This window comes from Gossypium hirsutum, chromosome D10 (assembly GCF_007990345.1).
Source record: "Gossypium hirsutum isolate 1008001.06 chromosome D10, Gossypium_hirsutum_v2.1, whole genome shotgun sequence".
Lineage (NCBI taxonomy): Eukaryota > Viridiplantae > Streptophyta > Magnoliopsida > Malvales > Malvaceae > Gossypium > Gossypium hirsutum.
The window spans coordinates 2,967,741-3,023,186 of NC_053446.1; the positions used below are offsets into that span (position 1 = coordinate 2,967,741).

General features: G+C 31.4%; 5 protein-coding genes across 13 annotated transcripts in view; 1 reads left to right on the forward strand and 4 right to left on the reverse strand.

The window, feature by feature from the left end:
* LOC107941807 (agamous-like MADS-box protein MADS1) overlaps positions 1-8,057 on the reverse strand; it is a 10,156-nt gene extending 2,099 nt beyond the window's left edge. Inside the window, exons 1-8 of one of the 5 annotated variants that reach the window (XM_041102801.1) lie at positions 7,625-7,857; positions 7,131-7,366; positions 4,164-4,242; positions 3,882-3,943; positions 3,681-3,780; positions 3,519-3,560; positions 1,361-1,461; positions 859-914 (exon numbers count right to left, since the gene is read on the reverse strand). In XM_041102801.1, the coding sequence (XP_040958735.1) occupies positions 860-914; positions 1,361-1,461; positions 3,519-3,560; positions 3,681-3,780; positions 3,882-3,943; positions 4,164-4,242; positions 7,131-7,357 (666 nt within the window). In that variant the 5' untranslated portion in view covers positions 7,358-7,366; positions 7,625-7,857 and the 3' untranslated portion in view covers position 859. Of the gene's footprint in view, positions 1-858; positions 915-1,360; positions 1,462-3,518; positions 3,561-3,680; positions 3,781-3,881; positions 3,944-4,163; positions 4,243-7,130; positions 7,367-7,547; positions 7,858-7,923 lie in introns of those variants that run through there. The other 4 variants (XM_041102802.1, XM_016875420.2, XM_016875418.2 and 1 more) reach the window with 4 other exon arrangements.
* A 5,260-nt stretch (positions 8,058-13,317) lies between these two features.
* Positions 13,318-18,020, reverse strand: LOC107941808 (agamous-like MADS-box protein MADS1). 3 transcript variants are annotated; one of them, XM_016875425.2, is made up of 9 exons: positions 17,865-18,020; positions 17,355-17,590; positions 14,854-14,932; positions 14,628-14,689; positions 14,433-14,532; positions 14,278-14,319; positions 14,030-14,071; positions 13,678-13,862; positions 13,318-13,582 (listed from the first exon to the last, which is right to left on the reverse strand). In XM_016875425.2, the coding sequence occupies exons 2-9, from the start codon at positions 17,579-17,581 to the stop codon at positions 13,579-13,581; spliced, it is 741 nt and encodes a 246-aa protein (XP_016730914.1). In that variant the 5' UTR covers positions 17,582-17,590; positions 17,865-18,020; the 3' UTR covers positions 13,318-13,578. The 3 variants fall into 3 exon arrangements, with proteins under 3 accessions (XP_016730914.1, XP_016730913.1, XP_016730915.1); XM_016875424.2 differs by having other exon boundaries at positions 17,777-17,995; XM_016875426.2 differs by lacking the exon at positions 13,318-13,582 and having other exon boundaries at positions 13,674-13,862; positions 17,777-17,996.
* Positions 18,021-30,322: 12,302 nt separating this feature from the next.
* On the reverse strand, positions 30,323-35,065 carry LOC107941802 (integrin-linked protein kinase 1). Of its 2 annotated transcripts, none has more exons than XM_016875411.2 (12): positions 34,528-35,065; positions 34,365-34,439; positions 34,189-34,284; positions 33,600-33,685; positions 33,322-33,442; positions 32,940-33,019; positions 32,488-32,547; positions 32,242-32,348; positions 32,006-32,091; positions 31,491-31,612; positions 31,162-31,273; positions 30,323-30,750 (listed from the first exon to the last, which is right to left on the reverse strand). In XM_016875411.2, exons 1-12 carry the CDS (start codon positions 34,846-34,848, stop codon positions 30,655-30,657), a joined length of 1,362 nt encoding a protein of 453 aa, XP_016730900.1. In that variant the 5' UTR covers positions 34,849-35,065; the 3' UTR covers positions 30,323-30,654. The 2 variants fall into 2 exon arrangements, with proteins under 2 accessions (XP_016730900.1, XP_016730902.1); XM_016875413.2 differs by having other exon boundaries at positions 30,323-30,814.
* A 5,681-nt stretch (positions 35,066-40,746) lies between these two features.
* Positions 40,747-43,996, forward strand: LOC107941812 (seipin-2). 2 transcript variants are annotated; one of them, XM_041102804.1, is made up of 4 exons: positions 40,767-41,335; positions 41,450-41,961; positions 42,631-43,134; positions 43,361-43,996. In XM_041102804.1, exons 1-3 carry the CDS (start codon positions 40,912-40,914, stop codon positions 43,114-43,116), a joined length of 1,422 nt encoding a protein of 473 aa, XP_040958738.1. In that variant the 5' UTR covers positions 40,767-40,911; the 3' UTR covers positions 43,117-43,134; positions 43,361-43,996. The 2 variants fall into 2 exon arrangements, with proteins under 2 accessions (XP_040958737.1, XP_040958738.1); XM_041102803.1 differs by having other exon boundaries at positions 40,747-41,961.
* A 305-nt stretch (positions 43,997-44,301) lies between these two features.
* On the reverse strand, positions 44,302-46,462 carry LOC107941803 (aquaporin NIP1-2-like). The gene is made up of 5 exons (NM_001327457.2): positions 46,240-46,462; positions 45,931-46,155; positions 45,657-45,854; positions 45,274-45,335; positions 44,302-44,696 (listed from the first exon to the last, which is right to left on the reverse strand). The coding sequence occupies exons 1-5, from the start codon at positions 46,381-46,383 to the stop codon at positions 44,483-44,485; spliced, it is 843 nt and encodes a 280-aa protein (NP_001314386.2). The 5' UTR covers positions 46,384-46,462; the 3' UTR covers positions 44,302-44,482.
* Between the last annotated feature and the right edge of the window lie 8,984 nt (positions 46,463-55,446).

Sequence of the window (55,446 nt, forward strand, 5' to 3'; positions counted from 1 at the left end):
AAAAATGTCTAGTCACAATTACACAAAAGAATGTGAAATATCAAAGAAAAATATTTGGCATATTGATAATTGTGCCAACAATCACATGTGTGGCCGAAAAGACCTATCCTCAGAGTTGGATGAGACTATTCATGGATAAGTAACTTTTGGAGATGAATCGCACGCCGCAATCAAAAGTAAAGACAAAGTCATAATTACTCAAAAGAATGGAGAGAAGTACATATCAGATGTTTATTATGTACCAACTTTGAAAAGCAACATTATTAGCTTTGGCCAACTTTCAAAAAAAGGACATGAAGTGCAAATGAAGAATCACTTATGTGCCCTAAAAAATAATAGTGGAGAATTAATTGCACTAAATGATATGATGCGGAATCGATTGTTCACTATTGACATTGAATCAAGAGAAGTGAAGCGTATGAAGACTGCAATCAAAGATGATTTATGGATGTGACATTTAAAGTTTGTGCTTCTTGGATTTTTTAGCTTGAAGCTATTGTCAAAAGCAAAGATGACGAATAGGTTACAATAAATTAATCCTCTTGATCAATTGTGTGAAGCTTGTATTAAAGGGAAATAACATAAACAAAGTTTTGAACTTGAAAAATCCCAAAGAGTCAGGAGACCATTGAAGATTGTGCACACTAATATGGCAGGTCCTTTTAATATACCATCACTTAGTAAAAACAAGTACTATCTTACCTTTATTGATAAATTTAGTAGAAAAATTTGTATATATTTTCTTAAAACAAAATAAAAAAAAACACTTGAAAAATTCATGGAATTCAAAGCTACGGTAAAAAAAAGGAGTGGACATTATCTAAAGATACTCATATCTAATAGAAGAGGCAGATATACCTCAAGATTGTTTGAAAGCTTTTGCAAGGAGCATGGAATCATTCACCAATTGACAACTGCATACACGTTACAACAAAATAAAGTTGTTGAAAGAAAAGAACCATACTATTCTTGATATGGCAAGAAGTATGGTGAAAGGTAAACAAATATCAAAAACTTTCTAAGTTGAAGTTGTTCAATGTGTTGTTTATTTGTTGAATCGATGTCCAACAAAAAGTGTGAAATACAAGATGTCGAATGAAGCTTGGATTCATCGAAACCCCAGAGATGGGCATTTCAAGGTCTCCGAATGCATCGCATATACTCGCGTACTTGATCAGACAAGAAGGAAGCTTAAATTGACAAATGAGCCAAGTGCATCCGTATTGACTATGAAAAAAAGTAAGACCTATAAACTATACAATCCTCTCACCAAAATAAGTTATTATTTCAAGAAATGTTAAGTTTGATTAAACAGATTACTAGAGATGGAGCGACGAAGAAAAGAAAATTGAAGCATTACTTTTCAATGATAATAAAGATGATGACTTCATCAATCAAGGTGACCAAAGTGATGATCAAAGTCCTCCTGCAAGTCCTACTGCAACAACTCTTACATCTACACTGTCATCACCAAATAGTAGTAGCAGTTTAGAGGAAGCACATAAGAGAATGTGCAGTCTACATGACATCTACAGTGTTATAGAACCTACAGAGATGACTCTTAATTAATCATTATTCTGTTTAATGACAAAATGTGATCTAATAACATACGAAGAAACAATTGAAGGTGTCAAAGTGGAAGAAGGCGATGGATGAAGAAATTGTAGCAATAAGAAGAAATAATAGGCAGGAATTAACAAATTTGCCAGAAGAACACAGTTTAATTAGTGTCAAATGAGTGTACAAGATAAAAGCAATAAAGAAGGAAAAGTAGGAGAAGTACAAGGCAAGACTAGTTGTCAAAGGCTACAAGCAAAAACATGGAGTGGATTATGATAAAGTATTTGCTCCAATAGCAAGAACCGACACCATAAGTCTTCTCATGCAGCACAAAGCAAATGGAAGATTTTTCAAATGAATGTGGAGTCAACTTTCCTTAATGGTTATGTAGAAAAAGAAGTTTACATTGAGCAACCACCTGGATATAGCAAACAAGGACTAAAAGACAAAGTCTACCCCTCGAAGAAAGCTTTATATAGACTAAAACAAGTTTCAAGAGTATGGAACAAATGAATAGACAAGTACTTTCAGAAGAATGGGTTCATAAAATGTTTGTATGAGCATTCCTTGTATACGAAGAAAAATGGAGATAGTGATATCATCAAAGTGTGTTTATACATGAATGGTATGATCTTCAAATGAAACAATGTGTTTATACATGAATGGTATGATCTTCAAAGGAAACAATCCAAGCATGTTTAATGATTTTAAGAAGATTATGACTAAAGAATTTGAAATGATAGACATTAGTGAGATGTTAGACTTTCTTGGAATTGAGGTAAAATAAATGAAAGATGGAACATTTATGTCTCCAAAGGAATAAGTAGAACAAATTTTAAGCACGTTAAAATGAAAGATTGCAAAGCAATAGCCACGCCATTAGAACCAGACATGAAATTAAGTGTTGATTCAATGAAAGAGCAGGTAAATTCAATGTTGTTTAAAAGCCAAAACAAGACAACTTAACTGTAGCAAAAAGAATTTTGAGATATGTCAAAGGTACGATAGATCAAGGTTTATTTCATAATTTTGAGATATGTCAAAGGTACGATAGATCAAGGTTTATTTCATACTCTCACAAAATTCAAAATTGGTTGGTTATTCAAATAGTGATTATGGTAGAGACTTAGATGATCGCAAATGCACGTTTAGATATTTATTCCATATTGGCTTTGCAACATTTTCATGGTCATCAAAGAAAAAACAAACAATAGTACTCTCAACAATTGAAGTAGAATATATAGTTGCTTGTCAAACAATTTAGTTAAAGAATATTTTAAATGAACTATCTCTTACAAAAAGATCCAATTACAATTTATGTTGACAACAAATCCACATTATCTCTTACAAAGAATCTAGTGTTTTATAGCCAAAACAAGCATATTAATATAAAATAACATTTTATTTGGGAAAAGGTGAAGAATGAAAACGTTCAACTAATCAATTGAAAGACGAAATATTAATTAACAGATATTTTTACAAATTCACTGAAGACAAACATATTCCACAAACTTAAAAGAAACACATATAATGAAAAAGCTGGATTTGAGGGGAAGTGTTAAAAGTCAAATCCACTTCAAGGTCGGCTTATCATAGAGATAAGTTGATAAGTTGGCTTGCTAGGTGGAAAGTTATAAATGGTTTTAAATTGACAATGCATGGATAGAAACAATGTGGCAAGAACCTAAGCAAGGTGGTAGCTTGCTGAAAGTATGGCAGCAAGGTTAAGCCTCGGTTTATATAGCCTATTTACATACACGTTTGGATGTGTAGTGTGTATAAGAAAGCAAAGAAAAAAGAAGTATAAGTGAGAAATAAATATTGAGTGTTGAGAAGCATAAGAAATATTAGGCGTGAGAGTGAAAACTAGCAGCAGCTAGGAATTGTGAAAATACAAAATATCAGTTTTGGATTAAATAGCGATGTGAAGAGCAACAAGAACGGAAAAAAATACTTACCTTTTTCTGCATATACTCTATTTCAGCAAACAACAGCTCATTCTGGTAGAGTTTAGAGGGGAATAAATTAAAGGAGAAGGAAAATTTTGTCAGTAGCAATAATAATAATTAATAATCATCCTAAAGGGACTATTTTTAATTACATAAATTATTATCAGATACCTTTTTGGAACGGATTCTGCTAATTCCTTTTTCTAAACGACTCTCCAAGCTCTTAAGCTCTTTCATAGGCAATCCCCCTACGGACTCCCCCAGCATGTGCCTGCAAACATATATATATAAGCATATAGCACTGTCAAACAACAAGGGTTTTGAAATAAAATTATATATGATGAAAATGAATTAAAACCATGGGGAAATAACCTGTTTGTATTCTGCAAATTCCGGATTTGATTTCGGAGTTTGTCAGCTTCTTGCTGATAGAACTGAGATTTACATCCGCATGGCATTACCAAAGAAATTTTATTAAGTAAACCAAGGAGTTAACAAAACCAGGTAGTAAAAAGCTAGTCAAGCAAAGAACTATTTATATTAAAGGTTCACAACTTCTCTAGAGAAATGTTAAAATTATGGACTTATTTGAATGCAAATTGAAATTAAAGGGACTTGCTAAAAGAAAACAAAGAAGATTAAGTGAGTTAATACCTGAGCATTAACTTCAGCAACTGACCCAGTGTTGGAGGAATCAGAAGCCTTTTTGTACCTTTCAATTGTTGCTTTAACACTGCAAAAACTTTGTGTTAATTATTTGAAAAATGTATATACATATATATATAACTCATGCACAAGTACACATATAAATCATTCATGAAATGCTTGCATGTGATCCATATTACCAACCTTTAGCAATGTTATTATGATTAATTCAAAATTACATTATGTCGTCATTATCATCGTCATCATATGTAAATGTAATGCTAGTAGATAGCTATTTTATTAAGCAAAATGGTCAAATCAACCAATTTTGTCAGTTAACTGAATCGAATACGAAACCTTGAACCCCCAAAAATTTACAATTACAATGGAGCAATGGCTAGCTTTGCTGTTCACATATATTTTGATTGATGAGACCCTCCTAGTCACCTCGTTAGTCATCCCCCAAATCAACTTTAATCTCCTTTCTGATACCTTAATTTCGTCGAGCCAGTGATTGGCTATCCCTACCTATGCTGGCACTGTTTCTAGCAGTATGATTGGCTCAGAGTTTTTTATTTGTACCAGGTGTCATTAACCCATTACACGAAGGATAATACTTCAGAAGTTCGTACGTTATTTTAGTTATTAACCCACCTTATTTAATAAACAAATAGTGTAAAAAATATAATAATAATTTAAAAGAGGTAAAGTAAAGCAAAAGCCAAGAAAGAAAGAGAGAGAGAGAGAGAGAGAGAAGAGTTTAATTATATAGTAATATAATAAAACAGTGATTTTATCAACTTCTGTCAGTGTCTGAAAACTGTGAGGAGCAGCAGCCATGGTTACAAGTTTCACAGTAGAAGCCAAAATCTCAGAACACTCCCATTGGCTCGCAGTTGCCGTACGCAGTCTCTCTCAGATAACACTGCTGTGTGCTGACTTACGTTTTCTTTTTTACTTTGAAGTGTTGATTCTCTCTTAATATCCACTTGGACCTTTCACAAATGCAAACCGGGGAAGCTAATGCCAACAGTGAGTCATTCATTATAAATGATAATGATGACCCTTTGAGCAGTTTTTGAGCTTTATTTCATCGGCTAAATGGATTTGCAATGATGAAAAGAAAGAAAATTTAAAAGACAAAGAAACTCAGTTTTGGAATAATGTAAGAAAACCCACTAGTCAAGAAACTGAAAAAATCGTGTGTGACGTGTGACCAATAGATTCCATAACTAAGACGAAACGCCAACCTAATCTTAGTCGTGAAATCATCAAAACCATATATTCTTTTTACCCAAATCTATAAACCCTAGATAGATTAAGTACATAAAGAAGACCCAAATTGATGATAGACAGGAAGGAAAAAATAGTAAGTCTAAAACTATGTAAAACGTTGGTGAGTTATATCACTTTGCTTGATTTAAGGGTCACCAATTAAAAGGGTTTTGGGGAGAGTTGTTAGCCTTGTGTGGTCAATAACCGAAAAAGAATCTTAATGTGTCGAAATTTGAAGGTGAGACAGTGAGAGAAGGAAGAAATGTAGGGCAATTGTTGGGTGACAAAAGTCGAGAAAAGTGAAGTCTCAGTAGGAATTAGAGGAACGGAGGCTTACAAATATGAGGGCCAATAACAAAGGGAGAGGAAATTAGTAATTTAAAAAGAAGCGAAAGAGGGTTGGGAATTGGGCAAATTTTGGGGTTTGAAGGCTAATGGGCATGAAATCAAACAAATTTGATGTGGTTCTCCAAGGATGCAAACATTGATTTGTAGTTTTGGAGACTATGCTTCAAGGATGAATTTTGATTTCTTTCTTCCGTTTTTAATGAGAGACAAAGTGGGATATTTCATTTGGGTAACATTGCTGATCTGGTGTCATAAAATGTTGCTGAGATTTGTTCTTTTATTGTGCTTAAAGCTTTGGAATTGAGCTTCACTATTTCATGGTGTATGAATTCAGCCTTGGAATCTTTTAGAGGTGTTGCCACAATTCTTGTAAGATGAGTACCCAGGTGTTTTAACAGCCAAGAGAATGGTGTCTTTTATTATTGCTTTTGGTGATTTTTGTTGTTGTTGTATATGATCTTAGGTATTGCCTTTTTATCTTATTAATATATATTTTATTTCCGAGCAAAAAAAAATAACCAAAAAAAGAAAAAAGAGAACAAAACCCTAATTTGATTATGTTTGATTGTGAAAGGAGGAGAATTCACATGGTGCCCAAAGTGGGGATTTAGGGAACTTTTCGTGTATGAAGAACCCTAATTTAGATCTTATTGAATTTGGTTGTAAAAAGGTTCCCAATGACAGAAAATTTTTTAAAAAAGAACTTGGGGTTTTCTAAAATCGAAACCCTAATTTGATTTTCTTACATTGGGGGTTCTTAATTTAGACAAATTGTGTATTTTTTTGTAGTTTGCTTTTGGGCAAACCCCGTTTGCTATCTTGATCTTTTTCAATTGACATCCATTAAGTACGATTTTTGAGCTAATGGGAACATGACAGATATTCATGTATATAGTCCCTTTAGTCCCATGGCTGAGACAGGCTCTCCCCCCCCCCAAAAAAAAAAAAAGAAGGGAAATCAAGCACAATTTTTAACATCAATGGAGGATATATCATATCATATCTCCAAAATCTATAGTTTTAATTTGTTACTTCCAAAAAAACATGATGCTGTCTATTTCCATCTCTTGCACCAGATCCATGTATCCATCAAACTAGGAACTTAAGAAAAAGATCATAAACAGGAAAAAAAAAGAATTATATATATATAAAGCCCTAAAGCTTGTACAGATAAAAAAGACAAAATAGAAGGAAAAAGAAAAGACAAGTAAATCTTAGTTTTAGTGAACTCAATCTATAGCTTTTCACCAAAAAATTTATAATTAAAATTAATACTTCCACTGATCAAAGATCCATTCCTGTATATATATATAATTCATTGTACTTTGAGAAAATTAAGATCAAAGGACATACCTATTGTTGGCATACTCATAGAGTCGACCACGGTTGGAGAAGACAATCAAAGCAACCTCAGCGTCACAAAGAACTGATAGCTCATAAGCCTTTTTGAGCAAACCATTGCGCCTCTTACAAAAGGTAACTTGGCGGTTCGTCGTGTTTTCGATCCGCTTGATCTCGATCTTTCCTCTCCCCATTTTCTTCTGGGGAGAGTCTTCAAGGGATTCATTGGGGTACACCATGCTTCCTAACTGAAAAAAATAAACCATGATGAAAGCAATAGTACCATTTACTATCTTCTTTGAAAAGCACATATATAGAATCTGATGACCAAAGGAGAGCTAAAATAGCCAATGAAAAAATAAACCCAAAGTAAGCGAAGCAAGAACAAGTGATTAAAAGGATTATGTTTTCAGTTTATGGCTAACTAACCTTGAAAGGAAAAGAAAAGAAAAAGGCAAGTATGATAATTAAAGGCAGAAAAAGAAAGAGAAGGGTTTTTTATTTACTTCTCTTTGTTTCTCATTTTAGCTGCAAATCTCTGACCAGAAGAGATGCAGGAGATGGAAGCAAAGAAGGGTCTAAAGTTTCTATTTATAAATGTAAATAAACCAGAAAACCTTTTTCTGCTGAGTTTATCATCATTTTTATATAACCTGTTAATTTAATCTTCCATTTTCACATGCATGTATTTGGGTTTTTTGAAGGCTTTATTTAAAAATATTTTAATAATCTAAGCTGTGAATTATATTTTAAAGATGAAGAGAATAAAAAAGAAAGGATAAAGTTGGGAATCATCACATCTTACATCTATGGTTGAGACCGGTAGTTGCAGCCTGAGCTCAAAAAAAAAAAATTTACATAATTTATTTAAAGCCTTATATGTGAATACCAGAGAATATTAAAAATCATGGTATCTAAGCCTTCAGCTTTTATCACTTTATAGGTGTAATTTTAGATAGTTTAGTATATATCACAATTTTTATACCAAAAGCATCTATTAAGATTTTCATCAAAATACCAAATTTTCTAAGTTGGTATTTTTAGATATTTCGGCATATATCAAAATTTTTAATGAGATATCAAAACTTGTTGAATTGAATTGCTTTTTAAAAAAAATAAAAAAATCTCTAAACAGCTTACAACAATGAGCTCCCAAAAAACATCTCATTTAACAAATACAACATAAAGAAACCCTTTCGTATATCATAACCATCTTCTAACACCTTAAAAGTTATGCTCGTACTTAAATGGATCACCACACTTCATCAAATCCCAATCCTAATATAAAAAACAATGAGATCATGGAAACTTACAATCCAATAACATTACAACAAATCAAAATCATCAAGAATTCAAGCGGTACGCCCATAGAAATTACTCAATTTCTAATATCGTCCACTAATAGTAAACAACCAGTAAGAATATGAATTTTCATTTCATTAATACGTGAATTTGATCCATTAGTTATTCACACATGTTTATAATCGTTTCACATTTGGCTATTAATTTAACTTAAGTAAAGCTTCGTGGGAAGTTACTTAACTAAAATAATCTTGAATGTCTAATCGTCAACTCAACAACCATTATAGATATATACTCTTTTATGAGTCCTCGTGAGACAATCTCAATGAGTAACATATAGGACTAATTGTCCTTTTTACAGGAACTCTCCCTAATGAACGCTCATAATAATACTTATCGCAAGTTGCGGTCAAGGTGAAATTGACTCGAAGTATTATTATGCTATCCTATAGAAACCATCGTTGGAGGTTGTGGGTCTTGTTTATGGACTTTCTCCCACTTAATATTTAAAAAAATGCAAGGTTTTAACCAATTTCAGTCATGAATGATTAAACATGCTTATAACAAGTAAAAGTGACATTCTTTTTCTAAACTATATGGCATGCTTATATCACATATGCATGTACGTGGATTTTTACATAATCACTCCCATTCTTATATAATATTAACATATCATAAAATTGAAAATTAAACTAGCTCTGACCAGTCAAAAGTTTCCAACCAACACCGGTCGTGGCTTGTTTGTGCGACCCTTGCGCGCTACTGTTGTCGTAACCAACCAAGTTGGGGTATGACACCCCTTGCCTACTACCAGTTGTGCTTGACTATTATTGTTAGGTTGTGATACATGCATAGATGAGGTAAAATTTATTAAATTTCATTCACCAAAGCTGCCAATATTCAAGTTTGGGAAATCGACAAACTTGCGATGACTTTTTGGATGGGATCCAGACATTTTTGGGTTGAGATGTCTCATATTGTTCAACTATTTATCTCTTAGCTTCGAAAAGCACTTTGAATCACTTGATTTTGAGTTCGGAAGCTCAAGTTATGACCGTTTTAGTGAAGACTGTGCGAGCAGAATTTTTGGACAGGATTATGATGGGAATTACGAGTTTCGAGTTTTTAATTTGAGTTTTAATCATATTGGGTTTGGGTTTTGGGCTAATTATTATATATGAGTCCAATACTATATTTATCAACTCTTATTATTTTATTATTTTATTATTTTATTATTCTAAATTTTTAATAATTATTAAGTAGTTTAAGTTATTTAGGAGTTTTATGTCAACAAGAAAGTTTAGTTTAAAATTATTTATTATTTAGATGAATTAGAATTCTAGTATACTCAAGAGTTTTACTTAGATTTATTTAGCTAATCTATATATAGGCCTTTGCAATGTATACAAAGTAATCAATTCTTAATTATTCAACTTTTCTTTTGAGTTAATAAATTCTCTTTAAGTTTTTCTTTTCAAGAATTTATTTTGAGTTTCTTTTAGAAGAGTTTTAACAATCTTTTTAGATTGTGGAGATTATCTTCAAACTTTTTTTGCCAAGTTTTCTATCTTGGAGGGGAAATTAGAGTCGCTTAAAGGGGATTGTGGATTCTTCGTGTTTCCAAGGCTTCTTAGGACTTCAACATATCACGCCTATCTTTTTCATCTATCTTTTTTATTTTCTTCTTTATTGTTCCAACCTTTGATTTATTTTTCTATTTATTTATCTTAGTTATTTAATTTATTTATTTTATTTGACTTGGATTTGATTGTGTTTCAGATTGTGTCAAAATCTAAATTTTTTTTTGAACGTTTGGAGCCCAAAGTTAAATCCGTGACTTGAACAAACTTTATGATCCGCTTCTGCTTTCATACGTTCATTCGTATCAGGTTGGGGCGCAATGCCATGGCCACTAGCGCGACCTCACCAACCAAGTCGCAATGCCCTAGTTTACGTTGCCCCTTGTACACTGGCTAGGTGCAATGCCTTGACCACCTACATGTCTCGTCCTCACAACTACCCAACGCAGTTGTTGCGCACCATGCAATGTTTTGGGTGATTCTACCCATGTCACCTACATCAGTCACCATTCATGGTGACTTTTTGCTCAATCGTCAACTTTTCTAGTTTCGGTTAGGTTGTCGGTTGCCTTGCATTTCTATGTAACATGATTAAACTCTCCCTTATTATATACTATTACAAAAGTAACTTAATAAGTGATTATCCAATATAATCATATTTTAGCTCATAGTAACCATTACATCTTCATTAATGAAAAGTCAATTACTAAAAAATAGTAATTAATTTGTCCTAAACAAATGACCTAACACCCTCCCTCAAGTTGGAGCATGCAAATCATAAATGTCCAACTTGCTGAGAGGCAATCAAATTACGGTTCACCAAGCGCCTTTGTGAAAATGTCAACCAACTAAGCCGATGTCGGAACATAAAAAGGTACAATCAACCCATCTTGGATTGCATCCCGAACAAAGTGACAATCCACCTCAATTGCAATATGTAAAGCAAATTGTTTATTGCATCTTAAACAAAGTGACAATCCACTTCAATTGCAATTTGTAACACAGATTGACTATGGCCTCGAAAACATTGTTCTTCTCTATTAGCTTATTTCTAGTGAAATTGAGTGCCCCTTGCATCTTTTCCACATTGGTCTCGTGAGACTCTAAAACAAAAGTCCTTAAGTTTATCCCTTATTGAATCAAACTCATCGATGCGCCCTTTGACCTATTTGAGTGTCTCTCTCATGTCCCTCATGGACTCCTCAAGATTAACCACTCGTTCTTTTAAAGTCATGACCACGTCCCTCGATAAACTTGTGGTGGTGGTGGAGAAGTAGAACCGCCACCAACCATTGAGAACGATGAAAAAAATTGTGTTAAAAGGCGGATGATAACCAACCCAAAGGTTAACACTGCTGCACCGCCGGGCAAAACAAAAGACAAGAAGCAAATTGCTTGGAGAAGAGAAAAATAAATAAAAGGAAACCTAGGCTCTTGATACCATGACAAGAATAGGGTAATCTCTTTCAATCTTATTGATAAACCTCAAGAGCATACATCATATTTATATTGCAATAGTCACGTAGAAATAGGGAATATATATAATATTTTTCTAAAGATATATAATATATTCCTAAAAGATATATAATATATTTAGATATTCCTAAACGATAATATCTCATAGTAATATCTTGACACAACAACACCAACCTGCTTAACAATGTGCATGAGATGATGAATTTTGTCTAAAGATAGTTCTTTCTCACTTTGATGGTAATTTGAATGTTTAGGGTTTTATGGATTGGCTTGAAGAGGTAGATAGAATTTTCAACCATATGGAGAATCCTAAGGAGTGAAGTGTAAGATTAGTAGTATACAGATTACAGGAAGGAGCCTCGTCCTGGTGGGAATGTTTAGAAGACACAATACAGCGTGAGGGAAAAGGCCAAATACGAACATGGTACAAAATGAAACAATTGCTCAAGGTCGATTTTTGCCTATAGAGAGATTAATGCACGACTACGCCACAAAGTTCATGAGGCATGCTGAACGCAACAACTTGATGGATTCCGATAGCCAAATGGTAGCCAAATACCTAAATGGATTAGGACTTACATTAATCTAGGACAAGATTGGTGTGAAAATGTTGTAAAACATCACCGAAGCACGTAATATGGAGTTAAAGGCGAAGAGAATGATACAATGGAAGAAGGTGGGTTGGACTAAGAAGAATTGCGATCAGTTTGCACTAGCAACTTTGGAGAATAATAATAAACTGAAAACTTGCAAATTCAAACATAAAAATCCAATTATGACAAAGCAACGAGAAAGAAGTTAGCGGAAGGGATTGAGACAACACAGTCACAACCATCAAAGAACCCATATACTAAGTCAATTCCTAAAAAATGTTGTCGGTGTAATCTACCTGGACATTGCGCTAATGATTATCCAAGAAGAAAGGAAATTAACGTTATAGAACACGGTGATTACAAAGAAGAATTTGAGGAAGGAAATGAAATAATATGCAAACATGATGGTGACAGCAATAGAAAAGATTCAGTAGATGGACACATTTTGGCAATACGAAAGATATTAAGATTGAAGGATGAAGATACAACCCAAGGCCAACAACATTTCCAAACTAGTTGCACCATCTGGTAACATTTACAACTTGGTAGTTGATAATGGTCGAAAGGAGAACATCATTGAGACGATGCATATATCAATGGAAAAACCACTTTTTCAAAATGTTCGATATTCAAAGATATTATGTTACAAGAGTTGCCTACAAAGTTAAACCTATCAAATTACCAAATGAAACTAAAGGGAAATGTAATTTTAAAGAAGAATGTGGAAGAGTGGTTATAGAAAAGACATGTCTAGAGGATAAAGCTAACTCGAGGACGAGTTTATAAGAGAGAAGTGATAGAGTAGTATTTTTATTAATTTATTAATTCTCCCTAAACTTGTTATTTACTTGAGGGATATATTTAATTTATCATTTTATTAACTGTTTTTTTTTTCCTTTTAATCCGTGTTACATCATAGATTAATCCTACTCAAGTCGAGTTAATATTTAAATAAAAAACTTAAAATATGAATTATTTTAATTTTACATCAACACGTCATATCACAAAATTGGTTCTTAATTTATTAAAAAATAATAATTCTCTACTTTGATAATTCTAATTAACTTAATTAATTCATCATCTAAAAGCTAGAAAAAGGGGGGTGCAGTAGACATGAATATTTTAATTTTCCAAGTCCACATCAAAAGTAAATTTAGCCCCTTTTCCTTTTACATCAACCTTAACAAGCTTAATCAGTTCCTAGATATATGTATATAATATATTTGATAGTAAGTGGAAATGCCATGATTTATGGGGGATAATCTTGTAGAATCTTAATGCATGTTCTAAGCATATGGAAGAGGACATTCTTGTCTGAAAATAAAACTTATCATTCTTACACACTCTACACGTCTTAAACATGGCAGAAGATCAGATCTAGGGTCCTCCATTTAACGAAAGTTAACATAATATTCCTGCCTTATATAGTAGCTTTCATCTGACACAATGCTAAGATGTTCTTCACTAAAACTGAAACAGCGGCAATGAACCATGCACGCCCCCACAACATTAGCTGCTCACAAACCATAGGAATATGTTATATTGCTTCATCTAAGATGAAAAAATATTGGGTAATACAAAGACTTTTTTTTCTGCGAAGATTCTTACACTAGTTGAAGAGCTATCTGGTCTTGCTGCTGCTGAGGGTTATAATAATTGGTGGCGGGTTGTAAAGCATCGACTTGGAAGTAGTTCCGAGAGTCATATGGCTGAGAATGTAGAGCCTCGAAGTTAGCACTTGAACCTCCGGGCATCAAATTCATGCTCTGCTGCTTCCTGTCGTTCTCAGCTATCTGCAACATACAGTAATGGCACAAATGATGCGTTAAGCATGGCTTTTGGCTGTCCAACAGCACTTTTTAACGGCAAAAGCAATGATAAACAAAGGGTTTTTGCCAATCAAAGTATTTTTCAACCGCAACAACAATGTGAAACTAAAGTAAAGAAAGAAAGATCAGACCTTGGCTCGAAGAAGTTGGTTATTGTTATGCAAGTCAATTTCCTGCAGCAAAGGACAAAATTATAAGCATACACACTAAGAACATACTATGGATCGATCCCTACATGGTTCAATCAAATAAAACACCATTGAGACCCCCCTTTTAACTGATGGCCAAAAACCAAAGTAATTGCCTTATATAACACACTCAGGCAAGCAATTAATCAGTTTTGGATTAAATGGTGATGTGAAGAGGAAAAAGTACTTACCCTTTTCTGCATATACTCAATTTCAGCAAACAACAGCTCATTCTGGTAGAGTTTAAAGGGGATAAATTAAAGGAGAAGGGAAAATTTGTCAGTAGCAATAATAATGAATAATCTTAAAGGAACTATTTTTAATTACATAAATTATTATCAGATACCTTTTTGGAACGGATTCTGCTAATTCCTTTTTCTAAACGACTCTCCAAGCTCTTAAGCTCTTTCATAGGCAATCCCCCTATGGACTCTCCCAGCATATGCCTGCAAACATATATACACATAGCATTGTTAAACAAAAAGGGTTTTGAAATAAAATTATATATGATGGAAGTGAATTAAAACCATGGGGAAATGACCTGTTTGCATTCTGCAAATTCCGGATTTGATTTCGGAGTTTGTCAGCTTCTTGCTGGTAGAACTGAGATTTACATCCGTATGGCATTACCAAAGAAATTTTATAAAGTAAACCAAGGAGTTGAACAAAACCAGATAGTAAAGGTTGAGAGCTTCTTCAGGGAAATGTTAAGGTTAAGGACTTAATTGAATGCAAATTAAAACAATGAAGATTGATTGAGTTAATACCTGAGCATTAACTTCAGCAACTGATCCAGTATTGGAGGAATCAGAAGCCTTTTTATACCTCTCAATTGTTGCTTTAACACTGCAAAAACATTGTGTTAATTAAACAAAATCAAGGCAAATAACACACTTAATTATTTGAAAAATGTATATACATATATATATAACTCATGTAAAAAGTACACATAAATCATTCATGAAATGCTTGCATATGATCCATATTACCAACCTTTAGCAATGTCATTATGATTAATTAAAAATTAGTTAGAGCATAATGGTGTTTAGAAACATTATATCTTCATCATCATCATCATCATCATCATATGTAATGCTAGTAGTTAGCTGTTTTATTAAGCAAAATGGTCAAATCAACCAATTGTGTCAGTTAACCGAATCTAATACTAAACTTGAACCCCCCCAAAGTTTACAATTACAATGGAGCAATGGCTAGCTGTGTTGTTCACATATATATGGACCACATTTGATTGATGAGACCCCTTAGTCACCTCGTTAGTCATCCCCAAATCAACTTTAATTTCGTTTCTGATACCTTAATTTCGTCGAGCCTCTGATTGGCCGTCCCTGCCAATGCTAGCACTGTTTCTAGCAGTATGATTGGCTCAGAGTTTTTTATTTGTGCCAGGTGTCATTAACCCATTACACGGAGGTTAACACTTTAAAGAGTTCGTACGTTATTTTAGTTATTAACCCACCTTATTTAATAAACAAATAGTATAAAGCAAAAGCCAAAAAAAGAGAGAGAAGAATTTAATTGATATAAAAATATAGAACAGTGATTTTATCAGCTTCTGTCAGTGTCTGAAAACTGTGAGGAGGAGCAGCAGCCATAGTTACAAGTTTCACAGTAGAAGCCAAAACCTCAGAACACTCCCATTGGTTCGCAGTTGCCGTACGTTGTCTCTCTCAGACAACACTGCTGTGTGCTGACTCACCTTTTCTTTTCTTTTTAAACCTTTTAAGTGTTGCTTCTCTCTCTTAATTTGAAGTTGCACGAATATATCTAAGCAAAGATCTTTTCACAAATGAAAACCGGGGAAGCTAATGCCAACAGTAAGTCATTCATTATAAATGATGATGATGATGACCCTTTCAGCAGTTTTTGAGCTTTATTTCCATTGGCTAAATGGGTTTGCAATGATGAAAAAAAAGAAAGACAAAGAAACTGAGGTTTTGGAATAATGTAAGAAAACCCATTTTTTCAAGTAGTGAAGAAACTGAGAAAATCGTGTGTGACGTGACCAAAAGATTCTGGTAACTAAGACAAAACACCACACCTAATCTTAGTCATGGAGTCATCAAAACCCTAGATAGATTTAAAGATAAATAAAAAATTGAATTCGAGACCCAAAATTTAAAACCCAAATCTATAAAACCTAGATAGATTTAAAAGTACATAAAAAAGACTCAAATTGGCGATAGAAAGGAAGAGAAAAAAAAGTAAGTCTAAAACTATGTAAAAGAATTTTTGTGAGTTGTTGCGGGGAGATTACTTTGCTTGATTTAAGGGTTACCAATTAAAAGGGTTTTGGTGAGAGTTGTTAGCCTTATGTGGTTAATAACCGAAAAAGAAAAAAGAAAAAAGAAAACCAAACCCTAATTTGGTTATGTTTGACTGTGAAAGGAGGGGAATTCACGTGGTGCCGAAAGTGGGGATTTAGGGAAAGTTCGTGTATGAAGAACCCTAATTTAGATCTTATTGAATTTGGTTGTGATTGGTTGTAAAAAGGAGTCTTAACATGTTCCCATTAGCAAATTTTAAAAAAATGAAACCCTAATTTGATTTTCTTACATTGGGGGTTCTTAATTTAGACAAAATGTGTGTTTTTTTTCTAGTTTCCTTTTGGGCGAACTCCTTTTACCATCTTGATCTTTTTCAACTGACATCCATTAAGGATGATTTTTTGAGCTAATGGGAACATGACAGATATTCATGTATATAGGCCCTTTAGCCCCATGGCTGAGACAGGCTCAGCCCCAAGAAAAAAGAAAGAAAGAAAGGAAAGCAAGGATAAATTTTAACATCAATGGAGGATATAGAAAGCACAGAAGGCTGATCTCTCACAGGTCCAACAGTCATATATATATATACACACACGCACACACACACACACATATATATCATATCCCCAAAACCTATGCTTTTAAATTGTTACTTCCGCAAAAACATAATGCTGTCTATTTCCATCTATTGCACCAGATCCATGTATCCACCAAACTAGGAACTTCAGAAAAAGATCATAAACAGAAATATATATAAAGCCCTAAAGCTTATACAAGTAAAAAAAGACAAAATAGAAGGGAAAAAAAAGACAACTGAATCTTAGTTTTAGTGAACTCAATCTATAGCTTTTCACCAAAAAATATATAAAAAAAACTATATAATAAATATTAATACTTCCACTGATCAAAGATCCATTCCTATATATAGTTCCATTGACAAAATTTTCATTGTACTTTGAGAAAATTAAGATCAAAGGACATACCTATTGTTAGCATACTCATAGAGTCGACCACGGCTAGAGAAGACAATCAAAGCAACCTCAGCATCACAAAGAACCGATAGCTCATAAGCCTTTTTGAGCAAACCATTGCGCCTCTTACAAAAGGTAACTTGGCGGTTCGTCGTGTTTTCGATCCGCTTGATCTCGATCTTTCCTCTCCCCATTTTCTTCTGGGGAGAGTCTTCAAGGGATTCATTGGGGTACACCATGCTTCCTAACTGGAACAAACCAAAAAACCAAAAGAAAAACCATGATGAAGGCAATAATATCATTTACTATATTCTTTGAAAAGTACATATATAGAATTTGATGATCAAGGAGAGGTAAAAAAAAAAAAACCCAAAGTAAGTGAAGCAAGAAGAAGTGATTAAAATAATTTTGTTTTCAGTTTATGGCTGACTAACCTTGAAAGGAAAAGAAAAGAAAAGAAAAGAAAAGGCAAGTATGATAATTAAAGGCAGAAAATAAAGAAGAAAAGAGTTTTTGATTTACTTCTCTTTGTTTTTCCTTTTAGCTGCAAATCTCTGACCAGAAGAGATGCAGAAAATGGAAGCAAAGAAGGGTTGAGAGGTTTCTATTTATAAATGTAAATAAACCAGAAAACCCTTTTCTGTTGTGTTTATCATCATTTTTATATAACCAGTTAATTTAATCTTCCATTTTTAAATACTATTATGTATCCCATTTTTAGTTCTATTTGGGTTTTTTTTTTCATTATTTATTAATATAAGTGGTGAATTATATTTTAAAGTTAAAGCGAATAAAAAAGAAAGGTTAAAGTTGGGAATCATCACTTGAATGGTTCAGACACCATTAACCATTAAACCCTTTTTTTTCTATTTTTTTTTTCATGTAAACGAAGGGATGGCATTGCATTAGAGAGAGAAGAGAAAGGGACCCTTTTGAAAAGGACTATTAATGGTGGTGGATGAGACGTTAGGCTAAGGCTACGTTTGTTCACTTCAAATTCTCTTCTATAAGAAAATTTTTCTTTTGAAAGTAAATCATAGTTATATAGATTTGTTGTTTGGATGACAAGAAAAACATTATTTTTATTACCTCGAACAATAGTTTTCCATCATGGTTACATGAGGCAGGACGTTCCAATAAAATGGAATTGGTTAAATTTCAACATTATAGAAATTGTAAGAAGGTGTAATTTTAAGAAATTTAATATTTATGATTTGTCTAGTAGCTAACACATGTTCATCCATAGAATTCTCATGAGTTCAAGCCTCCGAAAAAGCAAGTGGTAGTCTTTATTCGAGTGTCTCCCTTTGGACTTAGAGTGTAGGGGTGATTTCGGTTTAATTTAGTTGGGTTTTTATTTTTATTTTTTGAACTGTCAATCATAATTCGGTTCGATTCTCGATTTTTCCATACTAATTTTTTGTTTTGAATTTTTAGACTCATTTTGAAAAAAAAAATCTTTATTTTGTGACATTAGAATATTATTTGACAAAATTTCAAAGTCTTTTCATAAATATTTCTAAAAAAAATTCAAGAACTTTTAAATATAAAATATTTATTTTTATATCATTAAAATTTTAAATTAATTATATATTAAATAAAAACCAGATTTTAGTTCAATTTCGGGTAGCCACGATTTTTAAACTTACATTTCATAAACCATCCAAATACCTCTATTCCAGCCAGTTTTTTGTTTGGTTGGTCTCTATTAGGTGTGTGAATATTTCGTTTGAGTAATTTCTCTATTTTTTTAACTTTTCATAAGAATTGGAGTAAATAATTGGGTGCACCAATTATATTCAGTTCATTGAGACCCAATAATTATAACATTTACCCAAAAATTCCATACATATGTAATTACAAGAAATTACTCTCAATTTTAATTACTAAGTGGCTTTTCAAATGCACCATTGATTTTCTGTTTGGTCAAATTGTATGGAAGATATCCATATGTTGTGGTATACCTTTGATAAATTGAAAAAATTAAGTGCTAAATAAATAATTAATTAAAAATTAGGTGATGAATTTAAATTATTGAGATTTATTTTCTAATCTTAGTTGTCTAACTATAATTACTTAGACATCAGAAAAGCAGATTAATGATCAAACTAATTAGTCAATTGCTTTTATGGAAATCTCAATCCTTTTGGACACGAAAATGCATAATTTGAGGATTACAATCCCATCTTTTTCAACCCACAAAATATATTTTAATTTTAAGTCAAAAGTAATTGCTGCTAAAACATTCTATACCACTTTTCCATGTTTCGGCTTGTTTGTTTGATTTTATTTCAATTATTGTTTTTTCATTACAAAATACAAATTTAAATATATTGAGCCCTTGTGCGGCATTTTTCTCATAAACGTTGCTATTGATTTACTTATTGTGGCGTTTTTCTGTTAGCGCCGCTAATGTATAATGTTTGCGGCGTTTTCCTTCCAAACGCCACTAAAAACGCCGCTAAAACCTTAAAATCCTGTAGTGAGTAATTGACCCTCTTTTATGCATTGGAATCATGTTGCTAAGCTTAATAGGTTATACTATTTGGTAGCTTTATTGTTCAATTTGGTATCTGAGTTTAGTTTCTTATCCCAATTAAGTATAGCTTAATAGGTTATTCATCGGATTGTTTGGTCTAGGTATCAAATTGAACATTAAAACCAAACTTAATTACCAGATTGAATACTAAAAACCAAACTCAACTAAATAGTATATCCCTTTATAAATTACAAACCAAGAAGCATTTACCATGGAACTTCAAACTGTGTTTCACTTAAAAGTTTGGGGCACAAATTTATGTCCCTTTGTTTTGTTACCTACATTTGGACATTTTTAGACACCGTTGACTTTAAGCTCCATCTCTTCATTCATTTCTTCTTTTAACTCCATTCTCTCTTTTGATCATGCAAAACTATATCTACAATTGAATAGATGGGATTAGTTTTGGATCAAATCAATTTGGTTTTCGGAACTTTCTAATCGTATCTTAATCAAGGTTTACGATTGGATTTTTCGAATAAAATTATTACAAGTTTGGACAAGTTTTAATTATGAATTGTATGGCTAAATTGAATTTGGGTAGGCTTAAATTGTGGATGATTAAATGAAGTTTTTGAATTCAGATCACAGCCCACATGCATGCACTATAAATAAACTAAGGTCAAAACTATGATAATTGTCACCTATCTGTAAAGAAAGTTATTATTTAATATTCTGCTTCAATTGACATTCAAAATTTGACCCAAAGTTATTCTCATCTTCAGCATTAGAAGCAGAGTGTGTAACATATTTTTTTCTACAACCCAAACATAGTAAGCTACGAAATCATATTATGGAGGACGAATTTGAATCATAATTCTTTTGGAATGGGTTCAAATAGAGTTTTATTATTATATTAAATTATAATTTTACTATTTTTAAAGATTTAAATACAATTTTATAATTTTTCGGAACCAAGGCCACTCTACTTAATTCCTTGGATTGCCAATAAAAATAAGTGATAGCTTAAGGTCCACTGCTTAAATTTTAACACGATTATAATGTGAAAAAGAAAAATACTACAGATAAAATTTCTTTTTTGCACAGTTTTATACAATCATTTCTCATTTAGTTTATTTTAGTTTTGGGTCAACATGAATAGGTCAATTTAGAGTTTTAAATTTTTTGAGTTATTTTTGTTTGTGTTAATTTTGAGTTCGGATCAATTTGGGTTTAAGTTATTCAAATGTAAAGCTTAAGATTTTCTAGATGCATTATTATGAGTTCGGGTCATTTTGGATTTTCATCACTCTATTTCCTTTTTTTTGCTAAGCTATTTTTTTTAATCAAAGCATCATCTATAAAAAAAAACTAATCATTTTCGAAGCTCGTGGCTATCGATTCCAACAATACTTATTGATAAATCGAACCAATGCTAAACCGAATCTTATTCATAAGATATTAAGTTACAAAACCGGTATAAAGTTATTAAAATAACACTTAATTTTGAATTATTTTAAATTGGAACTTAGATTTTGAATTTAGGTCCGAAATTTAAGCGATTACATAAGATATGCCAAGGTGGATGCATGCATTATATAATTGGGTGTATAGTTAGGCATGTGAGGCACCTTTTTCACAAGTTTGAGTGCAGTTTCCATTCATGGGTTAGAGTCTAGAGGTTCTCATTTCTAAAACAGAAAGTGCACTGCTCTCATTGGTCGGTCATTTGTTTGTGGGTCACAGCAGGGAAACTCTAATTACACGCTTCAGAATTCAGAAAGTAAGGACCACAACAACACAACCATTGCCCTTTTTCTCACCATTATTATTAGAATGTGAACAAAAATGGTTTCAAAATACGATTTTTCATCATATTTATTTGATTATTTGTTGGGATTGGACTGTAATTTTTTATATATTAATCATTTTATATTAGCTGTCCACCTTTGATGATTATTGATTTTTTTTTAGATTTCTGGCTATCATGAATATTCATAATATTTACAATAAGATTTGTCTGATTGATTGAATTAAAAATTAATAGATTCAACGGTTCGACCGGTATCATATAATCGAAAAGAGATAAGTTGAAAAAAATGATTGAACTAATCCGTTAGAATTGGGTTGAAGCTAGTATATTTAAATTTGTTGTTATAATTTATAATTAAATGTTTATGTGTTTATTTTTATTTTATTTTTCTTACTAATCTTCTAACAGTTTATTATTATTTTATCATAGTTGAACTCACGATTAACTAGTTTCACAAAAAATTGATGATCTAATTGATTTGATCATTGATTTGATCTTACAACATTAAAATGGATGAATTGAAAAAAAGAATTGGTCAATCTAATAAAAAATTTGTTAAAATCGGACTGAATATGGTATATTTAATTTTATTGTTATAATTTATAAAATGATCATTTTTTCTCTACTATAATTTATTTGAGTTTTTATATATATTTTTATTTGTTGGCTATTGCTAAACTCACGATTTAACTGGTTAGATAGAATATCGATGATCTAATAAATAGTATGTGTAATAATTGATTTTAGGGATAAATTTCAAAATATACATAAACTTTGGTTTAATATGCAATTGTATACATGAACTTTGATTTTATGCAATTTTATATATCAAATTTTGATTCAAACCAATTCTCGTAAATTATTAACACAATTATTGATATATTACATTCATCAAATATAAAAATGAATTGATGTATTTTTTTTCTTTAAATAAGTATAATTGAATCAAAATTAAAGTTTCAAGTATAAATTTAAATCACAACCAGAGTTTCACGTGCATAGTCGCACCAAATTAAAGTCCATATATAAAATTATATATTAAATCAAAGTTCATATATAATTTTAAGATTTATCCCTTAATTTTATCAAACATTTACATTTTAATAAATGAAATAAGCAGAGACTAAGACTAATTTTATGGATAATTTATATTGGAAAGTCCAACTTTTTTACATTTCTAACCCTTTTATTTTATAAAATTCCCATAAGGTAATGAAAAAGCAAATGAGGTAAAAACTAATTTAAAATTCAATCACCCATTGCTAGAAAAGATAATATATTAATTAATTAATGGACCGTCCTTGATGTTTGATGAAAATTGGGTAAAATGAAAGCTATTTTTTTCCTATTTTCCAAAACGTATCTATATAAATAAATCAAATATGGATAAAGACATGCATGGCTTTAATAATAAATATTAAACTAAACGGTCCATCTTAGGTTTTCACAAAAATAGTTTGTAGACCAAGAGAACAATTAAAACAAGTGGTTTAACATTTTTAGCATTTGTTAGCCTTGAATGATTCATTCAATTGGATTTTTACGTACATTCGATTGATATTGACATTATTGCTAGTACAAGAGTCTGTGGATTCGAATACGCTTTATCTTCTTATGTAAGGGCTGAAGAAGAATTATAGATAATTCTAAAGATTGTGTAAAAAAAAAAGTCATGCTTATAAGTTGAGTTGTATATGGGTGGAGTAGCCTATTTGGCCAGATCATCCCAATTCAAATTGGGTTGGGCTTAGATGAAGAGTTTTTATTCATGGCCCAATCTTGCTCGAATGTAAATAAAATGATTTTTTTAAATATATATTATTTTAATCTAATCATAAAACATATAAATATTTATATAAAAATATATTTTATTATTTTCAAACATTAATATAGTTTTTTGAGGTGGGATGGGTCGGGACTTGATTTTTTTTTTTAAATAAATCAAACCTCTGCCTAACTATAAACACCTCTAATTATAAGTCTCGTTAGAGCTTTCAAGCAAAAGTAGGAACGTTATATGTCGAAAATAACCATAAAGGATTTTGGTAAAATAACAAAGGCGGAAATATATTAATGATACGTTTAAAAAGTCACCTAATAATTAAAATTAAATGTAATTGTAATTACTATAACTTTCCAAACACGCATGTAGATCCAATTCTTAAGATGGTTTTTTTACAGCAATACTATCATTTTAATTTTATGGCATATATTTTATTTTTTAAAATATACTATATTAATCTCATTTAAAAAATTAATTTTTTTATTGAAAATACATTTTTCCTTACTAAATAATTAACTAAATTAAATAGTATTTATTATAAATTAATTATACTAATTTTAATTAAATTACATAATATTAATTATTTATATTTGGTCAGTGAATGACCAATCGGTGTACATGATTATATGTTTAATGTTAGATAATGAAAAACCCCACAAATATGGAATATTAGAGTACGTAGTTGGATAAAATTGTGTTGGGTTTTTTGAATAATATTCTGATCATATCTGTTCTTTTTGACACAATGTCTAGAACTACCCATAACCCCTCCCCAACCCTTAGGATAATGCGCTTCAGCGCATTTGAACCCACATCCTCTTATATTGATAATAATGTCCGTGCCAATTAGATAAACTCAACCGGTTATTTTTTCTTGTTAATAGTAACCATATTATGAAATATTTTATTTGACTAACGTATATGATGATTTGATTTTGAGTTTTGTTACTTGTTTAAAGATTGTTTTCTTAAGTATTATTGATAGTTTTTATAATAATTAATATTTTTTAAAAAAATTAAAACATATAATTGTATAATTACAATGTATACAATCAAACATGACATAAAGAATTACAATATAATTACATCCTCTTATAATGATTATCTTAATGACTATCGAAGAATTGGTAAAAAAAATGAAGAGTACATGTTATAATTCTGATGAGTTTTATATAAAATATTTTTATTTTTTAACATGAATTTCATTATAGGTTTTTATTATATTTTTTTTTTGATATAATGTCTAGAACTATTGATAGTCCCTCCTCAACCCTTAAATAGGAGGATAATGCGCTTCAGCGTACTCAAACCTATGTCCTCTTATACTAGTAATAATGCCGATACCAATCGAATTAACATCTAATCGGCTATTATAAAAACCGAAAAGAAAAGACAAATGACTTGGATTTTCCATCAGTCATTCTATGTCTCGATTATGTACGTACGTTGATAACAACAATATATGTATTTGTTAAAAAAAACTAAAATATATTGAAAAAAATAACAAGAGAGAAAGAAAGTGGAAAATTAAAATGCTACCAATTCAAACTAAATATTCTGTGTGCAATAATATTAGAAGGGACCACAAATTAAGCTAAACTTGGAATGGAATGATTTTGATTTTTCATGAGAAAGTGAATTCTTTCAATGCAAATACCTAATCCCCATTAATGCAATCTGGACATCTATTTGTTCAGATTTATTTTGAACCTATTTTTAAAATTTTTTTTAATTTTAAAATCATAATAATAAATAAATAAATTGGTATCTTGATTTTAATCAAAACATTTAAGGAAGCTTTTTTTTTTTTACTTATATATTTTTACATCATATTTAAATAAATATTGGTTTTGTAGTACTATTTGATTTTATTAACCTCAATATTTGTGTAATCATTTTTAATAAAATTTTAAAAATATATAAAATTACTGTGGAATATAGACAAATGACGTCCAAATTCCAAAATCGTTTGAACCTTGACATCCATTGTTCATTTTTATTGTGGACGTAGAAATCATTTTTATAATTTTTAAATATATTTTTGTTAATACTATTGCACAATTTGATGCAAAAATAATAGTGTATTACTTAATTGCAAAGAATATTTTCTCCCGGCAATTTATTTTTTCTTACTTCTCAAATTTCAGTTTTGAAGTCTAAAATTTAACATTATTAAATTTTTATTATTAACTTTGTTGGTGTGACATTTTGAAATAAATAAAAAAAAACTCACTTAATAATCATGTAATTATAAAAAGTTGACATTGTAATGAACTTGGATTTAAGAAAAGAAATTTAACTATGTTAAGAATGGAACTTGCATTTTTTATACTGAATTTTTCTTGAAATAAAAGTATGGGAGCTAAATTCCAAATGTATGCAGAGTACAGAGGCTTAGAGCATATTTTAACCAAAAAAAATAAAACCTTATTATGCCATCAATTTGGGTTTTCATATGATTTTGTGAAATTAATGTATTTTTCAAATACGTTTTATTTAAAAGTGTTTATGGGCAATGTGACTCACCCAATTTAGTCGATTCATTCCGTTTTGGGTCGAGTTTGGGTTCATATTTTTCAATCTTGGGTTAGCCTGACTTAACTCATTTTATTGCTTATAAATAAAATATACACGTATATAAATTTGTTAATATTTATATATTTTTACAATAAATCTAAATAAAAATATATTTTTTTATTTTTTAAATAGTAAAATAGGTTTTTTGGGCAGGTCTGGAATTTGAGTAGGCCAAGCTTAGGCTCGAGCTTGGAAATATTTTTGGAATCGAACCTCAGCCCAATCCGACTCATAAATACTTCTAATTTTACTTTTGTTACTCTCGATAATTTAATTTCTAAAGAACAAGGTTTATTTAGCTGCAATATATAAAGTTTATTTTAATAAGTTGTTTTAATTATTATTAAATTAATGGCTAAAAGGTATATAAATCCTTGAACTTTTGTAAAAAAAAAAATCAATTAAATCTTTTCACAGAAAAATATTTAATTAAACCCTTAAAAGTCTTAAATTGCATCAATTAAACTCTTTGATCAACGTTTTTTGGTCTTTGATCATTGCAGCACTGACATGGATGTTAATAACCTTGATGTGGCACTTCATGTCAATGACTACCACGTCAGCAAATTTTTTTTAAAAAAATTAAGTCAGAAATGAAAAACATATAAGTGGGTTGATTTGGATGCAGGAAATGTATTTGGAAAGCCAAAAACAAACACAGATTTCATGCCATAGAATGGGAATGGATTCAAGTTGTCGATACCATCGAAATGGAACCCAAGCAAAGATGTGGAGTACCCAGGCCAAGTGCTGAGGTACTTCGACACCACCAGTAATGCGACGGTCATGGTATTATTGAATTTTTTAAAAAAATAAATTGAATTTAAAAAATTTAAATATCGGAAAAAATATATTTTACTTAGAAAATTTTAATTAGAGAATATATATAATTCCCACAATAATTTTTACCAACTTTGGACAAAGAAATTCATAACTAACAACTTTGGAGAAAATGACAACTTCGTGGTCAAATGTATATTTAAGCTTATTTTTAAAGAAAAATAATTTTAAATTTTATATAATTAAAAAAAAACATCTTTAGTGAATCTCTACATTGATTATTTAGGTTCACATCGAGTTTGGACTGTTGATATTTATTCTGAATTTTTTTATTAATTTTTATTTTAATTTTTGAAAAATTTCAGAATATTTTTATAAATTTTAATAATATTTTTATAAATTTATACTTTTTTTAAAAAAAAATTTGAAATGAATAAATTTGAACAAATAGTTTTACGGTTCGTATAGTAAAAATAAAAAAATATTCTTTTTTTTTTTTGCTGACATGATACTGTCACATTAGCAATATGTTAGCAATGTTAATAGTCGTATCTGTTTTGTCTTAGTAAAAAATAAAAAACATTAATAAATATATATTTTTACAGATAAATTTAATTAATATTTTCGAAAAATTTAAGAATTATATAACCCTTAAACCTAAATTAATTAGGTAAAAATTGTGTGGATGGTGTTACATCCCATAGTATTTAAAATCCTACGGTATTATGATGCTCCCTACCTTTATTCATGATCTGTTGGTTAATCACAATTTTTTCTAGATTTAATCCAACATCTTCATCAATTCTCCTCCTCCTTTTTTCTGTTACCTTCTTTTATTTGTTTTATTAGAAGCATGTTTCTATTATTATTATTATTATTTCTTGCATCAATTTTTTTTAAAATTATTTTATTATTAATTCTGATCATCCTTGTTTTTTTTACACAATATCTAAAACTACTCATAACTTCTCCTGCGTTTTAATACATTCGAACCCACTGATAACGATATTTATATCATGATTTTTTAAGGTGAGTTTGAAATTTATTTGATTTGAAATGATTGGACCTTTGGTTGCAAAATAATGTTTATTAGAATAAAGCACAATCTCATAAATGTACCAAATTCCTATCTTTCTCAAAGTAGATAAAAGGGACAAGCAAATCCAATCAATCTCACAATTTCTTGTTTTGGTATGAGATTTTTTTTTATTGTCTAATAGTTCCTCTAGAGTTGAAATTAAATTTGGAGTGGAGTTGAGGAGTTGAGGTGCATATTTTAATGTAAAATAAGTTTTGAATATTCGATTGAATCGATTGAAATTGAGTGAAATAATTTTGAGTCGATAAGTTTTATTTTATCATCATAACTTGAATTAAATTTTTCCCAAATCAAGTGAAATGAAATTCGAATCAAATAGATTTCTTTAAGATAAATTAAAATTCTAAACCGATCATATTGAAATCTTGTTGATAATATGACTAAATTTCAAATTAAGGAACATAAATATCATATATATTTGATAACTCTTTTAAAATAATATAAAATAAAAACAAGACAAATAGTATGATGAACTTGATTTGATAATTTACTTGTTTAACACCTCAATTTTATAATTTTGGAATTTTTTAAAAAAAAATTATTTTTAAAACATTTTTATATATTTTTAAGATTTCTTAATTTTTTTCATTTTTAAAATTTAAATATATTTATAAAATTTGGAAAAATAAATATTGTAAAATTTTGAAGATTATTTTGAATTTTTTTGAAAGGGGACACTTTGCACATTTTTTAAACTATCAAGGACCCAAGGGATATTTATATCAATTTCTTATTCGACTTGTAAAATTCAACTCGATTCAAGCCGGAAAAAACGAATTACTTATTTGAGTTGATTTGAAAAACCCGAATAACTCGATTCAATTAACTTGAAATTCGAACAAAATTTAAATTTTTCGAATCGAATTGAGTTTTACTCACCATTGGTCATAGCTCCGTTTTCTCTATTTGCAATACTCAAACCCCATACCTTAATTAAAGAGTATCAAATGCCTTACCACTAGAATTAACAAATGACATTATTATTATTTTTATCATAACCATGGTATTCATCACCGACAGTAATGACTAATCTTCTCATCACATAATTAAAAAATAAGATAAACAATCATCACACTACACCTGAATACTACAAATGACATTATAAGCTGGGAAAGTAGTACATGAATACATGACAGTGATCGCATTGCGAATTGGCAATTGGCAATAACCAATTTGTACCATAAAGATCTCACAATGGTGGGGAAGGGGAGTGAGGTCCTACATTAATCAACTAGTTGTGGACCCAAAGGCATGTTAAAGGCAGTTCCCAAACTAGAAACTGTGCTTACAAGCTTTTTGAAATTGTCTTGGATAAGTCCAGAAGGTACTCAATAATATGAAAGGTATGTTAGGCTTACTGTCTTCTTCTTCTTTTTTTCTTTATTATAAATATTAGAATTTAATGTCAATGAATAAGCAATGTCTGGATGGGGTTTAAATTCAACTTCTATTTTTTCTTTTAAAAAAGCCTTTATTCAACCATTCATGAAGGCCCCCCACAGGATCAGTTGCTGGCTGAAATCTCATAAAGTAAACCTGGGGATGGGGGATTGGATATTGGTTCTCAACTATTGAATATCCCACTTTAATGGATTCCCATAAATCTCCTTGAATTTAAGTAAATATTTGCGAAAAGCATGATGGAGGTCTTTATTTAAGAGTTTGGATTGTATTTTATTTATTTTACTCAAAAAATAGATAAATCAATTTTTATATATTAAATCAAAGAGCATAGTTGACGAAATAACCAAACAAACTACACGTGGTCTGCCATGTGTATAACATGTTGACACATAGAAGCCAATTTTTAATAGTAAAAATAAATGGAATTTTTAATAATTGAACTAGTTTGCTCTTTGATCTAACATATAGGTACTATTTTGCTCATTTTTTAAGTAAAAAAGATAGAATATGATCCGATTCCAAATACAAAAGCCTTAATGATATTTTTAAGGTAAATATTCTAATGTTTTTTTTTTCTATCCTTTCTAGTTAAATAATTTTATAGAAAAATATCTTACATTTTTGACACAAAATGTAAAGTAAACTTTGTCAAACTCATTAAATTGTACCAATAAAAAAAGAGAGTATATTCTTTCAAGAATTGGGTTGGCATATAATGTGTTAAATTAGGTATACATTCATATTAATACCAAAATTCCTTATTGTTTAAACTAGAGTGATCCAAAAGATCTTTGTAAACATCGATTTGATAACGATGGGGTGCATTTTCAACTTTCAAGTGAAGTTGATTTCTTGAGCCATTACTTTCATCAACCATCATTATTATTATTATCATTATCATTGATTTTAAGAAAAAAATGACATTTGATGTTTGAATTTTCATTCTTTTTATCTATCAACAAATATATATTATATACTTTTCAACAAAATGATTAACACAGCAAATTTCCCACAAAGTTTTACCATAGCATCAGATCCCAGTAAATAAATATACCCCCTTTTCTTTTTAGATAATTTTGATAGCTTCAAGTGTAAAGCTCAAACTCAACTCGGCTTGGCTCGATTATACCTCATTCGAGAACCTGCCTGCCTTGCATAAATTTTGGATTATGACTATTCTTTTTTTTATTTACATGAAAAAGATACAAATGCAAATGTAGTTCTCAGCCCACAAACACAATGCAAAGGGAGAGAACAAATTTGGAAGATCATATTTAATGACTAAACAAATTATCAGAAGGGGAAAAAAATCAATGGTGTGAAAATTTATGCACAATTATATATAAGCTTTGGAAGATAAAGCTTCAGTCACTTCGCTCATATGCTTCCAGTAGAATGAGATGAACTGCTTGAACTAGAATGATCTTTCTTCAGCATTGCCTCCAGACTCTGAAACCATTTTAATGGTCTAGCCTGAACATAATGCACCCGTAGAGAACAATTATCAGCCTAATAGTTAAAAAAGATTGCACCACACCTGCAAAATTGGACCAAAATGCTAACTGTGCAAGGGACCAAAACAGTAAACCAAATGTAACAGATGTTCATTTTGTAAAGAGTAGCCTAATCAAACTTCTGTTGGCCATCCAAAAATGGCAAATTACAAAAGTTGATGTATTCCTCAAATTTCAATTGTAGATCATACTTTATTTTTGTCTGTTTATCAAGAAGCAACTAATTCCCTCAAACAATATCTGAATAATTGTTTGCATTCTTCTTTGACAATCAGTGTTTCCACTGGCAATACGACAATGTACAAGCATGCATGCAAACTCAGAGAAGATGAGTGCAAGGGAATGGTAGTTTTGAGGAAAGAAAGAATACCTTCCAATGCTTTTTATGACTGAAACTGTCATGGATCGATTCCAGTCTTTTTATTATCTGTCTAAATGTTGGTCGCTTAGCAGCCTTCTCATTCCAACAATCCTCAATTAACCTGTAAGCGGGAGCATAACATTAGTATATCTTTTATACATTATGAGGCCCCCAGGTAGATTAATCATTTTGACAGAGAGAAATACAATGACTGATATGCTTAAAGTTAATTCACAGAACTAAAATTTCTTCAAAAGATAACAGATAACTTTGAAAGAGATAATTTCAAACTAAATGGCTACACCTCATTATTGAAGAGGGCAAAGTCTAGTACTCACTCTTTGAGCCCATGAGCGTAATACTTAGATGGAGCTCTGAAAGGCGGACGCTCCTTTGATGCATATGCCTTGGTAACATCGTTATCTTGCTTTGTAAGAAATGGCGGGCAGCCTTCAATCATCTATAGTATACCACATTTAAACAATTTATCAAGCCTGTTGCAATGTACTTTATCGAAGAATAAAAAGGAATAAAAGGAAAAACAAACAAAAGACCAATGGCAGAGCTAGAAAATTTTTTTTAGGGGGCCAAAATTAAATTGTATATTTTTACAATAGTAAAAATGCAATTTTACCATTTTAATAGTTTATATATTTATAATTTTTAAAGGATTAAATCAAATTTTTATTATTTGGGGGGGGCAAAATGCAATTTTACTATTACTAATTTAAAATTTTATAAATTATAAAGGGCCTAAATAAAAAAAATTCCATTTTAGGGGGGGGGGGGACAGAACAACACATGATACATGATAAAGGGCGATTGAGACAGGCCATGGACTCAGATAATTTACCTCCTGTAGAATCAGGGCAAATGAAAACACATCCGCTTTGGTATCATAGTCATAATTTTTGAAAACCTCTGGGGCAACATATCGACCTGTGACAACAACAATCAAAATATTTCAGGTTACAGAGAAGAGAAGTTGTTAAATATCAAAATGAAGCCTAACATATCCAGATAATTTTTTTAAAAGGACTGCTCACATAATAAGGGGGACAATTAGAACCAAATAGAAAGAGAACTCACAAGATGTCACTGGACATGTTAGAGGTTTAACTTCTTTAACTGTGAGCAGCTTGCTAACACCAAAATCTGCGACTTTCAGATGTCCAGAGTCATCCCGCAAAATGTTTCTGTCATTCCAATTTCAGGCACGTAAGAGGCGCAGACTTTCAGAAGGAGAACAATTCTTTTATACAAAACTGAAGTTATTTCTTGGTCATACATACATATTTTGTTAGGAAAACGAAAAACAAATATCAAAAAACTTACGAAGGCTCAAGATCACGATGAATTATTGGTGGTTTATTCTCATGCAAATAATTCATTCCCCTACAAAAAAAAGAGGGAAAATGTCAAAGATCTTCCAAGTTCAGCTATTGCAATCTAGCACCCAGTAAAAATATAAATTCTCAATTTCATTCATCTAAGATCAACATGTGCAGTCACATGTATCACCACTAGTTTTCTCTTTACACTAGGCTATCATGATTTCTTTTTCTTTTTTTTTGTTGGTCAAACTAAGCTATCATGATTTCAGATTTTATATTTGCCTATCAAATTCTTCACGAAGATAATGACCATGTAACAGCAAACATACTCATTCATAATTTGCTGTAACTCTCAAATTAAACTGCCCATTTATGACAAGGAAAACAGCTCTCTCCATATGGCATACTAAAGCAATAGTTTATCAAGTCCACTGCAATAATATGGAAACAAACCTTGCAATGTCAAGTGCAAATCTCAGAGCTGTCATTGGTTTCAATGCTCCCTTTCCTTTCAAAAAAGCTCGTAAATCTCCCTGCAAAATAGATAGTGAATTAAGATTTGAAAAGCTAACTGCTAATGAAGCACATAAGCTTAGAGCATATTTTACAAAATCCTGTCATCCATCTGCAATTTTATCATCCCTAAAATAACCCAAAAAAGAGGGAACAGAGATTTGGCTTTGCAATTCATATAAACGAATTATTCAGCATTTCATACACAACAAAAGGAATTTTTAACACACCAAGTTTACAACAAGTTTTGAAATCAGCTCAGCAAGCCAGGAAATCAGACACAAGTAAATGCATGCAGAAACCATAGATGCTAGAGTAAAACCTTGGGTAAATATTCTGTTACAATCATCATCGGGCTACTCTGAGTTACTGCACCAAGAAATTGGACTACATTTGGATGTCGAATTTTCTGAAATAATGCAAGCTCATCCCTAAATGCGCTCCTGAAAAAGAAATCAAATAACATATTTAATGGGAATGGAAGAACCCAGCCTGGTACAGTGTTTCCAAGCCCACAAGCCACTGCCTCTCCCCACCCCCCAAAACCCCCTCTCTTTTCCATGAAGAAGGAAGAAATCCCTCACTTTATGAGCAACTTACACTTTATCCGAATCAGTGATAAGTTCATCCTCGAGCTTTTTTACAGCAACTTGTATTCCTCGCCATGAAGCTCTACAGAAGGTTCCCTGAAATTTAATCACAGAGATGTCTTAAATCATCAGCAACTATGCAAAAGCATAGACTCATCAGATGATGAGTTACTGTTGCATATGCATGCAACTGAAACATGAAGTCACAAAAAAAGCCTATTCTTCTTATGTGTATCTTATCAAACTTCAAACCCACATCGCATAGATAACAAAACTGTTTGCTCTATGCAAGAAAACAATGATTTTTTAATGGTCTAGCGACTCCCCATTGTATGGTCAAAGTTACCACCACAACTAGAAGAAACAAAAGAACTCACAGTGCAATAATCCGGCCACTATTTCAAACATTCCAAGCATTATTCACAAACTTCGATAAGCATTACAATGTAACTGTTTCCTCTTTATCAATGCAATGTGGTGAATATTAGCTAGTCGCCAAGACTTCCTCAGTTAACCAATAAAACTAATCCTACAGATAACTATGATTTCAATTGTTATGAAATCATGAACAGTTACTTATTATTAAAAAAAGAGATTACCTTAGTAATGTAGACGCTGTTAGTGAAATCAAGTTCTTTTGGATCGATTTCATACTCCGGGACTTCACGCGCGTGATTTACGTGCATTGGAGCCATCTGTTACCAAAATTCAACAATCAGTATCATTAAAAAATCAGCAAATAAAAAACAATCCAGATCAAAGATGCAAAACTCACCAAAGGCTTAGCTCCATGTTTCTCCAAAAGCTTAATCACATCATGATTCTTATAATATATAGCATCCGACAGAGGCTATTTCACCAAAAATAAACATAAATTAGGGAAAAAATTAGAGAAAAGAACAAAAAAAAATAGGAGGCGATTTTGCTTTTTTGCTTACAGTGCTTCCCCAGCGATCTTTAGAATCGACGGTAGCGCCACGTTGAAGTAGAAAGGAGACGACGTCGTTCTGTCCTTGACAAGAAGCAACATGGAGAGCCGTCCGATCATCGATGTCGCGGAAATTAACGTTGATCCCGGAGTCTAAGAGCTCCCGAATGCCGTCCAAGTCACCTTCGTTGGCTAAATACATCAGCCTAACTCCGTCATCTATATCTTCTCCTTCCTCTATACCTTTTCCATCGGATCCATCCTTACCTCTCTCCAGCGCCATCGACGATTGCTTCCCTAACATAAACCTCACCGCCGCTTTGTTTTCCATCGCTTAAAAAAGCAAAAATAACAAGGAAAATCAATAAAATGATTTACTACTTTTTGCGGTAATGAGTATGATTTTGAATTTGATTGAAGCCTTTAATTAAACGAGATTTTGAAAAAACAAAATTAGGATCAAATGAGAGCCGAGAGAGAAAGATTTAGGGGTGGTTTTAAAGAGAGGGAAAATAAAATTAAAAAAAAATGGGACGGCAGTTGTTGAAGTTTCAGTGACGGTTACGTCGCGGACTTTTTTTTATTTTCAATTTTTTTTTCGTTTCTATCACAATGGGGTGTGTCTTTCACACGCTGCAAACGCGTGAGGGAAGTTGCTGCGATACGGCGCAGGATAAGAAGTAGGAGACTAACTTACACTTCACGGAGATAATTGCGCACCGAATGTTTGTGGAAAGGGTCAACAATCGGGACCGTTGATGAAACATCTGACGGTTGTCATTTTGATCAGTTGAATTTGACCGCATAATTAAACGCGGTTTATTCTATGCGAAACGGTGTCGTTTTAGTAAATCCATTTTGCGTACGACTTGAGGAAAATAATATTTTTGGATAAATCTGTATCCTAAGTGGTCGGCAATTTGGGGAAATTGGTGTCCGCTTCAAGTTTTCATTTCAGCCGCCTTTAGGAAAATTAAATGATTTGATACACATTATTATCATAAGCATATTTCTTTTTAATTTTTATATATTTTTAAAATATGTGTTATTTTATTTACTTCATTTATAAGAATCTAATTTTTTATTGATAATGATGTAAGAGAGTTTTTTTTATTTGAAAAAACTAATATATTTATAAAAATTAATATAAAAAATAAATTAAGTTTTAATTGTAAAATTAAAAATTATAATATTTTAAGTTCAAATTTTATATCGATAATTTATAAGATTTTAATGATAGACAACATTATAAATTATTATATTGTTTTTCTTTATTTTCGAGATCGATCTAATAAGATATATAACAATCTTAACCCCTCGATTAAATTTTTCTTTTTAAAAAAAAGAGAGTATATTTTGATGTCTCATGAAAATTTTTAATTTAAATTAAATTATTCTATTTTTAAACGATTTTTTAAGTCTCTTCTTTAAAGATTCTTAATTTTATTTCAATCAAAGTTTTATATATATATATGAATAGTGAAGAATAAGTCAACATTGCTTAAGGTTGCAAGTTGGGGATATGATTGTTATGATTAAGAAACTAAAATATAATCTTAATGGATAAATATGTATGCTTTTGTGAAAAAATAAATGGATAAATACGCTTTTGGACACTTCTGTTTTTAAAGTATTTTGTTGAAAACCAGAGTGTTATACTGTGAAAACTGGATGGCGTTTTTGACTAAGTAAAGGAATCAACTGAAGTTTAGGTGAATATTCCATGATTATCCAGAGAGAAATAAGTTGTTTTCCTTTGACCTTTTAAACATGGCTTTTTGTGTCAATGAAATAAACAATTAAGATAAGTACGAGATTGGAGAATTTTTCTACACTTATCTACTTGCTTTCAATCCTATGGAATCATTCTTTTTTCTCATTCATAATATTGGATTTAATTCCACTAAACATCATTAAATCATCGTGTATATTTAAATCGGTTCATAAATTTCAAAATATACTAGTTCAATTAAATTTTCAAAGTATCGGTCATTCATGTATCAGCTCGGCTCAAGTGTTAAAAGGTCAATTCAAATAAGACATAAAGTATATGCAAAATACATGGATTAAGTTATTGTTTAACACATAGAATTCAAGCTATCCATACAATAAATACACAAATATTTATATTTGAACTGGCATTTAATACCAAAGTTAATAATAGAGGTGTTCATAGGCCGAGTCAAAGCATAATATTAGCATACTTTATATTTATCCAAGCATGTCCTGGCCCGGCCCGAAATCTAGGCCTAAAATATTACCTAAATTTGTCCATATTTACAAATCATTATTTTAATGTTTACATTAGAGTAGCATTATATATTTAGTATAAATTTATTTTTTTAATTTGTCCTAAATTACATAATATAAACTATTATAAACTTAAAATAGGTTAGGCTCGGGTCTTGAATGTTCAAGCTCGAGGCCAATCCATATTTTAAGCAAGTCTAATATTTTTATCCAAATCTATTTTTCGAACCTAATATTTTTGCCCAAGATCTCTTAAACTTCAGACGAACCTTCGAGTCTGGACGGATAACTCAGCCCATAAACAAGTCTAGTTAATAGTTAGACTGACAGGAAGAATTTAGTTGATATTATATTTAATAATTTAATTTTTGAGGATGGATTTACAATATGAACCATTGTATGAGGAGTTTTGATATTATATTGTCTTAATGATTTTCCAACTGTATTGGGTGCCTTAAAAGCTGGCTCTTACCAAGGATCCAGGTCAAGCTGTGAAGGCTCAATTTACTTGACCTTTTTAGCAGGGTTTTTTTCTTTTTAACATGGCAACAATCTATGTTTCAATGTCTACGTAATTTAGATAAACATTTGAACTCCAGGTCGACTTGGCAAATTAAATGTGTAAATATATACGTGGCATTACTTGGTTGACTTGACAAATTGCCTAGATGATATAATTATCCATAATTAATACAGTGGACCGTCATAACTAATAGTAATTACTCAAAACCAGTAAAGGTACATATGTTCTCGCTTTGAGTCAGATTTGACAATTTTTTTTTATTTTAAGTTAGTTTAATAGTTTAAAAATACTTTTAATTAAATTTCATTATAAATATTTTTTTTTATTTTTTGAACTTTTGACTTATCGAGATAATATAATTTGATTAAAATTTATTTAACCCATAAACGCCTCTAATATAAAGAGAGTACAATCAATTCTCTTTATAACAGCTTCATTTGTCTGTCAAGATTTTACTTGTTATAGAGAGACGGTTGTTATACACCTATAAAAACATGTTGTTATAAAGAGATGATATTTATAAAAATATCATAGAATTCATATATTGACTTTTCATCGAACGAAGAAAGTGAGAATTAAGTTCAAAATAAAGAAAGAAACCGAGAATCAAATCAACTAAATTAAAATATGTATAGCAGGTGTATGCAATATTGCTTTTATGCATATTTTATTTTACATTATTTCACATGATTAATTATGAAATTCATAAAATCAACAAGTTTAATTAATTAGTATGAGTTATCAAATTAAATTAATTAATTTATCACGAGTTATTAAATTTAAGTAATTAGTTTATAAGTTTATAAGGTTCTAAATTCCACCAGACGAAGATTATTTTCATTTAGCAAAGTACGATTAATAGATTTTTCTTTTCATGTGAATTTTAAAAGTTTTATTGAAATAATATTTTAATTAAAATAATTTATATTTGAAAAATTATTATTAATATGTCTGCTTACATGAAATACTATAATGTTATTTAAAATTTTAGACAATATATTATTATAGATATTTACTCAATAACGATGATTATTATTGTTATGAGTTAAAAACTGTTATACAAAATTAAAATAAAACATCCAAAATCAATTTTAGTATTATAAAAAAATATTATTATAATGAATAATTATTATAAAGAGGTCTGATTGTATAAATTCATCATAATTCATATAGAAATGGAGTTTAGATGGTAAAATCTTAAGTGCTATTTGTATTTTTATATCACTCGGAACAATGGCAAATCCGAAGGGTGGCGCTGGCCTTTTCATTTTATTTTTATCAAAATTGTTGTAAAATTATACTTCACTCAACCAAAAAACTTATTTTGATTTCTTAGAACCTCAAAGGATTTAAAAATTCCTATAATATCTTTTCATCCTCCTATTAGTCCTTTCTCTCAATCTCTATTTTATTTAGAAATCGGAGAATAATTGTATGAAACAGAGACAGCATATCATCATGTATCTCTTACCAATTATTTAATATCATTTCAGCATTTCTTTCATGTCATTGACACATCATATTGATATTTATTTTTACCTTAAATCTTGAATCTTAAACCTGGTTCAAGGCTTCAGGGTACAAAGTCTATGATTGAGGGTTTTAAATCCAATGATTTAGAGTCTAAAGTTTAGATTTAAAGATCCAGGATTCAGGTTAAAATTGTATCAATAATATAAAAAAACACTGAAATAAAATTAGATAATTGATAAAAAAAATACAGGATGATACTGCGTCTCCATTTCATACTATTCTTTCCCATAAAAAAATCCGCACAAATAGGATGAACCAACACTCGCTTCTCCTTCTCATCTTTTTGATATCAAGACGCATCAACCAAATCATCTTTGAATTGGAGTAAAATTGGGCTTGGGACCCATTAAGCTGATTTAATTTTCATACCAATTTTAATCTAGCCAGGCAGCAAATATCGAGTTCTAAAGACATGTGGGTGTCGTGGACCAGAAATCATGCCGCTTTTCATTCATAAATTCACGATTTGTTGCTGCAATTCTCAACACACTATCTTCAACGCAATCAATACATCCTCTATTTTGTTTTTATTTATTTATTTATTTATTTATTTATTTTTAATATTGATAGTATAAATAATATATGAGGAATGCCTTCGCTAAGGAGCAAATCTCTAGACACCATTAATCATAAAAAGATAAAAGATAAAAAATATTTTATTGTTAATTTAGTTCAGTTAATAATCTTACAATTTATTAAGATTTATTATTTCAGAGCTCGTGATTACTCTTCTTAATAATGTCATCTCCAGTTAGAGTTTATATTATTCCAAAGAATAAACTATAAAAAAATAGTCATTTTTGTTTACCTTAAATTACATTTTAGTCACTTACGTTATTCTTTTATTACGAGGTGGTCACTTTACCATTAAGTTTCGTTACCTCTCTAACGACTATCTTACGTGACAGTTCAAATAAGTTTTAAATGTCAACTTGGATGTCCAGCTGAGATGAGAATAGGTTCTTAATCTTTTTTTTTATAAAAATAGAATACAAAATTTTTCCCTAAAATTCAATTTTTTCTTGTTTAAAAAGAAGTAATAACTGAGTTTTACAAAATTACCATAGAGATATAGAACCAAAGTAGTGAAGAAGACATTGAACCTAAGTTAGGGTGAGGAATTCATTTTCAAAGTAGAAAAGTGGAGAAAATTTTCCAAAATCTAGCTATTGCTTCTTTTCAAATAGGAGAAAATTGAGTTTTAGGGTAAAGTTTTGTATTCTATGTTCATAATATATATATATTCTCTTCCTAGCTGCACATCTAAATTGACATTTAAAACCCATTTGGACTGCTATGTAGGACTGCCGTTAGAGAGGTAACGGAGCTTAATGGCAAAGTGACTATTTCGTAATAAAAACTATATTGTAAGTGATTAAAACGTAACATTTCAAACATAAGTGACTAAAATATAATCTGAGACAAACAAAAATAAATATTTTTATAGTTTACCCTATTTTAAATGTATCTATTAATTTGAAATTGATATTTGATAATTATTTTTATTGCATATTTAATAATTATTAATATATGATTTGTCTGTAGATTTCGATTGGATATATAAAATAATCTATTAAAATATTCTATTAGAAATTTTTTATTTGAAAAAGCTTGGAAATTAAACTCAAATTATATTTACCTAAATTCATTTTTTAAGCATTAAAAATTTTTGTTTAAATTTTTTCAAATTTCAAGGAAATTTTTATATTTAAATGAATAATTTGATATTTGAACATGTTTATAGAATTAGTTTGAAAATAATATAAAATTAAACCATTTTTCAAGTAAAAAACAATTACTTGGATTTAATTAGTTATTAATGTTTTTTTATAAATTTAATTAATTCAGTTAATGAAAAATTAATTAAATTATTAACCCAACAAATATGCGTGCATATAAATAAATTCATTTTATATTGTCACAAGGAAAGACTGCTTAATCGTACACGTATTCTTGTTATTGTCTTCTTCTAGCCGTAATTTCCAAAAGTTTTTTGATAGATAATTTCCAAATTTTGATTTTTTTTAATTTAGAAACTTGTGAAAAAAAAAAGAAATCACAGCGTCGTATTGTCGGTCATTTTCTCCGATGGAATCCCAAAGCTCCGACGAAGAGGATCAGTTCTTCGATGCATTTGACGACTTCCCCTTTTACGATTGCCTTACCTTTGACCAATCAGATCCTTCCACGTCTCACTTACCGTCTACTCTCCGCCGGCGAGCCTTATCTCGCCGGGGAATCTCCTCCAAGGAATCCGGAGGAGAGTCCCTTCCAGAAACTTCCACTCTCGAAGACCACTCCAGGACCAGTTCTAGAGAGCCAAGGTACAATCTTTTCCGCGATTTGAAGCCAAGCGACAGCACTTTGGTGGTAACCGAGTCGCCTCGAGATGGAGTTAACCCGATCCGCGTCTCAGAAGAGAACGCCGGCGTTGAATCCACTGTCACCACCGCAGAAAATGATGAATCACTTGACCAAGCCCGTTACTCCGCAGACTCGAGCGCCGAACTCAGTGAGTCGCTACATTCCTCTTCGAGTTTGCTACTGTTTATAGCTGGTTTAGTGATAAAGGCAATTGGGTTTCAGTTAAATTTGCTGATTAGCTCCATTACATTACCTCTGTCAGGTATAAGTAGCTTCTACATGTTTATTATTGATCCTTTTCAAGCTTTGAGTCATGGTAGAGCTTATGTAATCACAAAATTGTCAAATTTATGGAATTCGATTTGTGGGTATTTCAGTCCTATGATGAATGATTGCTTGAACTACCATAAATCTATATGGAACCTCTTGTTCCGATTCGGCTGGGGAACGTTCTGGGCTACATATGTAGGCTGTGCTTTATGTGGGTTATTGTTTACTTCACTTGCTACTAGTGGGATTTTGATGAGGTATTTGGTGGATGAACCATTGGCGATAAAGGAAATGTTGAACTTTGATTATAGTAAGAGTAGTCCGGTTGCATATGTTCCGATTGTATCTTGTGCCGCCATTGGTTGTGGTGCAAAATGTATGGAGAAGATAAATGTTGGGAATAATGTGGGTTCTCGAGTCATACCGTTGGATCACAAATTGAAGGTTACTGTTTCTTTGACATTGCCGGAGTCAGAGTACAACAGATATCTTGGGATGTTCCAGGTATTTGTTTGATTTATGGAATGCCGAGGTTGCTATCATTTTCATGTTATTTTGCTTCTGATCATTTATGTTTACATTTTATATCTAGAAACCGATTTTATGGTGTAATTTGTCTTGTCATGGCATTCGGAGTGACTGTTGATCTTAATCATCGAGTGAATAGGTTATTATTTCTAAGAGCCACTTACCTTTTGAGCAGGGGAAAATGTATAGCCAGTATATTTGCCTGAAATGATAGTATTGCTAACGTCATGATTCAGGGAATATTGGAGTTTGCTGCTTCTTATACTAGCATGCCTAATAGGTTAGTGTCAGCCTGATACCTTAAGAGAGTTCTAGAATAAGTTGGGTCATCTTCCAGTGATTTATCCATTGCGTCTAAGTCACTTGAACTAAGAATCATAGACCACTTTCCTCTGCTCTACAACATTTCTATCACATATCTACTAAACTATGTACCATTGCAATTGCGGTTGGTGATAGTTTGGATTAAACCGAGTCTAGAAACAGGCTATGAAATTTTGGTAACAAGGAAAGATGGCCATTTCATAGAGGGTGGCTTCTTCCTGAGTGGTGAATGGCATTTAATTTAATCAGTAATTTGACTCTTAACTTTGGGAAAACAAATTTGCATTGATGAACTGTCCTGCAACTTTGTTCTTTTTGAAGGTCAGGGTAGATTTCTTGTCTGTTAATGGTGAAACTCTTGCCAGCTCAAGCCGTCATTGCATGTTGAAATTCAAAAGTGAGCTTATCCGGTTTCTACTGACAGTCTTCAAGATTGCTCCTCTAATCACTGGCTACAGTTCAGAAACCCAGATTTTGAATCTGAAGATTAGAGGTTTGCACGAAGGAACCGTGCCTACTGCTTGCTTAAGGGTAGTACTTGAACAACGAGCGGAGTTCAGATCAGGTGCTGGTATTCCTGAACTATACGATGCATCCCTCATCCTTGACTCAGAACTACCTTTTTTCAAAAGAATGATATGGTATTGGAGGAGAACTATTTTTATATGGCTCAGTATGACATTGTTTACCACGGGGGTACTGTTTACTTTAGTTTGTTGTAGACCTTTACTCATTCCAAGAACACGAATGAGAGATGGTTCTACCAGGAGCATGTCTACACAAAATAGTCGACAACCACAGATTTGAAGTGTTCTGGAGTTTAAGGTAATAATACATGAAACTCAACTGTTTTTTATGTAGTTGATGAGTTGATTAGTGGTTGCATAGATGGTGGAAATAATGAACATTTTGTCTCACTCTCTTACTGAACACGACCCGTTGTAGTCTTTTAGTTGCCATGTTCCGTGTTTAGGATAGAACACATGACTCGGAATTAGATTTTTTCGATATCAATAGGTTACTGAAATGTCGAAAACCTCATGCCATACAGGAATCACGTGCTTGTTGAAGGAGAGGCTTCCTCAATTTGAGCAACCTTTCCAAGGGGATGCATACCATGAAATATGCATATTGAACATGCATGATACATGTGATCTCAACTAATCCTTTTAATTTAATTTTTAATCTTTAAAAGGCTTGAAGGTTTCTTTTCTTCACATCACATGATATAAGAAAGTTGCTTTGCATTCTTACTTTTCTGAGTTCACATAATTTTGATGATTTAATAAAGAACCATTTTGATGGTTTGGATAAGAAGATAAGTTTCAAGTGTCTTCATGGAAGAAATTTCCAAATTAATTCAAGCAAATCATGGTACTGGGAATTTAAATCAACTGTTTTCAGGACTTGGAATTTAAGGGAGAAAGAACAAAGGATCAATGCAAAACTACTGGGTCAAATTCTATTAAAGGTCCTTGTAGTATACGTTTTTGGCTGATTTAGTTTTTCTTTTATAATTTGATCATTTATTTCTAGTTTGTTTATGTTTAGATATATGTATTTTTTTTGTCTTGATGACAACTTTTTCAATTAATTTCATTAAATAATTTAATGTAATAGTGACATTTTTTTGTATAGTTGGATAAATATTATTAGTATATATTTTTGGTAACTCAATTATACCCAACTATTTGACTTTCTTTTTTTGACACTATATATATACGGAGGGTTAAAATTTTTAGAATCAAGACTAAATTAACATAATGTATAAATGTCAATGGTTAAAATTTCTATTATGTCAATTTTTATCTTTTTGACATCCACCATAAAAGAAAAAATCATATGATTCGGTGATTATTTTGTATTTTTTCATAATTAAGTGATTAAAAAAGAAATTAATTAATAATTGTTTACCCCTTCTTAAAATGTGTTTGAGAATGTAACATATACCACAGAAATATTTTATAAAATTTGATGAAAATACAGCAGCAATGAGCCAATCTCATTCATTCATTCTCAATGATCAGTACATTCCTATCTTTGGTTTGCAATATCAATAAAGGTTAATATGATCCAATTCTATCAAACACTATTATATAGTTCTGATTTACACAAAACAAAGCAAAAAAAAAAGAAAGTAAAACCTCCTTTGGTTCCTACCCTATAGTACAATTTAACCAGAATTACGAGAACTCTTGAGGAAAGAAGCACTCTTGGTTATCTCCCTTAATGGCTTGTCTGTGTACCTCACCATGTTATAAACCCATGCACCTGACACTGCCCCAAGTGTTGGTGACATCAGATATATCCATATCCCCTTGTAATGATTCGACACAATTGCAGGTCCCAAACTCCTTGCTGGGTTCATTGATGCTCCCGTAATTGGCCTGTCCAAACAGTATCTTAAATTATCAGCACAGAGTTGTAGTGTTAAAAATTATTAATAAAACTTTTAGTCCTTGTACTTAGCCATTAGCCATTAGGTCTATTTTGGTATTTTCACTTTTATGTCTATTTTTTTACCTGAACTTGGCAACTATGTTCAATTTGGTCCCTTAACTTAGCAAATGTAAAATTTTGATGATGTGACACTATGATATCGTGTCATTTCATCATTTGAAAATTAAAAAAAAATATATTTAAAAGTGATGAAATGACACAATCTCATAATGTTACGCCATCATATTTTGATGAATCCAAGTTTTGAGATTAAAACAGACTTCATTGTCAAGTTCAGGTACTAAAGTTGATTAAAAAATTAATATGGGTGAGCTTAAAATAGGCTTGAGTTAGTCTTTTGCAAATATGGACGAGTTTGGACAAAATTTTAAACTCATATTTTAGGTCAAGCTAGGCTTTGACAAACATAAAATATATTAGTATGTCCAACCTAAACCCAACTCGTCCCATGCGCAACTTTAAATAGTAGTAGGCAAGTAAATTAAGGGGAAAATGTTTAAATACCCAGCAAACATCACATTAATGAGCACAGTGGCACCAATGGCAAGTCCAGCAAGTTCTCCAATCTGCCATTAAAAGAAAAGAAAAATGGGTGTTTAGAAACCAATCAGAACATGATTTGTGTTAACTTAAAACAAAGGTTTAATGTCGTTTCCAATACAGATAAGATTTGAAAATTCGGGAAGTCACTCTCATTATTAACCCCTTTTTTATTCCATTTTCTTTGGAACATATTAGACAAATTAATCAATGACATAATAAAAACTAATCAATGATATAATAAATATTTGACTGTTTGAATCATTCGATTCCATTCCCATCATCTTCAACCTCTAGCCTTGGTTATACCAAAAAATAAAATAAATAAACATTAATAGCATACTTACAGCTCTGTTATCAGTGGCAACACCAGATATAATGAACATTAGGTAAAAAGTAATGATGAACTCGATCCCAAAAGCCTGCAAATCGGACCCTTGCGGCGATGTTCCGGCGAAGACATCATGTGGTCCGCTAAATAACAACCGAAGTGTACCAGCTGCTAGTGTTGATCCAATAACTTGAGCTAATACATAAGCAGGGACCTAAAAATAAAAAGATCAATCAAATTAAGAGACTTGCAGAACCATTGGCTAGCTAGGATACCAAATTTCTTTTTACCTGTTTGAGAGGAAATCTTTTGCAGGTAGCAAAAGCAATGGTGACGGCAGGGTTGAAATGAGCACCAGAGATGTGACCTAAGGAGTAAACCAAGACCATTACAGCTAATCCCCATACCATGGAAATCCCTGGTAGTGATACCACTTTCTCATTGTTTACATTCACCACCACCGCTGCACAACCCGCAAATATTAAGAAGTACGTGCCTAACACCTCTGCCATTAGCTGCAGATTCGGATATAAAACAAAACCATCTTACCATCATCATCATCGTGATATGTATGTATGTATGTATGTATGTAGAGTTACCTTTTGAATGAAGGGTACAGAGAAACCCAGGTCAGAATCTTTTCTTTTTGGAGCTGATGAAGGAGGAGGAGGAGGATGAGTGGTTTCACCATTAACATTCAAAACTACTTCATGGTTTCCATTACACCCAGAAATCTCCGCCATGACAACAACAAAAAGAAAAACAGGGGAAGGGGACAAAAGACAGAGAAAGCTTGTTTCTTCCGGCAGGCTTTGGTTCCTCAACAACCAAATTTAAAGGCCAATAACAAAAACAAGAGAAATTTTTTATTTTTCTAGTCTAACGTCACATCTTGCTTAAAAAGGTAGAAATTATATCGTTGACCCCAAATTTGAAATCTCTTAAATTGATTATCAAATATGTATTAATATTTTCTTTTATTTTAATTTAATTTAAAATTCTTTTTACAAAATCTTATTATAATAAAATATTTAAATAGATGCCATCTGTTAAATACAAGCTTCATGGTGATATAAAAAAATAAGAGAGATTTTACTATATCCATGGGTTTTATATTGTTTAAGTCTTATATTTATCTGTTTTTGTGGACTTAGGAGGATAAGGTTGAAAAATGTGACTTTAATAGAACTTTATGAACAGAGAAGACATTGAAGGCCGCTTCAATTCATGTTCTAAGTTCAACCACCCACCGGTTATACAGAAAATCATGAATGCCATCCTCTAAAATGGGTCAAGTTTTCTTTAAGATGGGCCAAATTTTGTTTCGAAAAAGTTGACTTAGATTAAAACATTCAGATAAATTGGGTTTTTATTATTCATAAAATCTGTAAAAATTGTATTTATTTTCGATGAAATTAGGGTTTCGAATAAAATTATATCATTCGCAATACTTTTGTACAAGCTGATTGATAAGTTTTTAAGGTAACTATGTTCCGTCATATATGATTTATACATGGTTGAAAGTATGCCTTTTTTTTAGTTCTACATTGTTGACTGCTTAAATATTTTAATTTGTAAATTATTTAAATAATTGTTACTTATTTTACAAGGAGAATATGTGTCATGATTTAACTAAGAATAATTTATAATCCACTCCTCTAATTGTAAGCCAAAACATGTGTATGTACTTTTATAATCAAAGGCTTTCAGATACATACATTTGTTACAAACAAATAAACAAATTTGATTTTGGATCATATTTTTCATGATTGTTTTGCGGTTCATGCTTGAAATTTGTGGTTCTTCCTCCTAATAACGTTGTCTCTAAGTTTCAAACTCATGTTCTCTCATTAGGAGTGTAATGGAGCCTACCACTGCATCCAATACTTACTGGTATTAAGCACATTATTTAATCACTATGTTATGTCACAACCACAACGTGAATGAAAGAAAATATTTTATGTTATACCTCTTCGCCACTCAGGAACGTGTCAACACCAAACGCATCGTTGACTTTCACGTTGACTCTATCTGAAGTAATGCCTGAACAGGCCATTTGCCCTCAATACCTTTGGGTAAGACTATCCATTCCTCTCAGAGGGAGGTATCTACCCACTTTTTAGGTATGGACATTCACCGAGTGTGAACGCACTCACTCTTAATATGATAAGGAGTTTATTTAGGTATAATAACCTCGTATTGAAAAGGTCCCATGATATATGCTCGTGAATATTCTTTACGCATTTGGCGAGATTGAATGCTTATGTGACCACACCACACTATAGGACAAGAGGACCTCTCCTATAAAAACCCTTCCAACGATGAAGAAAGAATTGACCTTTTGAGCCTTAGGCTTACTTTGAGCAACCTCTTCCTCTTCCAGCAATCATCCTGTCCTCTTGTCCCTGTTCTGACTCTTGGTCGCTTTAGATGAACCAACCTCCTCTTTTGTTGTACCACCGTGTATCAACATTTTATTTAAATTTTATTCAATAGTGATTATAGATGGGCTAATAAAAAATTTGTATATAAATCTTATTAAACACATTTAATACTTGAATATATGTTTTTAATAATTTTATATAAAAATTATATAAATGAATGAAAATATAATAACACCATATTTATATTATTATTAATCATTTAAAAAATTATATTAATTTTTTTCAACTGAATTGATACTAATTAATTTGAATCACATATCTAACATATATTAATTTAATTATCATATTTAATATAATAGAATTCATAATTTCCAACTTATAAGACCCACCAAAACATCATGGCCAATCACTGCTCTAATCATCACTATTTTCATTCTATTAATTTCCAATAATTAATGAAATATGAAAATTTAAAGTAGTTTATTGCTTAAAAAATTAACCCTCTGATTATGGCAGTTTTCTATTATAGGCATTGAAAGTGAAAGGGATTTCTCGATGGGTTGAATTAAACCCTAAAAAATATTGAATTAAAAAAATGTGGAAAATAATTGAAGTCTTATTTTGACTTGTATTTTCAAATATTAAATAATATCTAATAATGGTATATTTGTGAAATAAAAAGAGAACTAAAATATTTTACCCACCAAAATGATCTCATAGTCCATCATGGATTACGTGAATGATCGTAATCATGTTTACATTTGAACAAAGAAAAAAAAATCATGTTTACGTTATGACCTAATCATTATTATTGTTGTTATTTAATTATTTCTTAAACAAATTAGACCATAAAAATGAATTTTGTTTTGATCTAATTTGGCATTTGGATATGTATAATATACTAATGAGTATTCCGGTTGGTTATTCAACATTCTCTTTCCCTCTATCTCTTCTTTTCCTTTTCTATTATCCATTCTTTAATATTCTACAAATTTGAGCTAAATTGCAGGAAAGTTCCTGACATTGGTGCTTTCATTGTTATGGAGAGATGAGCACAAGAAATGATGTGTCAATTGCAAGAGTCTCATTCAAAGCATGATCAGATGTTGACCTCCTTCAATCCAACGTGGTAGCTCAGAAAAAGATGATGGAAGCTTAATAGAAAACCTTGCAAGATGTGGCTTCCCAGATTTCTCTTTTGAATTCTCAAATGGTGCAATTGTCTAAAATCATTGGCGATGCTAGTGGGTTAGGTAGGGGCTCTAAAAATTGAGGACAGGTGCGAGTAAAGGAAGAGATAGAGGATGAATTTCCTTTTCCACCCAAACCTACGTATGTGGAGTTACCCCTATTCACTGGTAAGAATCCTAAAGATTGGACTGCATCAGCACATGACTTCTTTGATTTTTACAAGATAGAAGACCACCATCGAGTTACGATGGCATCATTTCGGATGGATGGACTAGCAAAGAAGTGGTTTCAATGGATGCAAAAAAGGAGATAATTGTGACCGATTATAAGGTATGAAAATGCAAATATGACCAATTACAAAGTATGATATACAAATGTGAATGATACAAGGTAAGGACATGTTAATATATATGATTGATGCCCATGTGAGTAAAACGTTAGGATACAATTGGCATGTTAATAGGGTCATATGTGCACTTGTATGAGATACTTGACGGTATGGAGATTATGATAGGCTATATTGAGATCCAACATTTGTTGCAGATCATCTAGTAATCTTTGTCTCTAGGGAGACTTCGATATGGTGGAGTGATGTATTTCTATATGTATATACATTGATACCTACGAACTTTTGCACTCTGGTGCTTTGGTGTAGTGTAGCTTATGCTCTTATAAGCTACCTAGATGTGGTGTAGTTCACCCGCGTATCTGAATTCATTTTATTAAGGTTCTATTAGGTGAAACATTGAATCAAACTTGGAAATTGGAGAAAAAAATTAAACGAATTGAATTTGATAAACTCATATGATATGTGATTCAATTGAAATGGTATAGATTTGTGGATTGATGATAGAATATAACATTGAAATGAGTATATGTGAATTTGATACAAATTTGGTGATGCTTTGAGTTATGCTTATAATGATTGATGCACATGAATACTTATGTTTATATGCTCACCTTATTGTGGCCTTAAGTGTCATGTCCTAGCTAAATGTATGTCAAAACTTTTAGTAGTTAGCATGCTCACCTATGAGTAAGGTAAGTGTTGTAATTTCTATTTGAATTTACTAAACATTAAATACTTACTATCGTTGTTTTTCCTACATGTAGATTCTTGTTTTGTGGAACTCACTAATTCGGATTAGTGCGGATCACACTCTATCATCAAGACGGTAGAAATGTGTTTATTTTAGAACCTAAAATTGTGGCATGTATATAAGGTTTTAGTTATGTAAAAGGTCATTCCCTAAATGTGAATGTCAAGGTTAATGTGTGGCTATGGCTATGTTTGTGTTTGGCTTGATATGTGGCCTGGCTATGATTAATCTTGTTCATGAGTTATGTGCCATTTAGGCAATTGGTTCCAAAAGTTTCATATGCTTAAGTTGCATAATTGGCATAATAAGATGATTTGGTGAATTGGTATGAAATTGCATTGTGATGGTTGTCAATATAAGTCACCAAATTTGTTTAATATGTGAAATGATAAGTTGAATTCAAAGGGGATTGAAATTGTTGTATTCTACTTATAGAGTCACAACACCACCTCACGGATGTCGCGACACTAGTTTAAAATGGTTAGAAACTTATAGTAGATTCTCTGTAAAGTCGCGACACCAACTATCATCGTCGCGACATTGAACCCTGATGTCGCGACGCCAACCTGGTGGATTTTGGAAACTTTACATTTTAGTCCCTAAGTTGTAATGCATGCCTATTGTTTTGGAGGTTGTGACATCACACCCCTAATGTCGCGACGTCAATCCAAAATATTTTAAAACTTTACATTTTAGTCCTCCAATGGTCTCGGGTTATCAAAAGAGCTTTCATAAACTCGTATAAACCTCAATATAAAATAATGTTATGATATAATGATCATGCTAATGAATTTAAATTGTTGTATTGATGGAAATTATGTTGTGAGTAAATGTAATTGCTCCGAAAATGAATGTAACATCCTATAGCTCAGACTTGACGATCGGGTCGAGCAATGAGTGTTACAGAAACCATGTAAAGGCAGTCCAAATCAATAGTTAACTCATTTGCCGCTACTACGAGGACCTGAAGTAAAAATGCAGAATCATATAACAATATTAGATTGCAGAGTCAAGTTATACGGAAACCAATTTGTAACGCAAGTGTTGGTGCAATGTGATAGTACAGATGATAGCCAAGCTACATGTGAGGATAAAGAGAAATTTCTGAAAAATTTTCCTATAACAGCCTGAATTTTCAGTGGTAACGGAAATAGTGATTTGAAGTCACCAATTCCGATGAGTAAGCTTGTAAATTTTATTATTTAGTATTTACGAGTTAAATGTGATTTTAGAAAGATTTGTGAAATAGTTATTTGAGTTTAGAAGGAATTATTAGGTTAATTGGTTTTGAAAACGGGGTATCGAGACCTTAATTTTATAAAATGAGCCATAAATATTTTTATAAATATTTATAGAGTGTCATTAAGGTAGTACTAAATTTTTGTTAGAAAATTTTATCGTTTCGATAGTTAATTAATTAAAAAGAACTAAATTGAAAAACGTACAAAACTTGCTAAAGTGATTAAATAGCATAAATGGTAAATAAGGGAGAACTAAAAGGGAAATTAGACACCCAAAGAATAGATGAGGCGGCATAAGCAGAAAAAAATTTTGGAATTAGGTGATTTAAGGGCAAAATTGTAAATTTTGTGAAATTAAGCTTAAATAAAAAGAAATCTAAAGATTTCTAGGCAATTCTTCTTCAATTTTCAGCCAAAAACAGCCATTAGAGAGATTCTTAAGCTGTTTTTTATATTTTAGCTTCATGTAAGTTTAATTCTTACTTTTCTCTTGAAATTTTTATGTTTTTGAGACTTTTACAATTAGGTCCAACTATCTATTTCATTAGTTTTTGATATTATGGGTAATTTTGAAAGTTAAAATTGATGATAACTGGATGTTTATAATGAATTAACATGGATTTGAAGCTTTAATTTTGTTATATGGTGATTTTATCAAGAAATTTCAATAGAAATTGACTTTAGGACCTAATTGTGAAGAAGATTAAATCTTAGGGTTTGGAATTAAATTATATTTATCAAAGGCTGTGTAATAGCTTATAATATTTAGATAAAGTGTTAATTGAGAAAATTTATCTCATTTGATGAGTTAATTAGTAAGGGACTAAATTGCAAAAATTGTAAAAGTTGAGGTAATTGTGTAATTTTGAAATTTGAAGGGTATAAATTGTGAAGTGGACTGAAATTGAAATATATGCTAATGAATGAAAAATTTTGCATTCTAGATCAAGAGCTCGTAGATCAACGAGAAAAAGGGAAATTAGCCAAGTAGTCTCTGAACTATTACCAATTTTACAATCCAACCCAGGTAAGTTCATATGGTTAAAATTTCATGATTATTTGTTAATTTAGGAATGGTATAATATATTTATTCAAATTTTGTTGTTGAAATTAAGATTATTGTAAAAGTATGAAAATTGAATTGAATGTTTAAAATTAGTAGAACATAGATCGTTCCGTGGCAAAGAATGAATTGACAGATAAGACCATGGTTGGACCATGGTAGTGTTTAAATGTAAGATTATAGCTGGGCTATGGCATTTTAATGAAAAGACCATAACTAGATTATGACACCTTGAACGTAAGACCATGGTTGGGACCATGGCGGTATATATACATGTGTAAGACCATAGCTGGGCTATGGCATTCTGATGATAAGACCATAACTAGGTTATGGCACTACAAATGTAAGACCATGGCAGGGTCATGGCAATGCATGTGTAAGACCATAGTTGGAATATGGCACAAAAAGAATGATGTACTCATATCCGTAAGTTGTTCTTCGATTCAGTAAAAAATGGTAAGAGATTTATGTGATTGAATTGAAAAATTTATAAATTATTATTGATATTGATCTGAAGGAAGTGTGTTTATTGATTATATTGTATTTGACAGGGAAAAAAGTATGATTTATTTACAATTTAATTTATTATAATATATTAAGTTCGGTAAGATCAATGTTTAATCTATTGAACTTACTAAGCTTTCATTAAGCTTACTCGTGTTGTTTAATGTTCTTGTAGATTAACGTGTAGTCAAAAAATCGGATCAACACATCAAGCTACACTATCCAGTTTAACCCGATAGTTTTTGCAATGTAAATTTTGGTTTATATGGCATGTATAGGGTTGAATTGGCAATGATATAATTTGAAATATGGTTGTGAATGATATATATTGTATGTATGTTTATGTAATTAGTAGTAGAATTTGATAAATCAATGAAATGAGTTAAATAGGTAGGTATAAGTAAATAAAATATTTGTGATGTTATGTCATGTCGAGAATAGAGGTGCTCATGGGTCGGGATGTCCGGCCCGGCCCGACGGCCCACCCGAAATAGGAAGGGTTTGGGTAAAAATATAGGCCTGAAATATGGGCTTGGGCAAAAAAATGAGGCCCGTTTAGAAAACGGGCCGGGCCTCGGGCACCACTTTTTTGGCCCGGGCCTGGCCCGGCCCGGTATAATAAATATATTTATTTTTTAAATTTTAAAATATTTTTAAAATATTTTTAAAATACTTTTTTAATTTTTAAAATAAATTTTTGGTATTTATTAAAAAATGGGCCGGGACGAGCTGGGCTCGGGCTTATGATTTTTTTCCCGGGCCGGGACTGGGTAAAATTTTAGGCCCATATTTCGGGCCGGGCTGGGCCCGGGCCTAGGACCCGACCTGAACCCAGCCCGGCCCATGAGCACCTCTAGTCGAGAACATGTTTTCGTTTGTATTGATTGCTTGTTTGGGATATATTGGTGTATGTGAATGTTGAGTGCATGTTAATGTCAAAATGGGTGAGAAAAGTGGCCTTAAAATGGCCTATTTTCGTCCACACGGGCGTGTGTCTCAGCTATGTGTGACACACGGCCTAGCACATGGGCGTGTAGTCTGGCCGTGTGACCCCTGCACCTTAATTTCATAAATTAGTTACTCACACGGCCTGACACACAGGCGTGTGACTTGGCTGTGTGAACCAAGTCAGAGAGTTACACCGGTAAGGACAGGGGCTGGGATACGGCTGTGTGCCTCATATCAAATGCGCATACGGCCTAAGACACGGGCGTGTCTCCTAGCCGTGTGAGCCACACGGGCGTGTGTCCCCTACTTCTAAGAAAATTTTTGAGATTTTGGGAAAATTCCCTTAGTACCCAGTTTAATCCCGATTCATTTCTAAGGTGAATATTGGGCCTCGAGGGTCCATCTAAGGGACAATATGAGTGTTATATGATTGATTCTTAGTATGTGTAACAAAGGTTGGGAAATGCCCTAAAGTTCGGTAATGTTCTGTAACCCTATTTTGGTGACGAATAAAGGTTAGGGGTGTTACATTTCTAGCTTGGAACTTTGTGGACAAGGTTCCCTTACCAAGGGAAGGCAATGTAACAGAATTGGGGCCTAATGAGTAGCCCGTTTAGCAACATGTACCAGCTCAGAATCACACAGGAACACTTGAAAGAAGAGAGCCAAAAACATTAGGAGACTATGTGCGTTTTTATTAGCAACCACTAGGATTATATAAAGAGAAATGGTTGTAACAAAACAGGTATTCAAGTTGGTTATTCATTATTCTTTTTTCTTCTATCTCTTCTCTTCCTTTTCTATTCTCTGTTCTTTAATATTCTACAAATCTGAGCTAAATTGCAGGAAAGTTCCTAACAGTTTATTTGGGTAAACTACACCTAATGTTACTAAACTATTAGTAAGTTTATGTTTTGGTCACTCAACTTTAAAAAGTTACAAATTTGTCACTAAACTATTCAAAAGTTTTATTTAAGTCTCTGAGTTGTTAAGTTTTTTTTTTTAAGTCTAGCTGACAAGCTCTAAGCTACAATTAAATGATCAGTACAATGGATCAATACACATAGAAGAATAGAAGATCATACCTTATATCCAAGTCAATCTGACGTTAGTGTCGGAGATAGAAGAAGAAAGTTATTTGGATTTTGGTTCGCAGACTTGTGATGTTTAAATTTGTGTCATGAAAAAATTGAATTGTAAAAGAGAAGAGAAAAGAGAGCTTTAATTTTGATTGGTACAAGCGGTGCAAACAAAGAAGGACATACAACAACAATTTTAATAACCTGGTGACTCAAATGAAAATTTTCAAATAGTTTAGTGATCATTTTGTAACTTTTTAAAGTTGAATGACCAAAACGTAAATTTATTAATAATT

Bases quoted from the DNA above. Each gene is read 5' to 3' on its own strand.
- LOC107941808 (XM_016875425.2), bottom strand. From the start codon at position 17,581: ATGGTGTACCCCAATGAATCCCTTGAAGACTCTCCCCAGAAGAAAATG. The intron at 14,072-14,277 runs GTAAGTACTTTT...CCTTTGCTGCAG, and splicing joins TTGAGTATATGCAGAAAAGG to GAAATTGACTTGCATAACAA. The intron at 13,863-14,029 runs GTCTGATCTTTC...TGTATGTTGCAG, and splicing joins ACCAACTTCTTCGAGCCAAG to ATAGCTGAGAACGACAGGAA.
- LOC107941802 (XM_016875411.2), bottom strand. From the start codon at position 34,848: ATGGAAAACAAAGCGGCGGTGAGGTTTATGTTAGGGAAGCAATCGTCG. The intron at 34,285-34,364 runs GTGAGTTTTGCA...TTTTGGTAACAG, and splicing joins AACATGGAGCTAAGCCTTTG to ATGGCTCCAATGCACGTAAA. The intron at 32,349-32,487 runs GTAAGTTTTTTG...TTGGAATGACAG, and splicing joins CATCGTGATCTTGAGCCTTC to AAACATTTTGCGGGATGACT.
- LOC107941812 (XM_041102803.1), top strand. From the start codon at position 40,912: ATGGAATCCCAAAGCTCCGACGAAGAGGATCAGTTCTTCGATGCATTT. The intron at 41,962-42,630 runs GTATTTGTTTGA...TTCTTTTTGAAG, and splicing joins GATATCTTGGGATGTTCCAG to GTCAGGGTAGATTTCTTGTC.
- LOC107941803 (NM_001327457.2), bottom strand. From the start codon at position 46,383: ATGGCGGAGATTTCTGGGTGTAATGGAAACCATGAAGTAGTTTTGAAT. The intron at 45,855-45,930 runs GTAAAAAGAAAT...TTTTATTTTTAG, and splicing joins AAAGATTTCCTCTCAAACAG to GTCCCTGCTTATGTATTAGC. The intron at 44,697-45,273 runs GTATTTAAACAT...CTGTTTGGACAG, and splicing joins ATTAATGTGATGTTTGCTGG to GCCAATTACGGGAGCATCAA.